This window comes from Pongo abelii, chromosome 16, assembly GCF_028885655.2.
Source record: "Pongo abelii isolate AG06213 chromosome 16, NHGRI_mPonAbe1-v2.0_pri, whole genome shotgun sequence".
Taxonomy (NCBI): Eukaryota; Metazoa; Chordata; class Mammalia; order Primates; family Hominidae; genus Pongo; species Pongo abelii.
Window position 1 is genome coordinate 26,935,855 of NC_072001.2, and position 72,089 is coordinate 27,007,943.

Below are 72,089 nucleotides of genomic sequence, written 5' to 3' on the forward strand. Positions count from 1 at the left end.
TGGAGGACATTATGTTAAGTGAAATAAGCCAGGAACAAGAAGTTAAATGCCCCATATATTCCCACTTATAGGTGGAAGCTATAAAAAAAAAATTGATCTCGTAGAGGCAAAAAGTAGAACACATGCACTGGTAGTCCCAGCTAGTTGGGAGGCTGAGGTGGGAGGATGGTTTGAGTCTTAGAGATGGAGGTTGTAGTGAGCCAAGATCATGCTGCTGCACTCCAGCCTGGATGACAGAACCAGATCTTATCTTAAAAAGGAAAAAAAAAAAAGTAAAACATAGAATACTAGAGGCTGGGAAGGGCAGTGGGAAGTGAGGAGAGAGATAAATTTATTAAAGGATACAAATTTACAGCTAGATGGGAGGAATAATTTCTAGTGTTCTGTAGCACTGTAGGATGAATACAGTTAACAATTATACAGAGTTTCCAGTAGCTAGAAAAAGGATTCTGAATGTTCCCAACACAAAGAAGTAACAAATATTTGAGATGCTAATTATGTGGCAGGCCAGGTCTCACTAAAGCAGGCCTCCATAACAACTGTTTCAGTACTGACTGAGTGGTTAAGTGAAATATTAAAAGCCAATGCCCTTATACAAAGGCTGGGATGTAACAAAAACCCACCAACAGTTTTGCCTAGGCCTTTCCTGGGCATTAAAGCATGACAAAATAATGAAGGAATTCTTAACAAGACCCATTTAGGATTAAACAAGTTTTACTGGGGGTCTGAAGAAACTCCCCAGGCCTCTACAAACAAGTTTGCTGGGGGTCTGAAGGAACTCCCCAAACCTCCATGATCTGGCAGGAGACAAGATAAGGGTAATCACCCCAGCACCTGGACCCACTTATATTAAGTAAATTTACTGAGGATCCGGAGGAAGATCTTCAGGACTCAGATCTTAGTTATAGATTACAATAAGTTAATCACTTGTCTTTAGATGAATGCACACTTAACACATAGACATATAGCTTAGAAGGTATATAAGCTCTGGAAAACATTGTAATTTTGATTTGGTCTGGTGATAATTTCCAGGCCTTCTCCCTGTAGCCAGTTACAGAAATAAAAACTTTCTTCCTCCCCAGTTCATCTGCATCTCATTATTGGGCCATGAGAAATAGCAGCCCAATCCTCAGTTTGGTCTGGGAGCAATTACACTGCTAATTACCCTGATCCGATCACTATACATTATATGTATCAAAACATCACTATGTATCCCATGAATATTTACAATTATTGTTTGTCAGTTAAAATTTTTTTAATAAATGAAGAGTTTGTTACTGAAGGATCAGGAAGATTCCGAAGCTTGTCCCCTACTTTCACCTTCAGAAAATTTCTAGAAGGAAGAGATTTTGCCCCCAACTTAATAGTCTTGTTCTTGAAAATTTGAACCCCTTGGGCTGTAGCTGTAGGGCCACAAATGATTTCCCTGTGCCACCACGTGGTGCCTCGACTGCCTATAGATCTCCCGGCATGGGAACTGCAGCTGTTGAAAACTAGGCATAAACTGAAAAGCCAGCACATATCACCAAGATGTGCTTTATCACAGAAACAAAGAATATTCTCATGAGAGAGACTAATTGCTTCTGTGAGGGCAACCTTGACTTTGCTCTGTAATGAAAGTGTATACCCCAGCCTTTTGTGGCAATTCACATTTTGCTGCCTCCTGAGTTGCAAGAGACACCGGATGTCAGTGGGTTTCCCTTTGCCATGCGGAAGAGAAATACATTCGGATCCAATTAAATAATTTTGTGTTTCAAAGTTTCCTCTTTGGTTGAAGGTTGGTGGGGGCCAGGCTGGGGGGAGTATTTCTGATGCCTCCTACTGTGGATATATGGATACGGAATTCAGAAGAGTGGTCTGAGCCACAGATGTGCATATTGGGACTTTTGGGCCTTTCTTGGCGGGAAAATGTTATTTTTCCTCTTGGCAGCCCCTCTCCACCTTCTCTTGTATAGAATCCACCTCTCCACTGCCAGAAAAAAGGGGTCTTTAATCCAACTGGGTCATCAGTGACACGTCCGATTGTTAGAAAGTTCACACTGAGCTTACTGTTCTTTTCCTCTTCTTTTATCCAGGTAGCCGATCAGCAAACTGGCCTAGGGCTTTTCACCCACCCAAGCACTTGTCCAGCCATCTGCCTGTCTTGCTCTCTGGTGCTTCCTGACGTTTTCTTTTTGTGCCTAAATTAGGATTACAATAAGGTGGGAGGAAGCACAGCCATTTAGCTTTCTTTTTCTTTAATGTTTCTCACAAGCATATGTGAGCATCTCATCTTCTCAAACTAGGGCAGCAGCTGCCAGCAGAATTTTGAGTTTGGGCTTTGGACTGAAAGGGTTCTAGCTGGACCTAGTGCCTCTCCCTTGTGCTTCAATCCAGTTTGCCAGTATTAAGCATTGGAATTTTGAGGATAAACTCAGTTAAAATGTAGTAGAGGTTTGATTTTCTATCTGCCCTGGCCTTTGTCCACATCTTTCCCTGAGGGAACTTTGAGGGAGTGGGATGTTTGAAGCAGGTTTGAGGTATTGCCTGCTCCCTTTGTCTTAATGGTGTCAGACCACCACGAAATCTTACATTGTCCCTTAACAAAGGAAATGTCAGCAGTGGTGTGTGTGTGTGTGTGTGTGTGCGCGTGCACATTGTGTGCATGTGTGTGTGTTGAGGGAAATAGAGTGGTGGGTTTGTGGAACCAGACTCAACCCAATAGCCTCAGTTTCTTCATTTGTAAGATGGAAATAATGAGAGTTTATAAACTTGTATGAGTTAAATGTGTTAAGAAATGTAAACTACTTAGGTAAATATAACCCTACCTGCAGGACCTTTAATACCCTTTCTAACCTTGAGCGTTTTTAATGCCTTGATACTTTTTTAGGGCTGAGATGCATTTCTCTACCCACCTTTTACAGCTGTCACATATGGGGGTGGGGCAAAGTGCTACTGTATGGGTCCAGATTTCTCAGGACCACAAGTGGCACGGAAATCAGGGCCAGTGAGCAGGGCTGAAGAACCTGCATCCTTAGATGGAAGAATACACCCGGAGCTCAGGGACTGAGAGGAAGACACCTCCCATGCAGAAGCAGAAGCAGAAGTGCTTAGGTAATAGCAAAAGCAGAGTCATGAGATGAGGGATATTGACCATGATTTTTTTTTAAATGCAGGGGGATGGGGGCTTATGCATTGCCTGAACAATGTGCTGGACAAAAAAGAAAAGAAAAGTAGCACTAGATCACCTGAATGTTATTCCAGTGACATAAGAGCAAGGCAGGACAGTGAACTGGGTATGTGTGTGAGAGAGGGGTGACCACTGAGTTTTGGATTTCTAATGGAGATTCCTGACTCTCAACACATCTCAGGCATAAATATAAGGGATAATCTCTGATATGGTTTGGCTGTGTCCCCACCCAAATCTCATCTTGAGTTGTAGCTCCCATAATTCTCACTTGTCATGGGAGGGACCCAGTGAGAGATAATTGAATCATGGGGGTGGGTCTTTCCTGTGCTGTTCTCATGATAGTGAATAAGTCTCACAAAATCTGATGGTTTTATAAATGGGAGTTCCCCTGCACACACTCTCTTGCCTGCCACCATGTAAGACGTGACTTTACTCCTCCTTTGCCTCCTGCCATGATTGTGAGGCCTCCCCAGCCATGTGGAACCATGAGTTCATTAAGCCTCTTTCCTTTATAAATTACCAGTCTCAAGTATGTCTTTATTAGCAATCAGAGAACAGACTAATACAATCTTCTTGAAGACCAAAGCTAGAGGTGAGTAGTCCTCCCCATGCCTGGCCTCGGTAGTGTCTTGCTTCTGAATGGAGCCCCATCTTTCAGCACACTCATCCCACAGAACTAGTCACTCATTCTGATTCTGACAGGACAAAGGTAGAAAGGAACAAAAAGGTAGGAGGAAGGATTGGGCATCTTGTCATAACAAATTTATTTTCTTTCTTCTGATTATGTTGGATCAAACTTGCTTTTCTGTTTCTAGCTTTATAATGTAGACACTAAAGTCATTGATTTGGGATGTTTCTTCTTTTTTTAAATACATATGTTGAGTGCTATAAATTTCCCTCAAGTCATTACATGAACTACATCTTGCAATGTATAATATTCTTCATTTTAAATTTTATTCAACTCAAAATACATTCTAATTTCACTTTTGATTTCTTCCTTGATCCATGGGTTATTTAGAAATGTGTTATTTAGTTTTTTAGTATTGGAGGATTTTTTTGGATATCTATTTTAATTCCATTGTAGTCAGAGAATATTCTTTGAGTGGCTTGAAAACTTTTAAATTCACTAAGAGTGCTTTTATAGTCTATCATGGTAAATACTATGAATGCACTTGAAAAGTATATATTATGCTCTTGCTTGTCTACTTGTTCTACAAATTGTTGAAAGGACAGTTGAAAATTCTAATTACAATTAAAGATTTGTCTGTTTCTTCTTACAAATCTATTGGATTTTGCTTCATGTACTTGGAAGTTTTGTTATTGAGCATATTGAAACTTTTAAGCTTGTTATCTTCTGATGAATAGACCACTTTGTCATCATAAAATGATCCACTTTATCCCTGGTGGTATTCTTTTCACTGAAATCTACTTTGCCTGATATTGAAGTATGCACTCATGGCAGTAATGATGTCTTTTCTCATTTTTAAAATTTTTAACCTCTTTGTATCTGTATATTTAAAGAAATTTAAAAAATTTGTCGTAGGTAACACATATCTGGGTCTTGCTTTTGATAGTGGCAGGAGGCAGTTAAATGCCTAGGCAGATAGGGGCAGGCACCCCACTGAAACCCCACCTTTAAGCCAAAGACAGTTTAAAGCTTGAAAGCCAAGCTACAAGTCAAATCTACGGTCCAGATTGAGAACCTCTCTTCCCATTTGGTGCACTTTCCTCTGATTGATCCCCATCCTTCACCTATTTTACATATACCTACCCTTCCCTAATTGATTTTTTACACCGTTGTGCCCACCTTTGAGTTGTGTCTTTGTTTCAGCTTATTTGCATATTCACAAACCAATCAGCACACACTCCCCCATTCTGAGCCCATAAAAGCCCCAGACCCAGCCACACTGAGAGAGAAACCACCCAACTTCAGATGGGGGACCACACTCATGTCCCCTCTGCACTGACAGCCATTCCATCATTTAATAAAATTATTCTCTGCCCTCCTCACCCTTCAATTGTCAGTGTAACCTCATTCTTCTTGAATGCTGGCAAGAACTCAGGACCTGCTGAACGTGAACGCAGGTACCAGCTGTAACACAGGTGGACTAGGACATGCTCGGGTCAGTCACAGGCTGAATGTGGACCCTACAGCAAGTGTGGGGTCCACACTGGCACACAAGTCAGGCTGCAGAGGTCCCTGGCTGGTAAAGTGACCGAGAAAAATCCTGCATCATTTTTATATACAACCTGAGAAATATTTTTTTTCAGTCAGGTTGTTTAGAATCACATTTAATGTGATTCTTGATGTGGTTGGGTTTAAGTGTACAATTTTGCTATTTTCTATTTGTTCTGTCTGTTCTTCATTTCTTTTTTCTTATTTTTCTACGTTCCTTTGGATTGAGTTAGATTGTTGGTTGTTTTTATCCATGATTCTGTTTCCTTTCTTTGTTAGCTTTTTAGGTGTAACTTTTTAAAAGTAGTTGCCTTAGGACTAATAGCATACGCCTAGCTTGCTGTGATCCATCTTCTTGTAATATTGCACTTCACACTTCCATTGCCCCTGCTAAGCCTTTGTGCTATTGTTGTCCTTATTTCCATAACACACTATTATTTTAGCTTCAAACAGCCAATTATCTTTTAAAAAGGTGAAAACCAGGAAAAATCCATCTTCCATATTTACTATTTCTGTTGCTCTTCCATCCTTTTATGGATGCAGATTTCTGTCTGGGATCCTTTTCCTTCTGCTTTAGCATCTTTTGTAGTGAAGGTCTGCTGGCGATCAATTATTGCAGCGTTTGTAAGTCAGAAGTGGTGATTGCTTCCTCTGCTCCACAGCATTGGTTCTGTCCTTGGTCTCAGAGCTTCCTCATAGACCTGTGCTGGCTAGCACTCGGCTGAAGCCTTGGGGGATGCACTTCAGACCTTCAGAGCTCCTTTCTGTGCTCTTTCTCTCTTCTTCGGTCTTTCTCTGTCCTGAGAACTCTGACTGCCTTGGCCTCCTTGGGCTCCCAATTCCATCATCTCAACTCAGGGAGACCACAGGATGTGGTCTGGGCTTCCCTGCCCTGCACTGCCACCTGCAAGCATTCTCCAGGCAGCACGCTGAGTGCCACGATGAGGATCACTTTTAGGGGCTACTGCATGGCACTTCCTGATGTCTGATATCTGGAAACCATACATTTTATATATTTTGTTTGGTTAATTGTTTCTAGTAGGAAGTTAAATCCACTCCAGTTACTCCACCTTGATCAGAAATGGAAGCTGATAATTCATTTAATGTAGAAAATAATGTGTGTATTTTAATAATACATTTAACATTGATAATTAACTGGGATTTAAAATAGACCAAATGTCCAGAAATAATAACCAGTTAGTGCCATCCTGTACTGAGATTTTATTCCTAGGCATCTAAGATAATTTCTAGGTGATTTTCCCCCCCAGATTATCCCATGAGTCTTCTTTTACTCTTGTGTTCTCACATTTCCCCCCTGAAGATCAAAACAAGGTGATTCACCACCATGGGTTTTTGTTCTTCATCAGTAAAATGAGATAATGATATCAATGTTTCAAAGCTGTTGTAAATATCAGTGAGCTAATATTGATACAATGTTTAGTGGCTAACACAACAATAAACCTTAGTAAATAAGAACCCTTAGAAGGGAATCTTTTCCTGTAATCCTAGCACTTTGAGAGGCTGAGGTGGGCGGATCATGAGGTCAGGAGCTCAAGACCATCCTGGCCAACATGGTGAAACCCTGTCTCTACTAAAAATACAAAAAAATTAGCCAGGCGTGGTGGCACATGCCTGTAGTCCCAGCTACTCAGGAGGCTGAGGCAGGAGAATTGCTTGAACCTGGGAGGTGGAGGCTGCGGCGTGCCACTGCACTCCAGCCTGGGCAACAGAGCAAGACTCCATCTCAAAAAAAAAAAAAAAAAAAGAAAAGAAAAAAGGGAATCTTTTGTCTCTTGATGGAAAGTATCTGTAAAGAAAAAAAAAACTAGTTATTGGTCTTAACTTTGTGGAGTGAAGACATTGAGAGAAACTCTCCTGGTTTATAGGTGTTAAAAGGTAGTGCTGCCGACTGGGAGGAAGCTCGAAGTGTGGAAACAGCATGGTCTTCCTGCTTTCCTCTGGGCTCCCATGTGCAATTGAGCTGGGCCTGTATCCCAGAAGATGAGCTCTAATTTTTGAGCCAACTTTCTTAAATTCCCTGTACTGTACCACTATTTTTTATTACCAATCTATAGCTTTTATAAACATCTTTCAAAATTTTCCAGCGTATTTTAGCATTCAGCATTGCTAAACTAAAATGCTTGTGGACTGGTCATGAGAAACCATCAGAATAAGTTCAGGTGGGCAGAGATGGAGACCACTCATCTTCAGCCACCCAGAGGACCCTGTGCATACGTTCTGGCCACTATGGTATTATGATTAACTGCTTGACATTGTGTCAGGAGCCTGACATGGTAAAAACCTGGATCAGCCACCTACTAGCTGCGTATCCTTGGACAAGTTATTTAACTGCTGTGTTCCTCTGTTTGGGGTAAATAATAGCACCTGTTGTGGACTGAATGTATGTGTCCCCTCCCCTGACAAAGTCATGTTGAAGCTTTCTGCCCACTGTGATGGCATTTGGAGGTGGGGCCTTTGGCAGGTGATGAGAAGTAGAACGCCCTTTAGAGTCATGAGAGAGCTTGCTTCCCTGCTCACTCTGCGCTCTGCTATGTGCAGAGACAATGAGAGGCCCACAGTTTGCAACCCAGAAGAGAGCCCTCACCAGGACATAACCATGTTGGCAGCAAATCTCAGACGTCCAGCCTTCAGAATTGCAGGAAATAAATTTCTGTTCTTTAAAAGTCACCCCGGTCTATGGTAATTCCTTACAGCCTCTAGAACCAACTAAGGCAGCACCTAACTCATAGAGCTGTGAAAGGTTAAATGAATGTAATACATGTAAAGTACTTGAAACTGTGCATCATACATAATGACCAAATTCATGTCTATTAGTATTACTTTCTTAAGGAAAATAGCATTTTCTTACAAGAGACATTACATATACCCGCCTCTGATTCTTCAGAATGAAGGAATAACATCAAGCACCTTCCTTGCATGAGGGACAGGGCTACCAGTAGCCCAGAAGTCAAATCTACCAGTAATGACTTCAGGTGGACCTAACCCAACTGAGGGCTGTGCTGGCAGCACCCGACTCTCCTCTGAAATGAGCCGTGCTCAGGTCTGCATGTGGTGGGCTGTGACTCGGGGGCTCTGGAGTTTGCCTCTCCATTTCTTCCTGTTGCTAACAGGGATAACCTGTTTCTGAAGGGTAAGAAGTCTTCCAGAGGGTGGAGAAAGGGCAAGCAGGCAGTGTGGCTAGTGGTGGTGGTCTGGTTGCAGTACACTGGGGATAAGGCCACTCAACCAAAAGAAGAGAAATCCCACAAATAAAATCCAAGTTCCAAGTTGTAGGGGAATACATTTTCCAAGTTCCAAGTAGCCATCTTATGAGAAATTATGAGAGCCCAGTTTAATTGGGGGTGGTCCGCATATGGCGATGACATCCATGACAGGAATGTGGTCCACGGGTGTCTGTCGGCTTCGTGCTGGGTGGCAGGGGGATGGAGGATTTCACAGTCTCTCCACTTCTGTTGCTGGCCTCCCATGACCTCTATATCCTAGTCAGGGCTGGAGTATTTATCTTGATTGTTAAAAATGCACGTTTTTTCCTGGCAGTTCCCAATCACAGGCTGGAAATATTCCCGCTTGGTCACTTGACCCCTGTCAATGCCAGCCCAAGCCCCTTCCCACACAGATCCCTCATCATAAACTTCCCTTTGCCTAGACACTCAGCCAGTGGGGCCAACTCTCTTACCAGCTCTTACCTTTAGAGATTTGTGTCAGTTGCATGTAAAAACCCAGGGGTCTACACCCTTCATCTTTTCCAAGGGCTTGTTTTCAGTGCCTGGATTTCTACCAAATGCTGAGTCTAACCCTAAGCACCAAGGTTTTGGGCTTCCAACATCTTGGTCAGGGTTCCCAGATGGGTCTTCCTCTGGCCCTCTGTTGTGTTCAGGCCAGTATCAGCAGAGGGTATTAGTATGACTACAACTCAATTGCACATTAATTTTATCCGAGGGTGGGATGGGCTCTCAAACTGCACTCTGTAATAGCAGGGATGAGAAACCACATTGTTGCTTCCAATCCAAAACCCTTAGTTCTACTGCCTCCTGCTGCTGTGCCTCTGAGTTTATACCTCTTTCCTCACTCTTTCTGAGGTTATTGCTGCTTACTCAACAGGGGAGAAGGGAAATATTGATATTTAAACTATAATACACTTCCAAGGCCGAAAACTGTAATTGTAGGCTTTACAGATGGTATTTTCTTAGTGAGCCTTTAAATAGAGAGGGTACCTGTGAGCTAGGAGGATTCTCTGTGAAATGGATGAAGGATATTGAAAGGGAAGGGATTCAATGGCTGCTGAAGAGATAAAATTTTTCATGGTTACTCTTCCCTCCTAAACACTTTCACATTCTATTGTATTTACTGTGTAGTTGAGTTTGCCAATTGTAGAAGAACAGTGATCTAAAAAACAATGCACATTGTATATTCAGATGTCAAATTTTACATGAAAAAAATACATCAAGACCATATGGTCTAGCCAAGACTAGACCAAGTCAACTTCACCTCCAGCGAATTGCCATCTCAAGGTACTTGGACAGAAATCCTCTCTCTGCTAAGAGTTTGGGTGCTTCTATGGATTTCCAGAGTTAGTTGAAAGGTTCTGTTTATGAGAAACATGTAAAGCAAATCCTGCAGGGAATTCTGCGTTTCCTGAAGAATTAAAAAATTGTTTTAAATAGAGACAGAAATTGAGAGTAGGCTGCCAACATCTCAGGAGCCCAGCAGCTCAGCAGCCCACGGCCAGGGATTTGCAAGAAGAGAATTTTCATCTATGGGCAGCTTGGGAGGTTCGCAGTTTGACTTTTCTGAAAGAATTACTGCCTGAAGCAAGCAGCTCTCTTCTCATCTGTCTTCTTGTTTATGCTCTTCTTTACCCTTGGCCTTTCTGAGCCAGATCCTTGTCAGGGGCCTAGAGATTTCTCTTTACAGCTATTGATTTGGGTCTTGAAAAACCCACGTACAGCAGAAAAATCTACCCATAATGATTTCAGGTGAACCCAATCCCCCCGAGGGCTGTGCGGGCAGCATGCGGCTCTCCTCTGAGGTGAGCCATGCTTGGGTCTGCATGTTGTGGGCTGTGACTAAGGGGCTCTGGAGTTTGCCTCTCCCTTTCTTCCTGTCACTAACAGGGATAACCTGTTTCTGAAGGGTAAGAAGTCCTTCCAGAGGGTGGCTCATGAGAGGACCTGAGGGAGTTTGAAGAGAAAGGAGTGGAGGGATTGTGCAGTGTTGCAAAGAAACCCGGGATGCAGACTTGTTGATGGAAGGCCGTGTGAAGTCCGGGGACCAAATGCTCTATATTTATCATCAATTAGCTGGAATCTCAGACTAGACCTCTGAAACCCAGCAAGCCAGTGGCATTCAAATCCCTTTAGACCCCTCTGTAGGTAAAAGGAAATTGCATTTTCTTACTACCTTTCCAACAAACAGGATCCAGAATGTGGGAAGATTAAGCAATGAAGGAGGCTACACTTTGTGGTGTTGAAATGCTTGCAACACGATGGGACACCCAGCTGTAGGACAGTGTTTATGGAGCTTTATGATGTCAGAACTTTCACTTTAAAGGAAACAGGGGTCTCTGTTACTCCAAATTCTTACCTCAGGATTGCTTGAACACCTTCACAGACACAGATGTGGCCATTACGTTTGCCCCAGTTAAGATGGGCAGAACTGCCCAGCAAATGATACATCTCCAGCAGCCACTGCCAAGGTCCAGTGCTGCCATTGCGTGCACTTGGAATTGCAGCCACTCCATAGCTACTGCTTATTACAGCACCCCAATACTTAGGAAATTCTCCTGAGTGTATAGACAAATGCCATGCTTCTAGGTATGAGTGTCATATTATGGAGACCTGTATTAATAAATATGACTGTCCTAGTAAACATTCTCTCTAAAACATTGTCTTTTGATGACAAAAGAAATGCCTCACTTGGTGGTTCTTCTTTGCATTCCTGCACTTCCTGGTGGGTGTCCTTCACTAGAGGAAAGCAATCTTGGGTCTTCCCGGGTAATTAATGTCTCTGGTTCACATGCTCTGCTCTTCTCTCTACATGTGACTTATGGTAAGGGCATAACAAATGTTTATTGAACCAAGTATGAACATTGGAGGAGAATGTTGTTTCCCTTGACAGTCTTTGTTTTTAAAGCTTTTAATAGTTATTTTATAATTTAAAAATATTTTTCTGGCCAGGCGTGGTGGTTCACGCCTGTAATCCCAGCACTTTGGGAGGCCGAGGCAGGCAGATCATGAGTTCAGGAGATCGAGACCCTCCTGGCTAATACGGTGAAACCCCGTCTCTACTAAAAATACAAAAAATTAGCCAGGCGTGGTGGCGGGCACCTGTAGTCCCAGCTACTCAGGAGGCTGAGGCAGGGGAATTGCTTGAACCTGGGAGGCAGAGGTTGCAGTGACCTGAGATCGTGAAGCATTTGTTGTGAATTGCCAGACAGACAAGTCTTCAGGACAGCCTTTGAGGCAATAGAAGGTCTGTTGTAATAGTCTGTGGATGGAGCCCACCCAGCCCACCAAATCAGAGAGCAATCAAGGAATCATTGAGAATGGTGGATCCATCCTATCAGTGAGAGATGTATGCCATTTTCCATAGTTTAAAAGTGTTGTAGTTTTAAATATTTTATAGTAGGGTTTTAATATTAATTTCTACTTTTCTTATTGAAAGTAGTAGAAACAACAACAAAAAGTCTATTAACTAAGTGTAGTGTGGGAATCCTCTCTCCTGGAACTGGGCTTACCTTCTTATCATTGGCTTCTGAGGATAGTCTCTGCCACCCCACACTGCTCATGTCTTCCAGAATACTCTTTAAACTGGGTGTGGCCAGTTGGTTGGTACTTTTCTATCTACAGGACTTGGTGTTGTAACATTTCTGGCTCTTTCCAGATGCTCTCTGCTGGAGGGGCTGAGCTTTAAGGTCCAGTTTGAGCTTATATGGCTTTGACATTTCAAGGATTTGGGGTTATCAATGGTTTGGCTATACTGGTGGCCTGGTCAAAAGGTCAGCACCCCTGAAAGAGATGAGTGCCCATGGGACACCTTGTCTTTAGGAACCACATTTTTTTTATAAGCACAGCAAGTCCAGTGAAGAATACAGTCACCCATCCCTCATCAGCAGTCCTTGACACCTGCTGCCACAAGACCCTTCTCTCTCAAGCTCTCCCATGCTGCAAAGGATTCCTGAGCACAGATAAAGAAAAAAAAAATTCTCCAGAAATGCAACAACACCTCTTAACCATGGAGAAAGGAGGTTCTTAGGCAAAGGCCTTGGCATCATGCTCAAATTGCCAGACACTTTCAGCCTATGTTTTCCATGTAAAGGTGTATGAAAGGGCATGGGTCACTTTGTGAAGGTGCTGAGCAGTTGAGGAAGAGGACATCGCCTGAGTATTGCATGCACTCACTGGGGTTTTCCCTCCCTCACTCTTTTTCTTTTGTTCTCCCACTCTCTCCTTCCTACATGTAGATTATTAGTAAATGACAGCATCTTTATGGGAGGCCAAGGTGGGCAGATCACGAGGTCAGGAGTTTGAGACCAGCCTGACCAACATAGTGAAACCCTGTCTCTACTAAAAATACAAAAATTAGCCAGACATGGTGGCATGCGCCTGTAATCCCAGCTACTCAGGAGGCTGAGGCAGGACAATTGTTTGAATCTGAGAGGCAGAGGTTGCAGTGAGCTGAGATTGTGCCACAGCACTCCAGAGAGAGACTCTGTCTCAAAAAAAAAAAAAAAAAGTTTGAGTCCATGTTCACATTTTGAGAGACTTTTAAGCTGTATTAGTCTGTTCTCACGCTTCTAATGAAGACAAATCTAAGACTGGGTAATTTATAAAGGAAGAAGGTTTTATTGACTCACAGTTCTGCAGAACCGGGAAGCCTCAGGAAACTTACAATCATGGTGGAAGGGGAAACAAACACATCCTTCTTCACATGGCAGCAGCAAGGAGAAGTGCAGAGTGACGGGGGTAAGAGCCCCTTATAAAACCATCAGATCTCATGAGAACTCACTATCATGAGAACAGGATGGAGGAAACCACCCCCATGATTCAATTACCGCCCACTGGGTCCCTCCCACAACATGTGGGGATTATGGGAACTACAGTTCAAGATGAGATTTGGGTGGGGACACACCCAGACCATATCAGGAGTAAAGTTCTGAAATGGTAAATTTAAGGAAAACACATAAAGTACTGGTTTTCACAATAAAGTGACACTGTTTTAAAGCCTAGGCTGGTGTGTCTGAGGGCCTTCTTGGGAGATGCAGTCAGGGATTCTAGCTCTAGAGTAGTCTAGTATACAAAGACACTGCAGAAACAAATGCACAAGAATGTGCCATCAGCTAAATCACCAATGTAGCTCAACCAGATTGTGGGAAACACGTAGTAATGCTATAGGCACCAACTCCAATCCTGAACCAACAGGGTCTATTACCCAGGGTTCCCATGGAATTCCATGGTGGAGAGACCTCTACAGACCCAGAAACTCTTCTCATTATGCAACAGTGAAGAGCTAGGCCAAGCAGACCACCTTTACCCTTCATCAGCCTGCCCACCCCTTCATCAGCCTGCCCACCAGAGCAGTCATTTTGTGATGAACACCTTGGCAGGTTTCTTGACTTGCTGTTCTCTAACACTTTCCTGCTTGCTTCTCTGCCTTTTCAGTGGTCTGTTTGAGCTCCTTGAAGGAAGGGGTCAACACTTAAAATTCCTTTATTGCTCTCATTATATTTAATATGGTGTCTTTTCTAATGCTCGATTATTATTTCTCAAATCTATAGAAAGAGAATTAAAACATGGGTGTGATCACACAGTCCATATCCATATGCAAGACTCACTGTATGAACTGGTTCAACACCATTGCATCGCAGAAAACACAGTCACTGATTTTGTACCGTCTCATTGCATATCCACCTATGACTTTACCTGATTCTAAGAAAGACATTTAAAAAGCATGTTTTAACATTAAGACCTGCTTTGGGAGAAAAAAATATACATATAACTTTTCTTTTTGGCATAATGCATTTGACAAATGGAGAATTTTATGGCCAAAGGAATATATTCAATGCAAATGTAACAAGTGAGAATGTCCTCTAATTGATTTATTTTTATTCAGTTTTTCCTTTTTATTCATATTCATAATCATTAACTCTGCTACCAAGGGCAATGCTACAGGTCATTTGTCAAGTCTCGAGGATGCTGGAAGTCTTGGAAACTTTTCCAAACTCATCAACATTGTGATTTTTGCAGTTCTTACTCAGCAAGGAATTTATAGTCATTGCCTAAACAAGACCAAGGTCATAAAAAATTGTGTCTTTAACTATATTCTTGGGGGCAAGCAGTCCTCTCACTGAGGCAGGGCTTCTTCAAACCTCAAGTTTATTACATGTTTGTCCTGCTCCCCTTCCTTGAAAAGCTCCCCAGCATCAATCATGTCCTTTGCTCCTGGCAGCATGAATCAATCTTCTGGACACATGGGTGACCCAGTGTCCCTGATCCCCCATTCCAGTGCACAGATGCCATATGCATTCCCAGCTTCTTTTGTTGGAAATGCCCTGGAGGAAACACTGGAAATGCCCTGGAGGAAACACAAGTGTCCCAGGGAAGGATGGCCTTGGTGCTGAGTGGGTGTCAAGTATAGAGGTCAAATCTCTATTTTTCCCACAAAGTATCATGAAAGAAAACCTCCTGCAGAAAGTTTTTGTGTTCTTCCTTTGCCACAGTTATGTTTCAGAGTTAAGGAAGACAAGAGTCAGAAATTGGGACAGAGGATCAGGCAGTGAGAACCACCGGTGACTGGGCTGAGGATTCCAGCCTGCCAGAGCCTCTGACAGCCACTGCTCCTGCCCCTCAAGGTTCACAAGACAACAAACACGAAAGCATCAGCCCGAGTCAGAGCCTGCCGTCAGCTCTGGGGTTATGCCAGTAAGATGATCCCTGGCTTCAAGATATTGGATGCAGCTGTCCTCAGTAACCCTTTTGCTATAAGTGTTCAATGAAATAGGAATATGCAGTTCTACATTTTCTGTGATCCTTAGTTCATAAAAAATTTCCCATGGAAAAACTTGTAATGGTTAAACAGAAAAGGTATGTATCATTGGCAAATGGACTAGAAATCATATGTATTGGATACAGTTGAAGTGGTTACAGCTATGTGAACTAAAGAACCTATGTCACAACTGCCTACAAGTATTTTAAATGCTGTGTGGAAAAATAATAAATTGATAGATATATAAACAGAACTTTTCAACACTTGGAAGTTTACAAGTCCTATTTTTCTATATTAATTAATTTTATCCTCTGAATGATACTGTGGGTTTCTAATTATTATCCCCTCACTTTACAGAATAGAAAACCAAAATGCAGTCACTTGTCCAATTGCCCAGCCAATAACTGCTGAAAATGAACTGTGTATAGTCCAACACACACACAATCACTTCTGTTTCATTTCATTTCATTTTACTTTAAGTTCAGGATACATGTGCAGAATGTGCAGGATTTTTACATAGGTGTACGTGGGCCATGGTTGTTTGCTGCATCCATCAACCCATCATCTAGGTATTAAGCCCCACATGTATTAGGTATTTGTCCTAATGCTCTCCCTCCCCTTGCCCCCCCACCCCCTGATATGCCCTGGTGTGTGTTGTTCCCCTCCCTGTGTCTATGTGTTCTCATTGTTCAACTACGATTTATGAGTGAGAACATATGGTGTTGGGTTTTCTGTTCCTGTGTTAGTTTGCTGAGGATGATGGCTTCCAGCTTCATCCATGTCCCTGTAAAGGACATGACCTCATTCTTTTTCATGGCTGCATAGTATTCCATGGTGTGTATGCACCACATTTTCTTTATCCATTCTATCATTGATGGGCATTTGGGTTGGTTCCACGTCTTTGCTATTGTAAATACTGCTGCAATAAACATACGTGTGCATGTGTCTTTATAGTAGAATGATTTATATTCCTTTGGGTATATATCCAGTAATGAGATTGCTGAGTCAAATGGTATTTCTGGTTCTAGATCCTTGAGGAATTGTCACATTGTCTTCCATAATGGTTTAGCTAATTTACATTCCCACCAGCTGTGTAAAAGCATTTCTATTTCTCCACAGCCTCTCCAGCATCTGTTGTTTCTTGACTTTTTAATAATCACCATTCTGACTGGCACTCATTGTGATTTTGATTTGCATTTCTCTAGTGATCAGTGATGATGAGCTTTTTTTCATATGTTTGTTGGCTGCATAAATGTGTTCTTTTGAGAAGTGTCTGTTCATATCCTTTGCCCACTGGGAAAACTGGCTAGCCATATGCAGAAAACTGAAACCAGACCCCTGCCTTACACCTTATATGAAAATTAACTCAAGATGGATTAAAGACTTAAATGTAAAACCCCAAACCATAAAAACCCTAGAAGAAAACTTAGGCAATACCATTTAGTACAAAGGCGTGGGCCAAGACTTTATGATGAAAACACGAAAAGCAACTGCAACAAAAGCCAAAATTGACAAATAAGATCTAATTAAACTAAAGTGCTTTGTACAACAAAAGAAACTATCATCAGAGTGAACAGGCAACCTACAGAATGGGAGAAAATTTTTGCAATCTACCTGTCTGACAAAGGTCTAATGTCCAGAATCTACAAGGAACTTAAACAAATTTACAAGAAATAAAACAACCCCATCAAGAAGTGGGCAAAGGATATGAACAATCACTTCTAATAAAAAGCCAACAACCATCTTTTCACTGAGAAAAGAGAAATTATATTATTTTGGGTGATGCCAGAAAATGTAACAGGTTTGGAAAGGTGGTGACAAGAGTTTCCTAAAGAAGGCTCCAACACTGGAAAGGACTGTCTGATAAAGAAACAAGCCCCTCCACCCAGCAGCCCACTCCAGTTCCCATGAATAATTGTACACCTGGGCAGAGTGATTGAGAGGTGGATGTATTAGTTTCCTATTGCTTCCATAACTAACTAATCACCACAAACAGTGGCTTAAAACAACACACATTTTTTATATTGCAGTTATGGAGGTCAATAGGCTGAAATGGGTTGGAATGGAATCAAATCGACGTATCAGCAGGGTTACATTCCTTTAGGAAGCTCCAGGAGAGAATCTGTTCTCTTGCCTCTTCAAGCCTCTCAAGGTGGCCCTCCATCTTCAAAGCCAGAGTACACCGTCTCTCTGACCCTTCTTCTGGTGTCTTCAGGCACTCTCTGACCAGCCAGGAAAGGTTTCCTGCTTTCAAGGACCGTTGTGATGACACTGGGCACACACAGATAATCCGGGATCATCTCCCCATCACCAGGTCCTTAACTCAAACACATTTACAAAGTCTGTTTGCCATGTAAAGTCACACAGTCACAGGCTTCAGGGATTGGGATGCAGATGCCTTGGGTCCGCAATCCCTTACCACAGAAGGGATTTCCAAGCCTCATTTTAAAAGCATTAATTGTGGTTAACCAGTAAATTCTTTTACTCTTTGGTGTTCTTGAAGAATTCTCTGACTTGTGTTTCTTATCTACCAGGTCATGTTTACTTCAGGGAGAAAGTTCCCCACACTCCTGCAGCTCTGCCATGGTGCCGAGAGTCCCAGGGTATGAGACACAAAGGACATTTCACTCAGGGGCACGTGCTTTCTGCGTGAGGGCAGCTGCTGCCCTCCTGAGTAAGCACACATGGAGGATCTGCCGAAGCCCAAGCAAAACCTGCTCTTTGCTTGTCCTCCTGGGCCATCTCTATCTCTGCAGAACCAAGGATGTCTCTCCCAAGAGAGACAGCCCCACTCTGAAAGCCCTCACAGACTCAGAGTTCCCTGTGCTCGTGCCAGCTCTTTGTCCTTCCTCCCCATCCAAACGGTTGCCCTCACTTGGTAGTTTGGAAGAGACAGCGGAGACAGGCATTCTCCTTCTGCTCCCTAGGTGGAAGATGTTTTCACATCTTTCCCAATTTTCCTGTCTCTAATAAGTTTATTTATTTCTTCATACTTTGTCCTATTTCTAGGTCTGTTTTGAGTCCTACCTTTCTTTTTGACCATTTGACAAAGAAAAGGCTGAAATTTGTGAAATATAATGTGGAGTTAACCTTATCCATAGATCACGCTTGGGGAAGGAGTTCTTTTTACATTTCCAGTATCAGAGGATTTTATGGCACCACCTTAACTCTCCCTCAAAGCAGTAAGCATTTATATAATTGGGGTTTCAGAGAGTGAATTAATTTTTCTCACATGGCAAAGCTTTTATACCCAATATGAATTTTAATAACCAATATGATATTTATAGTATTTACTTAAAATACAACTGTCTGAACATTAGATCATTTGAATGTTACTTTATTCTCCAGAGACATTGGAAATCATTCATTATCTGAGGAAGTACTTTAATTATTCTAATAATGGCATGAGTTGTCCACTTATAGAATAGCCAACTGACTCCAAGGAGCAGTGAGAATATGACAAAAGGCACACTGGTCTAGCCAGAGACCTGTCCAGCTTTGTTGCCACACTCAGCTACTGGCTGGTGATCTGTGATGGAGCAAAGCAGTCCCAGAGCTGGCCAGCCTCCCTGCTTGGCTCTGCCACCGCATGTTGACCTGTGCGCTCTTGAATCCTCTGGTCAGAATTTTCACTAATCATTGTCTCTACATTCTCAACAAGTAATATACAAAAATCAAGTCCAAAAAATCTGTTATTAGGGCAATGGCATATTTAAAACACATCCCAAAACATTGTTGTCTAAGCAGTGAAGTGGTTCTGTATGTTTTAGCTCAAAACAGAGTAGAATTATCTTCTAACCAATTATTGATTAATAATACTAGTTCACACTACTAGTACTTAACTGCAATTTTGAAATCCTTAAAGCTCTGAAAACTCAAAGCTGTTTATAAATTTGGCACCAAAACTCATCAGCCAGCAAAGCCTGATATGAACAAATGGAAATCTATTTATAGGTTTTATTTATTCCACTTCTGGATACTGATGTATTTCACTGCAGAACTATTGATGTGTTTGATTGCATGGTGTTCTCTTAGATGTTGCTAGGTGTGATATACATGGTTATAGGCACCATATTACTTTTTTAAGCCCAACGTTTTCTAATTTCCAAATATATCTGGCTATAGGAGATTTGGACAAGGCATTGTGGGCTTATAGTTGGTGTTAATACTTTATATTACAAGATTGAGTTACCTTCAAGCTTACATTTAACTGCTATGTACATGCTTCCAAAAGAAACACTCAATATAATGAACATATCCATAAAAATGTAAAAATAGCTGTGAGCAATTTTTAGACATGAATAGTGCCCAACTACATTTTTTCATTTTCAAACAGTTGGGTAGAAATCACTTTAATATGCAGTACAGAAAATTCTCCTTGTTCAGTTGGATAAAATTCATTGAATATGTATTGTGTACATCCTTCTTTGCAATGCCCTCTGATAGCTACTGTTGGAAAAACAAAACCATCGACTATACACACACTGGAAAAATATTATTACCTTCCATGAAAATTTTTACATAAGTCTTAAAACTGTAACTTCCACATATTTCTAAATCTATTCAGTCTTCCTTGTCTCAGTTCTCAGTCATCCTTAATAGTGATATCCTATTATTCCCTCATTAAACATGTTAATAAAGCTCATTAAGGTTTTGGAAACTTTTACCAAGGTTATTCCTGTTTCTGTTAAACTTATCTTTCATTCTGTTTCCTGAAGCTTTTGTTATAGTTATGTAAAAGCTTGAAAAAACTTCTTGAGAAGTTTAAATTAGGGATTTATTTTGAACTTGAAACTTATAGCCCCAATGTTTATCTGAATTTCTTTGATCTAACATCAGACTGAATTTGTAAAGAGAAGCAACAGACTTCTCTTTACAAATATTGCTTCTGGTAGGATCAAAAGTTCAATGAAAATAGAGTTTTCTCAAGGGATTTAGAAACGATTTTTTTCCAGGCTAGGTTGGAAAACTATATGAAATCAAAAGGAGGGAAAACATGTTGTTTGAACCTTTCAGAAACTCTAAGGAGAATGCATTTGGCTCAAAACCTAAGTCAAAGTTCTGGAAAACAAAATCAAATAATGAATTTTTTAAAAACTTGAATATGTATATTTATCAGGAATGCCTGTTTCGTTTAACTTTTAATTAAAAATAAGTTTTCATGATTTCAAAAGCTGTATTATGCCTATGTAAAGTTAGAAAACAAAGATTAACAAGATTGAGAGAGTGGTGTATTCCACCTCCCAGATGATGGCATGGCCCACCCCCAGCAGATGTGCCTCTAGACCCTCTTTTTTGCATATATACACACAACATTATGGTTTTACCAAAATAAATTCACACTGTAAATGATATTTTAGACCTAACAATGTGTATCATTTTATGTCAAAAATTTATCTTATGCAATAAATTTCCTTCATTGTCTGAAGAGTTTTCTCCACTCCCTTTTGTCCAAATCAGGATCCAAATCCATGACAAATCACTGGATTTGGTGGTGGTGGCCTTTATGTTTCTCTTCACTTGGCACAGTCCACCTCCTGCCCCCATTTCTTTATTCATATCACAAAATTATTAAAAAACAAAATTCACAAGCTGATTGTCCTGAGGAAAACATTCAACCTTCTGGATGTGTCTGGTTGTGTCCCTGTAATCTTTCTGTTTAATCCTCTGGTTCCTGTAGTTCCTACAAATTGGCAGCTAGATTTGCAAGCTGGAAGTCACACAAAATATTTTTGCCAGCATTCATTCTCTGTGATGTTGTGTAATTCATGTTGCATCTCATCAGGAGGCATGACATCTGGTTGACTGATGGTTAGTGATGGGAAATCAACAGCTGAATTAGGGTCATGATAGTTTACCCCTCCATGTACAATTACAATTTTCACCCCACTTATTAGAAATAGTCTATGTGGAATTACTTTAGCCCTATGCAAATACTCAGTTCCCCAAGAATGCAATGGAACAGTTTTAATACCACTTAATAACCTTTGTCCTAGGTGGTGACAAAATGATTTTTCTAATTCTATCATATGATTAATTTTGACCATTATTAGCTGCTTTCTCACATAATAAAGAGCTTTCTTCACCACTCAAAGTTATTTGGTCACCTTCCCTATAGTTTCTACTGGAAGAGCCAAATAAAGACACCAATTTTAAACAAGATAGCATGAATTTTAATTATTTTTTCCTGGCATTCCCTTTTCTGAGTTCAATGAACCTGTGTATTTCATTGATTAAATGCATTCCCACTGCTAAAACAGAATGCCCGGGTTCTTTTGGTGTGTTCTTGTTAGTCTTTGCACTCTTTCTTGTTGTATAGCACTTTGTACCTTCTGGTATTCCTTATACCATCATTTCTCCAGGGAGCCAGTGATTTACTCATAAGTAACTGAAGAGATTAAAATTAGACTCCCAAGAGCTTTGATTAGATGGTTAAATCAATAGAAAGTTAAAAGCCATTTCTGTCGATTTCTGTTGATTAAGGAGACCTCAGGTGTAAAAGGTTAAACCATGATTTAAAATGTACATCATTCAGAGTAATCTCTTCATATTTGTACATGGAAAACTCAGGGCAAAAATTAATCAAATAATTTTAGGGTTTTGCCCCCAGAATTATAAAAATTTGCTTAAGTCAATTTTAGACATGAAGCCAGATCTGATTTAAGCTTAGTTCCTGACTTCCTTTCATTGGAAAACTGAATCTAGACTTCCACAACTAAATGAAGCCCATCTGCTACTAACAACATTCCTATAATATTTGAATTGATTTAATCAGAGTCAACTGGGTGATGGTACAGCCAGCTGGACGTGGACACACAAGAGGAAGGGTACTCTCTGCAAGAAGGAATTGTCCATTAGGAAGGAATTAGCAGAACAGTTCCTCCTGTCCCACAAGCTTTCCAATCCTGGCAGCAGATCTCATGCAATATTTGGGACACATACTAAAAAAAATTGTTTTTTATCTGGAATTAAAATTTAACTGGGCATCTTATGTTTGATTTGGCAGCCTTGTTCTCAAAGCCAGTCCTTCCATGCATGGGGGGAGAAAGGTCTTCTATCACTTCCCTTGTTTTATCTGCCACAAGCTTCCTGCCTTTAGGAACCTTTGCCTGTCTGCTGCTGGAGGCTCCATTACTCACTGTGGTTCCTGCTGGGTTTCAGTTGGAATCAGGGTCTTACGTTGGCCTTCACGCCCTACCTTTTCTTCCTACCTTGAGCTGATCATCCAGTTTCAGATCTTACGTCCCTAAATATCTGACCCAAACACAACCAAACCTTACTTATTTTTGTGTTCATACATCCTACTCTTTCATGATCCTGAGTTCTGCCTAGACTGTTCATGCTAGCCTTCCATACTCTGATGCACACTTCTCATGCCCACACCCACAATTTGATAACTTAGATGACCTTTACACAGGACAAGAATACTGACTTGGCATTAAGAGGGCTTTACTTTATGTTATGGGTATTTCAGAAATGGTGATGGATTTTTTTTTTTTGACGGAGTCTTGCTCTGTCACCAGGCTGGAGTGCAATGGCTCTATCTTAGCTCACTGCAATCTCCACCTCCTGGGTTTAAGTGATTCTCCTGCCTCAGCCTACCAAGTAGCTGGGACTACAGGTGCATGCCACCATGCCCAGTTAATTTTTGTATTTTTAGTAGAGACAGGGTTTCACCATGTTGGCCAGGATAGTCTGGATCTCTTGACCTCATGATCTGCCGGCCTGGGCTTCCCAAAGTGCTGGGATTACAGGGTGATGGATTTTATTGTATGTATGTCTTGTGCCTTACGGCAAGGGATTCTCATTGTTGACAATAGTGCAAGGATTTTTTTTTAAAGAAATAATGGGTTAAATCGTCTTTATTCAAAGCTAAATGGACCATGTGGGTGTTAACATTTGGCCTATTGACATTATAGCTGAGCTATCTTGATCCTGGACACACATTAGAATTACTCAGGGAGGTTTTGATTCTTGCCATTTTTCTTAAAGATCATTGCTTTAGTCTAACCTTTAGAGGATCTGATTCAGTTGATCTGGGGTTTGACCCAGGTAATCATATATTTCAAGGTTTCCCTTGTCATTTAAATATGTGTCACAAAGAATCAAAAACATAAAACTAAACACAAATGGGATCAAAGTATCACAGTAAAAACTTACTAAATATCTACTTTGCCCCAGTGGAAGAAGCTAACTCTGAGGGGATGGAGAGTTCTTGGTAAGATTTTTGGATAATAGCACTCTAAGAGAAAAGAAGGGGATTCTAGGCAGATGAAAGGGCAAGCAAAGGGCCACTAGTGAAGGAATATACAACACGTTCTAGAAATAAAAGGTTAAATTGGTCTTGCAAGAGGGACGCCTAGCAAGGCAGACACATGTGTTTGGGCATGAGATTCTTACATCACCTTACCAGATTTCCCCAAACAGTTTATGGAATCAACACTGAAGCATTAAATTCCATGAAATGCACCTAGAATATACATTGTGCATTAGGCTCAAAGGTATAATAAAATGACCAGGCTCTCTGTCATTCAAAATAAAAAAATAATACCAGAGAAGACACGTATTAGGATATTGACAAGCATCCCGGAATCAGCAGCAATAGATATGGATGAATCATTGAAGGATGAGAAGAGAACACCAGCTTGCATATAAAAATGATTCCAATTGGATTTTGTGCTCAAATTGGATAGTGTATTTAGTTCCAGCCTCCTGGATAATACAACTTTATAATAGAATTATTCCCATACAGTTGTGCTTGTATGCACATGTGGACACAAAAACTTCTCAACCTCATCCACATGTCCTAAAACTATTATGTCCATTATGGTTCGAATGTGGCCCCCAAAATTCATGGGTGGAAACTTAATCTCCAATGCAACAATGTTGAGAGGTGGGATCTTTAACAGGTGAGGTTGTGAGGATTCTGCTTTTATGAATGGATTAATGTCTTTATCATGAGAGTGGGTTTGTTATAAGTGAGTTTGGCTGTCTCTTGCTTGATTGCGCTTGCCCTCTCTTGGCTTTCTATCTTTCACCATGGAATGATGCAGCACAAAGCTTCTAGCCAGATGCTAGTGCCATGCTCTTACATCTCTCAGCCTCCAGAATCATAGGTCAAATAAATGTGTCGATTATAAATTACCTAGTATGTTGTACTCTGTAACAGCAGCATGAAATGAACTAAGGCACTCTCTATAGTTCACTCCAACCCTCTCTTACCTCTAGTGGAAGAAGAATTGTGAGCATTTCTTTCTGAATATTTTAAAGAAACCTAAGAACATAATGATAGAAATTATTGTAATCATTGTTTTCATCTGTATTAAAGAGATGAAGACAAATCTCTCTGGGAATTTCTTCCCAGACAAAAATGACTTAAGATAAATGTGTATTTCTCCTCCTTTCTCTTTGTATCATTATATCATCATCATGATTACCATCATCTTTAAGATTTTCAATAAACAAAGAGGAAACTCATCATTATTGCTTTCTGGAAGGTCCTAAAGAAAAGCAATGTGCCTTCACCCTGTACACACTTAGAGGCCACATGGAGCTTCTCCTCACTTTTTTTTTGAGACAGAGTCTTGCTCTGTTGCCCAGGCTGGAGTATAGTGGTGCAATCTCGGCTCACTGCAACCTCTGCCTCCTGGGTTCAAGCAATTCTCCTGCCAAGTAACTGGGATTACAGGTGCGTGCCACCACGCCCGGCTAATTTTTGTATTTTTAATAAGACGGGGTTTCACCATGTTGGCCAGGCTGGTCTTGAACTCCTGACCTCAGGTGATCCACCCACCTCAGCCTCCCAAAGTGCTAGGATTACAGGCGTGAACCACTGTGCCCGGCCTCTCCTCACTCTTTTAATGAAAGATGATGATTCTTGGAAACAAAAAGGTTCACAGTGCTCTCCGGGGAGAGGGCTCTGTAGAGGGAGATGGGACAGTAGATGTGGCTAGGTTGAATTCATAGAGAATAAACTGTGAGGAAAATGGCAGGGATACAACTATTCACCTTGCCTCCTTCCCTATGGGCTCACTTCTAAAGGGACATAAAAGCTTAGGAAAAATCCTTTGTCCCAAGAATCTTAGAACTCATCCATCTCATAGATAGAAAGATTGATAAAACACATAGTATAAAAACAGGAAAATAAAGTGAACACCTTAGATGAATGTATTTCTCAGAAAAAAAAAGACATAATCCATCCTGTGAAGAGTAAGCACTCTTCCTGTAACCTGCTACTATTAATAAATTTAGCTAATTAATATTTTTTATTCCAATATTTTTTAATAAACGTCATTCACATATTACACTAAAATCAAAACCATTCATGGAAAGTTGAGGTGGAATCAGTATGAGTTGAAACTAGACTTCTGTTGCATTATACGTGAACAATTTGCCAAATTGCCAATGAACTGTCTGGAGGCCCGTTTTTTAATACATGGATGAGCTAATGTCGATGTGCAGATGTGGTAAAGGGAAGGGTTCACCTTGCATTAGCCTTGACTCACCACAATAAATTTTAAATGTTACCAGAAATAGTTGTCCTCTTTTTGTAAGTGACCTACATGCCGTAACTTCAACATTTGCATGTCCAAATGCTTTGATGGAGGGCATTCTGCTTGCCTAAAAAGGTCTGTCTCTTGAGGGAAGGATGCCCTGCAAGGACAGGGAGGCAAAATTGGAACCTGATGATGTCATAAAGAAAGAGCCATCCGCAAGTGGTGATCTTGTACTTTCCCTGCAACAAGAGACCTCATAATGACAAAGTCAAATTGTGAGTGATGGATATTAATGGGAATATCTTTTGAGTTTATGTTACTCAAAGAGCCTCCTTCTTAAATCTTGACTGTATAGGAATTGTCTGCTGCCTTTCTCATGCTTCCCTATATATTAGCATATATTTTGTATCTACGTAAATCATTCATTCAATAATGTTGAGTTAATTATAAATGAATAAAACAAATGATGTAAGCTTGAAAGTGAGACACACCTGAGTGGGAATCTTGGCTGTATCTCTTTATTGTGGTAGAAATCGGAGCAAGTGGCCCAACCTCCAGAGCTTAGGTTTGTGTATTTGTAATGTGAAGATAGCAATTCCTGTAATACACACAGAGTTGTGGTGTGGAGCACGTGAGCTAATACATGTGAGTTCCCATTGCAGTATTGAGAGTCTGTGGTGAACACAGAATTTGCTAGGACACACAGAAGAGAAAGCACTCTCCCACCCCTGGAAGAGCTCGAAGTCTTGTGAAGAAGTTATGTGGGAAGCAACGCCTGTAGCATAACCCATGTGTCCACTAACCTCCATGTGCACAAAATGAGCTACTGTGGAGGAATTTTCCACCTCAGTTCTGTCATTTACAAATATTTGTTTCGTTTCTGTCTCTATTTGATTGAAAGATCCTCTGTAGGAAAGTACTTATGATTTACTTGGAAATTTAATTCCCCTGACTCCTTTTTTTCTTACGAGGATGATGCTTGCATCTTTGTGGAGTGGAGTTTTTGCTAAGCACACTATATTAAATCCTCTTAAGACACTTATTCAGTAATTGACAGGATGGAGTATATAATGGAAAGTTCCACTAAAAAGTAAAATTTTATGGAATCCTTACCAAATAAATGTCACAGACCAATAAGCCCTACAGAAGTAAATATCTGCTGTTGACATTTCATATTTTAAGCTATTAATACATTCCTATGGATCTAGTATCTGTACTGACAAGTTACTAAAATACTGCATCGTATGAGTGATGTATTAGTCATAAGTGTGTGATCATGATGACACTGTAACCTTTGAATGGCATGTTAATACCAGAAGCCCAAAATAATGATAACTGAAAGTAGTGCTGACGCCCTGCCTTTTTGTCACGCTCTCACCCAGGTGAGAAGAAGGGCCAAAGGAAGAAATTGTTAAACAAAATTATGGAAGGCCATTGTTTTGCACTGAGCTCCTGCGCTGGGCCCCAGTAGAAAAGACTAAACTAAAATGGAGTCACTCATGCTAAATGGCACATCATTACATTGAAATGTTAAGGAGGCAGATAGATCCAAAACAAGACCAGTTTTTCCTGAAAAGAGGACAGTCCAGTCTAACTGAGTCAGTCCCCTCTGCTTTAACTCTTACAGAACAGTAACCTGGAGTAACCCAACATTAACCAACTAGCTTTTGTTCTATTGTTCTGTTTCTTTGTTCCCATCTTACAAACCCACTCTTCTGCCATTGCCCAGTGGGAGCTCTCCTTCTATTTTGTAGAACATAGACTACTCCAATTCATGAATCACGAATAAAAGCCAATTAGATCTATAACTAAATTTGTTGTAATTTTGTCTTTTGGCAGTTCTGGCAACTGACAAAGAGACCTAAGGGACACCGTTAGTAACTTCCAAGACCCACTGAAGAATTCAAAAGAGGCACCTTGGACCCCTTTTGAGGTTCTCTGCTTTTCTAATGGAGCTCTGAGGGGTGTAAGTTCCCCTCGGGTCAGACTCTGCTTTTCTTGCATTGAGGATTGCACCTCTAAGATCTTTTTGATGTTCAAATCCAGGGTTAGTTTGTGCTGTGGAAGACCACGTGGCCTTGAGGTGGGTACCAAGTGTTGGTGTGTGCTGTGAGAGAGCACATGACCTGCTAGGGTTGCAGGAGCTGAAGGTTCACTGGCAAAAGCTACAGTTTTTGTTTGTTTGTTTTTTGTTTGTTTGTTTTTGATGGAGTCTTGCTCTGTCCCCCACGCTGGAGTACAGTTGCACAATCTTGGCTCACTGCAACCTCCACCTTCTGGGTTCAAGCGATTATCCTGCTTCAGCCTCCTGAGTAGCCGGGATTACAGGCATGCACCACTATCCCCGGCTAATTTTTCTGTGTTTAGTGGAGACGGGATTTCACCATGTTGGCCAGGCTGGTCTTGAACTCCTGACCTCAAGTGATCCACCTGCCTCGGCCTCCCAAAGTGCTGGGATTGCAGGTGTAAGCCAGCGTGCCCAGTCCAAAAGCTACAGTTTTAGAGGTAACTGACAGCATTTGCAGTAAGTGATTATTACCGTAGGGAGTGTAAACTCAAGCTTTTGGAACATGCAGGAATTTGGGTTCTATTTGTTTTATTTCTTTTTCTTCTGTGCTTAAATAGGGGGAAATGATTGGCTAAGTTGGTCAAAGGATGTCAGAGCCAAAGCCTGGTGGCTGGCTGGGTGGGTATAAGTTGGCCACATAAGAGGTATTAGAGTGCTCACCACCAAAAAAGACTTTCGTGTTAGAATAAGCTGCATATGGAATCAGGTAGCCCCAGCCTCAAGAAAATATCCATGTAATGAGGTATACTCTGAAAGCACTACAGGACCCAACCTGTGATGTTCCCCTCTTAGGCTTTTATCTTGCTCTAAGAGATCCAAAATTTCATGTAAAAATGGGATCCTTAATTTCAAAAGAACTGTTCACTCTGCCTTCCAGGCATACCTGCCTTTTACATGCACAGGCTGAGTATCCCTTATCCAAAATGCTTGAAAACAGAAGTGTTTTGAATTTTGGATGTTTTTGGATATTGGAATATTTGCATTATATGGATTGCGCACACCAAATCTGAAAATCCTAAATTGGAATGCTCCAGTGAGCATTTCCTTGGGGTGTTACATCAACACTCAGAGTTTCAGATTCTGGAGCATTTTGGATTTTGGATTTGGGGATTTGAGAAATGTTCATCTGGGTATTAGGCCCCAGAAATTGCAACTTCTTATCAAAATAGCAAAACCTTACTAAAGGTAATCTTCAGAAAAGATTTTTTTTTAATTTTCTTACAAAGGCAAATGAAAAGCATAAGGGACTAATTGATGAGAAACAATGGAATCTGCCAACTTTTTCACTTTGCTACTATGGTAACTAACAGATTTTTTTTTCTATTGTTCTGTTTCCCTGTTTCCATCTTACAAACCCACTTTTCTGCCATTGCTCAGTGGCAGCGCTCATTCTATTCTGTGGTATGGAGGCTGCCCCAGTTCATGAATCAAAAATAAAAGCCACTTAGATCTATAACTACATTCATTGTAATTTGTTTTTTTAACAAGCATATAATAAAACGTTCAACTAAAACTTACAATTTTATGGGATCAATACTAAATGCATGTCACAGACCATGAAGCTCTACAAAGTAAATGCCTGCTTCTGACATTTCATATTTTAAGCCAGATTCCTATGGATTGTGTACCTGCCTTGACAAGTTATGATGATCTGCACTGTATGGATGGTGTAGTAGTCAAGACAGGGGAGTCCACGCTGCATAGTAAACAATGCAAAATCCAAACAGCTGACAGCCACAATCATCAGTCATCATGATCATATTCAGCAGTTTGGCCACTGCTTAATAAACAAAGCCCTCTCCAATGTCCTTATTGGACTCTCCAATATCCTTAGCATCACCATTGAATCTGCAAGGTTTTCTGAATCTTACTGTTTTGGAGTCAAGAACGTGATCGTCCCCTTACCACTTCGTTGGTATCACTTGGGCATTCAGGCTAACAGAGGTTCCATTGCTACTTCAACCCAACTTCAAGGGATGCCATGGTCGGGGAAGACAGCATGGAAAATTTGTCATCAGTTCTTAATTATGTCCACTTGGAAATGACACACTTCTTCAGCTTGCATTTCAGTAATCAAAGCAAGCCACAAGGCTACCCCTAACATCAAGGGGTGTGTTGCGGAAGAAGGGAGAATCTGTCATGAATGGCACCTATTAATGTCTATCGAGGTCTACCCTTTTATTGATTCTTCTTCCCATGTATTCATCCTCTCTCTACAGAAAAACACTTCAAGTCCCATTGTTCGGTACATCTTCAAGTTCTTTTAAAGGCGCATGAGCCTGTCTTCCTCAGGTATGAACATATTGTAGAACCTCAGATTCAGGCTCGTGTACCCCATGTGCAGCTGAGACACCAGTGCTTGGAGATAGAGAAAGGTTTATTCAGTTTGGCCAGAGTGAGAGGGTGTGAGAGCAAGTCTTTCAAGTCCGTCTTCAAAAAGAGATGAAGCAGAAAGTTTTTATGCAGCTAGGGAGTAAGAGAGGGAGAGCTTCAGGGAACTGAGGGGAAGAGCCTGTGTTTCTTCAGTCTCAGCCCTTTGAGCAATCAGACTTCTGGGTGTCAGCGGCTGCTCACAATGTCTTTAAAGGCATTCATTCCTTTTGCAAAATTTTTGTGTCACCCTGAAGTTATCTCCCGTTTGACAAAGAAACAGTACATCGGCAGTTTATAATTATACTGCAGGAACAAGGGATGTGGAGCAAAAGCAAACAATTAATGTGTGTAAGCAGGCAAGGGTCTAATTCAGATTTTTCATTATTTCTGTCACTAAAAATGCTGGGTGCTGAAATCTCAAGGGGACTGGTTACAGATACTTCTCCGATGAACTAAAAAGCATGTTTCTGTCCCCATGGAGCACTAGACAATGGTAGAACAGGGACAGTATCCCTGCAGCAAATATTCCCGTTGGTCCAATGCAACTCTAAGCACCCCAGAGCAGACAGTGTGGGGGTGCCCTGTGCTGCAAAGGGTGAACTCATCTTAATTCCTCTCCTGGGGAAGAAGTCTCAGTTCTACTCTGCAAATGTCCCTGTGTTCCCTTGGTCTCTGGCTTTGGTTTGGAGAGTCTTCCTTTTCCATGCTCTTCCTCAACTATATGTGAAGGAGATGCTGGGATGAGCTCCCTCCGGAGGGAAAGGGTGCAGCGGGTTAGGTGGTCACGGATCCTGTTATACCTGGAACACACTCAGCCTCCTGGTTCCTTCATCAAAAATGTATCTGGTTTCTGATCTACCTGATTCCAGGGAGCAGAGTGTATCACGGCCCACACCCACATCCTTTCAACATGATCTCCGGGCTTCTTCCTTTTCTTGCCTCCAAGGTGAGTGCCACTCAATTTAGTGGCCGGGAACTTGAGTCTATGTTGCTTTTGTTGGGAGGGCACAAAGGTTATGCCTTACCCTCCACCCTGATTTTAATCCAATTGAAAGAAACGTACTTTTAATCCAACTGAAAAACCACACTGAGTATCAAACTTTCTACCTCTACTTCTTTTTCTGAAGCATTTTTGATGATTAAAAGTTTGCAGTAGGCATTTGAATCTGCAAGGTTTTCTCAATCATTTACTGTTTCGGAGTCAAGAACATGATCGTCCCCTTGCCAAGCCCTGAGTTTTTGGATGCCCTGTGCTTCTTTTTTCTTAGGCTTGCACACTGGTCAATTCTTCCCTAAGCTCCCCTCTATCTTTAATACCTTACCAAACACAGCCGACAGCAATCAACACCACCACTACTGCTGTGTGTATTGACTGCTAGAGCTACAAATCCACTCAATTCCTCTTCAGTTATTGCAGGGGAGGATTTTAGCAAATGTTTAGCCACTGCTTAATAAAGAGAGCCCTCTCCAGTATCCTTAGCACCTGCCGCCTTATTATCATGGAAATGCCACACACTCAGTGTTTTTGTTACAGGTATGCTCTTATTCATGTGACAGTTCCTGCATTTTCAGGGCAGATTAGATAGTGCTGCCTTAGCAAACAACACCCAAATCTCAGTGAGTTTAAGCAACAGTTTATGTCTTGATTATGCCCCATGTCCAGCAGAGGTCAGGACAGACTGGGAAGAGGGGAAGGGAACGGCCCTACTCCCCAGGCATCTGGGCTGACAGTAGGCTGCCTGGGCTCATTGTTCCATGCGATGCTCAATAATGAGGCCGCATGACTTGCCATGGAGGTGAAGAGTGAGGACACTTGTGCCAGGCACAGAAGTGCTTCCACCCAGATGTTCCATACATTTCCTTGGCGAAGGCAAGGCATATGGACACCTCCACCATCAAGGGAGTCTTTGGCTGGCAAGAAGTCCCTGGAAAGTGCTGGTAATACAGCCCATGGAAGGGAGAACATTGGACAAGTGATCTGAGAGACAAAACAGAGAGCTTGATTTTTTTTTTTTTGAGAATCAATCTCACTCTATCACCCAGGATGGAGTACAGTGGTATCTTGGCTCACTGCAACCTCCGCATCCTAGGTTCAGGCAATTCTCCTGCCTCAGCCTCCCGAATAGCTGGGATTACAGGTGCCCGCCACCATGCCCAGCTAAGTTTTGCATTTTTAGTAGAGACAGGGTTTCACTGTGTTGGCCAGGCTGGACTTGAACTCCAGACCTCAAGTGATCCGCCAGCCTCGGCCTCCCAAAGTGCTGGGATTACAGGCGCGAGCCACCGTGCCCTACTGAGAACTTGATTGTTAATCATCTCACTTCGTTTTGCTTTGGAATTATTTGGTATATAGATTTATTTCTGAAGGATAAACCCAAATCATCACATGCTGAGCTAAGCCTGCCTAATAACACTGGCACCCAGCATGGGTCCTGCCAGTGCTGAGCACGGCAGAGGAGAAAACTCTGCTGGAGACTGCATTTCGGAGGCGTTGAGGTTGGGAGCGCCTTAGATATTCCATTAGTTGAATGTGCTTTGGCATGTGGCTGCCCCAGGCACATCAGACCCACGTAAACGTGATTGTGTGTATTCATTTTGTTTGTTTATTTTTTATGTATATGGAAATGGAGGAGGGGAGACGAAACTGGTCTGTATTATTTTCCCTTGCTTAGAAATCGTTACACCAGTTACTATGTTTTTGTCAGCTCCCAGAAAGAGACCCAAACATCATTTTTGGGAGGACACACTGCACCCTTTGAAATGAACCCCTCTCTACAATATTTAGCCTTCAAGTTCATAATGTCCCAGAAGAAACATATTTGACTGCTGGAACTCTGAAAGCACATGCTTTGTGGATTCTTGTGTAGCAGTTTGTTGCTCCTCTAAATGGTACAATCCAAGAGGATGTCTTGACTTAAAGTTATTGTTTTTAAATAGCTCAGGATACCTGTAAATTTTCACCAGAGTCCACTTCACATTGCTAAGTCTGTATTTGTCCCTTAAAGTTTGAATATTAAGAAGAAACAAAATTGTATGGGTATGGCCCTTATCAGTAAGTCATAAAATTCTGAGTCTTGGCCAGGTGCCATAGCTCAAGCCGGTAATCCCTGCACTTTGGGGGGCCGAGTTGGGCAGATCACAAGGTCAGAAGATCGAGACCATCCTGGCTAACGCGATGAAACCCCGTCTCCACTAAAAATACAAAAAAATTAGCTGGGCGTGGTGGCAGGTGCCTGTTTAGTTCCAGCTACTCAGGAGACTGAGGCAAGAGAATGGCATGAACCCGGGAGGCGGAGCTTGCAGTGAGCCGAGATCGCACCACTGCACTCCAGCCTAGGCGACAGAGTGAGATTCCGTCTCAAAAAATAAAATAAACAAATAAAAATAAAATAAAATTCTGAGTCTTGTACAGCCAGATAATATACGCACAAACTAGTCTTTCCTGTATTTGAAGCCCTTTCCTTGCTAATGCTCCTCTGAGGATAAAAGGACTGCATCCCTGGACCCATCCTTTGATGAAAGGGCAGCTGCCCCTCCCCATTCCCTACAGGTTCCAGTGTGTCACTGGAGCTGAACCAGGAGCCAGCTGGGAAGACGGGAGGCCTTGTAAGGCGGGAAAGCCATAGCCCACTCTGAAACAAAGACAGACTTGTGGGGCAGTCAGGCTGGACTAGGCACGTGAGACCATCCTTAGTGCTGGGGTCCAGAGCAGCCAAGTCAGGTCTCTATGTCAAGTCCCCATGGGCAGCAGAGGAAGGGGGAGGCAGGGTGGCAGGGGGAGGTTCCACGACCTATGGAACCTGTTCACTGAGTTGATCCCTCACCCCCAATCAACAAACATCTCCTGAGGACATCGAGCTTGTGGCACCATCCCAAGGGCTGGGGCTGCAACATTGAGAAAGACTCTCACCAAATGCACATTCTACTGGATGGAAGATTAACAAAGAAATGAGTAAAAATGAAGAGTAAAAGCCGAGATGAGCATTTAAAAGGCATGATGGGTGATAACCGAGAAGGCTCCTTTCGGTGGCAGTGTGGCAACCCGTGGCCCTCGTACAACCCACTGTGCCTTTTGCTGGGTGCACACCTGGCTGCACACACATCTCAGTCTCCGTGGGGCAGGTGTGACCATGTGGCTGAGTGCCAGTGGGCGCATGTGAAGGAAGTGGTGGGCCTCCTTTCCAGGCCGACCTAAAACCTTCCCACGCGCCATCTGCCCTGTTCTTTCCTTTTCTAGGGGCTAAAATACAAAAGGGGAAGAAAACAGACTGGGATTTGGTACTGATCACTCGTATGGACTGAATTATGTCCCCACAAAATGTGAATGCTGAAGTTCTAATCCCCATGTGACTACAGTTGGAGGTGAGGCTTACAAGGAAGGAGGTAATTAGGGGTTAGGTGATGTCATAAGGGTAGGGCCTTGATGTGACATGATTAGTGCCCTTATAAAAAGAAACATCAGGCCAGGTGTGGTGGCTCATGCCTGTAATCCTGGCACTTTGGGAGGCCGAGGCGGGCGGATCACCTGAGGTCAGGAGTTTGAGACCAGCCTGGCCAACATGGCAAACTCTGTCTCTACTAAAAATACAAAAATTAGCCTGGCGTGGTGACATGCATCTGTAACCCCAGCTACTTGGGAGGCTGAAGCAGGAGAATCGCTTGAACCCAGGAGGCAGGGGTTGCAGTGAGCCGAGATCGTGCCACTGCACTCTAGCCCGGGCTACAGAGCGAGACTTCGTCTCAAAAAAAAAAAAAGGAAAAAAAAAGAAACATCGGGGGCTCTAGGGAAGAGTCTGCTTCTAAGCTTGATATGGTTTGGATTTGTGTCCCCTTCAATCTCATGTTGACATGTGATTCCTCAGTGTTGGAGGTGGGGGCTGGGGGAGGTACTGGATAACAGGAGTATATCCCTCATGAATCCCCTGGGTGACAAGTGAGTTCTCCCTCTGAGTCCACACGAGATCCAGTTGTTTAAAAGAGCCTGGCCTCTTACTCTCTTGCTCCGGCTCTTACTATATGATGGGCCTGCCCCCCCTTCACTTTCTGCCATGGTTGTGAGTTTCTTGAGGCCTCCCCAGAAGCAGATGCTGGTGCCATGCTGGGACAGCTGCAGAACTGTGAGCCAGTTAAGCCTCTTTTCTTTATACATTATCTAGTCTCCGGCATTCCTTTATAACAATGCCTGTACACATGGCCTAACACATGGGCCAAGGAATCACCAGCAGCGGCTGCTGCTCCAACTTGTCCTTTCAAAACAGCATTTAGACACATCACTCCTCTGCTTAGATCCCTTCCTCAGAGACGATGCCATACTTCTGCCAGGGACTGTGAGGGTCTGCAGGGCCTGTCTCTGTCTGCCTCTCCTCTCACATCAAGCACAGGGCAGCTCCAGGCCCTTTGCACTTAGTGTCATTTCTTCCCCGACAGCTCTCCCTCCCAGATCCGCATGGGGTAAGTCCCTCATCAGTGCCTGGACGTCTCCTCATCCAATACCCCAATCTGACTTCCAGTTCAAATATCCAGTCTACACCAGCGCCCACGCCTAACAGAGCCCTCGATTCTTGTTCCCTCTCATCCTTCAGAGCACCAGTCATGATCTGACACACCTGGGATTGCTTGCTATTCATTGACCGTTGGCTCCTGTCACCGGGACATAAATCCCACAGCAGCAGGGACTTCACCTGCTCTCTGTGGATCTCCATGCCAGGTTCCTGGACAGGAACCAGCCCTGTGACAGCCACTCAGTGAGGAGCTATGATGACTAAATCAGCATCTGAGTCAGAGAAGCTGTGATGTTTCTCCAACTCCCGGGCAGCTCTCTCCCCACTGACCTGTCACCAGCCCTGAAGCCCATTATCCAGCACCGTCCTCCAAACTCAAAACCTCTGGTTTGCAAAGGAGACCCCCTTCTACTCTTCACTGAAGAGTAGGACTAGGTGGAGAGCAAGGGGTCCATGAAGTGTATCCTTAACTTCCAAGCGGAGATGGCTTGTGAAGTTTTATCCTTTCTTTAAAGTGCTCAAGATGTGTAAGTGTTATTTCTTGTGGCTGTTCTAACAAATTTCCACAAACCGAGTGGTAGAAGACAACAGAAATGTATTCACTTACAGCTCTGGAGGCCAAAAATGCAAAATCAATACCAACGGATGGAAATCAGTGTCCACTGGGCCATTCTCCCTCCAGAGGCTCCAGGGAGGAACGAGTCTTTCCTCTTCTGGTTTCTGGTCGCTGCTGGCATTACGTGGCTTTTGTTTGTGTGACTCCAATCTTCAAGGTCAGGACATTCAAATCTCTCTTCTCCATCTTCACTTGTGAGTGTGTGTTGGAGGAGTTGTGTGTGTGAAATCTCCCTCTGCCCCTCTTTTATAAGAACATTTGTGATTGCATTTAGGACCAACCCAGATCATCCAGGATGCTCTCCCCATCACAAAATCTTTAATTTATCACATCTGCAAAGATGGCTTTTATTTATTTATTGCCACGTACGGTAGCACTCACAGGTTCTAGGAATTAGGACATGAATATCTTTTTAGGGAGGTGTTATTCAGCTTACACAACATAGATTTTATAATTTCTATTAAAAGATAATTCATAGAACATTTAATGAATATTTCAAAGAGAGAAAGAAATTAGAAATCAAAGGATTAATTTTTTTTTTTTTTGAGAAGGAGTCTTGCTCTGTTGTCCCAGGCTGGAGTGCGGTGGCATGATCTTGGCTCACTGTAACCTCCGCCTCCTGGGTTCAAGTGATTCTCCTGTCTCAGCCTCCCAAGTAGCTGGGATTACAGGCACGTGCCACCATGCCTGGCAAATTTTTGTATTTTAGTAGAGACAGGGTTTCACTATGTAAGTCAAGCTGATTCTTGAATTCCTGACCTCAAATGATCCCCCGGCCTTGGCCTCCCAAAGTGCTGGGATTACAGGCATGAGCCACCGTGCCCAGCCTAATTTTTGGTATTTATATATAAAGTTGTATAATTTTTCTTCTCTAAATATACTTTTTTCCCCCAAACAGTATTTGCTTCTTGGAACTACTTTGAATTCGGTAGCATTCAATATGGAAAGATTAATTATAGTTACCTCTAATGAAAGAGAATATTGGCTTAAAAACTGCAATTAAATTGCATTGCTGTAAAAATAAAATTCCATTGTTTTGTAGGGAGAAAAAGTGTTCGGTGTTCTGGTTTTATAATATATATGTTTTCACATAATTAAAAATATATACCTGTGCAATTTTTGATAATGGGAAAACCTCCTTTTATCTTTTATATGTAATTGGTACCCAGGATGTTGCATTATGCAAGTAAAATATTTGAATAGTAGTATAAGTATATCTCTAGTTATGAATTTTATCTGTTTCACTTTAAAAAGAATACCATTTTGCATTTACTCATGGATTATGGATGTATGAGAGATGCCGTTATTCTTCACTTAGTACTTTTATGTTGGTGGAGAACAGAATCCTCTCATTATTAACAGATTTAGTTCTCTGGCAAAATCATGGAAGAGGAAGTTGAGGATGCCATGAATAATACTGAAGACTCACACATAGATCCAGAAAAATCTTCAACTGCCCCAGATTTTAAATGATTTTAGAATCTTTTCAAAACCTCTTTAAAAAAAAAATGCAGTTATTTGAAATGCCATCATGTGTTATTTTGGCTAAAAAGGTATTTATATTGAGAGTTGTGAAGACAGAAAAAAATGGTGTGAAAATATATGTGGTTGAGATTATTCTAATTCCCTTTAACCCTTGAAGTTTTAAGGTCCTATTGTTTTCTTCAATCCTGGGCTTTAACAAGTCTCAGATTCCACATTTCCTCCAATTCTAGGATGTGTGTTTTTATTTTTATGTCTTAGCACTTCTGAAGTTGAGAAACTTTGCTATAAAGGAAGGAATAAATTGTGATGCCCTGGGGGAAGTCCTTCTCTGTCCAGGTAAAAACAGACCCTTGGAGAAAGGGTTTTTTTATTTGATTATCACCTTTGAGATATCTTCTTTGCCTCTTCCGTAGGGAGTTGACTTGTGCAGTTGTTTTTTGACTCTTAACTGTTGATTAAAATGCCTTGTATGAGACAACATTATAATTCCCCATTGAAACAGAACAGAAAATCAGTGTGCCGCTCATCACAGCCAGCAGCATTACTCTAGGTGGTAGGCATCGTGGAGGTTCCTGGGAGAGGCCCTACACATTATATGTTAGGGGAGGTTGACATCTTCAAGCCTGGTCATCCTAGCATTGAAAACCTCTGCCAAAACATTGCGATTCTGTATAATATTGGGAAGCAATTCTCCATGACTTTAGCTGTGATGCCTCCTGACCCCTGAAAGTCTTTCAGCTCAGCATCAACTCTGGCCAGCAGAGATATGGCCAGGGGTGTTATGGATGATAGAACTGCCCCTTCCTCCTTGTAGGCCAGTGTGGAGTCTCAAATTGCTAGCACATCCTGCTCTACCTGAATTAATGCTTCCACAGTGGAAAGGTCAATACAGAAACATAAGGAGAACCCCTCATTGCCTTCTTAGGCATCCCTGGGAATTGGGCCAATTTGATCCCAGCCTCTGTTGGTCAGACTAATTACAGAGGCTGGCAGAGTGACATGCTCATGGGAAAATTTGCCAAAAGTCATGATGTATAGAAATGATGTGTGGATTGTGTTTGGTGACAATTCACCCTAGGTCTCATGTTTCTTCAGGTCTTGTGAGCAAGGCACTGCCTGCCCTATGTTTAGCCTTATCTTTCCAAGAATGTTTATTTTATTTATGTATTTATTTAGAGATGCAGTCTCACTCTGTCCCCCAGGCTGGAGTACAGTGGTGTGATTGTAGTTCACTGCAGCTTCAAACTCCTAGGCTCAAGGCATCCTCCTGCCTTGGCCTCCTGAGTAGCTGGGACTAGGGGTGCATACCCCCACACCCAGCAGAAGGATGTAAGTGTCTACAAATAGAGTGGGCAGCCTTGAACAGTAGAGCTAGCATCTCTCCCTAAGGAGCAAACAGCAGGCAAGCTTACTGCCCGTGGGAAATCATTTGCAATTTTAAAATCAGGGTTCCTCTTTTGTAAAGCCACTAACGAAATGTGCAGGTATCATCTGTCATCTGTCTCTCTCTCTGTTATTCTATGGGATTGGGGCTCAGAAAACTCTCACAAAAGTGCTAATAGTCTGGCTACTGCTATTGCTGTGAGTAATATCCGATCCTTCATCTCTGACACAGGATTCTTGTGTCTTCTGCCAGCTTCTGTGAAACACTGAAAGGCTAACATATTAGCTTGCAAGCATGGTGAAATCTCAGGCCCTTCGTTCTTCTTGACGCTTATATATCAAGAGTTATGAAGGGAAACAAGAGAGACAGAGAAAGAGAAAACCACATCGAAAAAATAACAAAAGAAGATTGGTTTCAATGAGAATAAAGTTTGGAGAGTGAGAAAATTCTTCTAGTTGTTTGCCTATTTATATTTTTCTACCTTGCAACACGAAGTATTTCTCTATGGTTTATTTTTATAACATTTAGAACCAGAATCATCCTTTATTTCCACTTCTCTTCTTATGTATTTGAAATGATAAAGGAGCAGCCATCATCCTAAATTATTTAGGCTATTTTTTTTTTCTAAATCTAAGTAGCCACTATGCCAGAGAGCAATTAGGCTTTTTCTTGATCTTCCCAGAGTAAACAGTACTTTTATGAGTGGGAAGTGAATTCAATAATTTTCTGTCTCCCTGGTAGCCCTTCCCAGGAACCTTGCCCAGGTCATTTGTGGCAGTAACTACTTCTCTATAAATAGGCTTTAAATCAAGATTTCTGCGCCCCCTCTGCCCAAGTCAAACTGGAAGTAATTGAACCGAATCTCAATAATGTTGATATTGATGAAAGAATCTGGCTGCCCTTTGAATGGCAATCACAATCTCATTACTTGTGTTTCTTTACTGCTGTGTGAAACTATATTTCTGTCAACACCTATCACATTATATTCTTACTATTTTTTTGTTGGCTGTGTCTCAAAGGCAAGTCTCCATTTTATTCATCTGTATATTTCTTACTTCCTTACATAGTGCCCATAAATGAATCTATCTTTCTTCCCTTCCCTCCCCTCCCCTCCCATCCCCTCCCCTCCCCTTCCCTTCCCTTTCTTTTCTTTTCTTTCTTTTTGGAGGCGGGGTCTTGCTCTGTTGCCCAGGCTGGAGTGCAGAGGCACGATCCCAGCTCACTGCAACCTCTGCCTCCCGAGTTCAAGCAATTCTCTTGCCTCAGCCTCCTGAGTAGCTGGGATTACAAGCATGTGCCACCACGCCCAGCTAATTTTTGTATTTTTTAGTAGAAATTTTTCATTAATCAATGACTAAAAACTAAGCAAAGAAAAATACATAATACAGTTGATTCTCTTTATTCACAGGATTCTATCAAAGGACACAAACACTGATTCACATTAGTGAATATGGAACTGTGGCTTTTAGGGGAAATACAGGGTTAGGTTGCTCTGAGCCTCTGGTTTTGTCAATTGATCAATGCCTAACCTTGTTTTAAGTCAGAATCTGTTCCAAGAAGTTGTATTTAATATGCATTGTTGCTTCATTAACATTGATCTTGAAGCCAATGGTCCTGTAACTCTTGCTTGAACGAAGCGCGAATAAAACATAGATTTTCTCCATAAGGCACATCTCAGCCTTCTTGTGCCTAAGAATGCTAAGCAACACTACTATTGGGGATTATTTTAAACAGTGCAATCACCCACACAAATGCAAAAGGCCATGAAAAGGACACTCGTTCTCAGTATGAGAGCTGAAAGCAAAGGCAGAATACCCCCTGCTTCACTCCAGCTGGGGACGTGTGCCTTGGGTAGACTCAAAGTTTTTACTGCTCTGGGCATGTCTGCAAATTACTGGGAAAGTGTCACAAACATAGATTTGGGGGTGACAAATAAATTTTAGTAAGTAGAAAAATTTTCAAATGCAGAACCTGCAAATAATGATGGTCAACTGTATACATACCAATTTCCCTTCTGTTTATACTTCATTCACCAGTGCAAGGTTTGAATTAAAATTGCTTCAGAGACACAGGTATTAGCACTGAACACGATGCCTGAGTTTAGGACCTTGTTATCAAGCACACCCTGATTAAAATCCCAACATATGTTTTATGACTGTTTCCTCTATTGTGTGTATCCAGCTGTAGAGATTTGGCTGTGCATTTCTCTATACACAGTCTTGTTCTTTTCTGCCTATGGGGAAAATGTTTAAAGCATATTAATGTCTCCTCTTCTATAATAAACAGGAAAGGACTGACACAGAATGGACCACGAGTCATCTAAATAGATACCAAAAAATTAGGAATTACAGCAAACAGGAAGAGCTCATGAGACCAATGATCACTTCTCATAACTTGGTGGAAAGAGGAATTTGGCATGAGGGATGATGGATTGACCACCTGTCTCATGAAGGGAGGTATTGCTGCAGACAGACTACATCATCGCCTGGCATGGACAGCCTCTGAATTACTAATAGTTCAATACTATGAAATAAGCTTTTGTGGGTCAAAAATAGACATTTTTGTGTGGCTCATGTTAATAATTAGAGTGCACTATAATAAGGCATACTAAAGCAAATAGTCATCAGTGTGAGGACCCCAGTGGCTGGCCTTCGATTGGCAGAGGTTCAGAGAGGTGGCTTCAAGGGCAGAGTTGCAAATGGAAAACGAGTGGCCAAAGGGAGGGTGAGTGTCTTTGCATAATTTATAATAGTGAGTCACACTCACTATTGAGTCTTTCCTAGACCATAGCTGGCATTTCTGCTATGATGGCTCTGAGTGGCTACTGGGGAAGAGAGCGAACTACATGTGGGACATCTGAAAGCAATTATCTTGGTAAATGTGATATGACAACAATAAATATTCACCTTTTAAAGCAGACCTCTCAGCCTCTGGAGACAATTTGCAAATTGGGAGATAAATGACACATACAGAAATATCATTTCATTTATTAATAAGTCTTCATAGACCTATACCTGTACCCCAGGTTGGAAATCATCACCAAACATTGAACAAATGCCTGCTATGGTTAAGGCATCATTTTAAGATCTGGGGGGGACACAAAGAGGCATGAGACACAATTATTGTCCTTCAGGATTTTAGACTGTGGTTGGAAACAGGGTATATGGTACAAAAACAGAGAGACCAGGCCAGGCGTGGTGGCTCACTCCTGTAATCCCAGCACTTTGGGAGGCCAAGGTGAGTGGATCATCTGAGGTCAGAAGTTTGAGACCAGCCTGGCCAACATGGCAAAACCTCATCTCTCCAAAAACAAACAAACAAACAAACAAAAACCACAAAAAGAAATTAGCCAGGTGTGTTGGTGCATGCCTCTAATCCCAGCTACTTGGGAGGCTGAGGCATGAGAATTGCCTGAATCCAGGAGGTGGAGGTTGCAGTGAGCAGAGATCGTGCCACTGCACTCCAGCCCGGACAACAGAATGAGACTCTGTCTCAAAAAAAATAAAATAAAAAGAAGAGAGAGAAACCAACACTCTTTTGAAAATTTCTAGATTAAGACATAGAATAATAATGTATTATGAAATATTATGTGCTATTACCATACAAGTCCATCTTTGCTGTGGAGTGTAGGTTCATGGCACAGGTGTCCTGGCTCCCACACCATAGGGCTGGTCTGTGGTTCTGCTCCCACAAAGACAGTCTCTAATGCTGAGTGACAGTGGGAAAACCGGGGTCTGGGCAGCCAAGATGTCCCTCTTATTCACTCAATTTCTGAACCAAAGTTCCATTTTTAACAGAAAAATTGCTAAGTATCAAGGAACGTGGCTTAAATCTGAGGGTTCAAGGACTTTTCAACCCACATCCTAGAATGAGGCACACAAGTCTCCGGTCATTCCCAAGGGCAAGAGAGGAGGACAATAGCTGCCCCCCACCAGGAGCTCTCTCCTAGGAGGAAATGACAGGACAAGACCCATGCTGAGAATTCCTGGTCCATTCTTCTGCAGAGAAGAGCCAGATAACTTCCCAGCACCCCACCTCCAGCACAGAGTGAATAAGTGAGTCATGGGAGGGCTGAGGTACCATCTGTCCTGCCCTGAGATGCAGCCCACCCTGCACTCATATCACTGAGAGCAGAAGATGATGCAAGGGTTCCCAAAACCTTTAACAACAACTTCAATATCAATCTACTGCAGACCGTCATGCAAGGAGGCAAAAAAATACAGATTTGGGGTCAGAATTTGGGACCAATGAATGAAATGCTGGTTTGGACACTGTTGACCAAGTAGGACTCATGAGTTACCACTACAATCATCATGGAGCCAAGCCTTCAGGGTTAAAAGTTCCACTCCCTCCCTCCCCATCCCTTTAATGAAATACAATGTCCAACTACCTCACTGATACTGGGTTCTCCATAAAGTAGCAGAACTTCCTGTGAAAACGCTGATTTCCACATGTAAGTCACAGAGGTGGTGGCAGAAGAACCATGGGTTCTGTAATTGCTGCTTACAGGATAATTAAGAGCTTAATATTATAAAAGTTAATTATAAAATTATATTAATTAATTTTAATAGCCCAACGATCCTTCTGGAATTGATGTCTGAGAAGAACAAAGTCCCCAGAGAGGCCCACAGGGAAAAGGTCGAGTCAGACAGAAGTTTTCAGGCCCAGAGCTGTGCCTGCTTTGCTCTGAGCTCTAGTTTGGGAAACACAGGAAGAAATGAAGAGGGACACATAGTGACAGGGACCCTTGGGCTCCTGGGGGTGGTGGCAGGAGCACATGAGTGACAGCTGTTTCCAAATATGGACCGATGACAAGATGCTTCCAAGAACCAAAAGGTAGGCCTTATTAGTAATTTGTAAACTTTCTCAGGCTTACATTATACAAGGGGTAATTTTTAAAAATAATCATCATGATCTTTTCTAAATGAAAAATTTGATGATGCATTTACTATCCAAATTACTGTAATAATGAACTGCCTTCTAGTTGATTTCTAATGTAATTGGGGGATCTATGGCATAAAGCTTAAGACTTAGACACAATTCTCCTCCTCTCTGTCACAAGCTTCAAGCCTGAGATTTTCCTGGAAACTCAAAGCCTTCTTGTAATGTTGTCAGCAGTATGTCTTCCTCCCCAAAATTTATAAAAAGTGGTTGTGTTTGGATTTGTTTTTCTTACAGACTAGGAAAGATCTTCTTTTCATCTTTCAAGTGAAAAAGATATCTGCTAGCAAGAATAATGAGGATTTGAGAAATCACTGTGGAAAAAGAAGATTTGTTTATATGAAGCCAGTGACTTTGGCCTGACTGTCATATGTAAGTACATGTGACAGAAGCAAAGGCAAACTTAATAATCCAATGATTACACCCTGAGCCCATGTAATTTGAGAAGTGAGCATCTTGGGGGTAGTTTAAAGCAGGGGCTTTGGTGAAAGGCAGATCTTTTTTTTTTTTTTCTTAATTTTACATTTAGAAAACCCTGCATAACAGGCAGGTTTGTTACACAGGTAAATGTGTGCCGTGGTTGTTTGCTGCACCTATCAACCTGTCACTGAGGTACTAAGCCCCACATTCATTAGCTATTTTTCCTAATGCTCTCCCTATGCTAGCCCCCTCAACTGAGAGGCTCCGATATGTGTTGTTCCCTTCCCTGTGTCCATGTGTTCTCATTGTTCAGCTCCCACTTATGAGTGAGAATATGCGGTGTTTGTTTTTTTGTTCCTGTGTTATTTTGCTGAGGATGGTTTCCAGCTTTATCCTTGTCCCTTCAGAAGACATGATCTCATTCCTTTTTGACTGCGTACTATTGCATGGTGTATATGTGCCACATTTTCTTTATGTAGTCTATCACTGATGGGCATTTGGGTTGGTTCCATGTCTTCGCTATTATGAATAGTGCTGCAATAAACATACATGTGCATGTATCTTTATACTGGAATGATTTATATTCCTTTGGGTGTATACCCAGTAATGGGATTGCTGGGTCAAATGGTATTTCTGGTTCCAGATCTTTGAGGAATCACCACACTGACATTATAAAAGTGTTCCTATTTCTCCACAGCCTCGCCAGCATCTGTTGTTTCTTGAGTTTTTAATAATTGCCATTCTGACTGGCATGAGATGGTATCTCATGGTGGTTTTGGTTTGCATTTCTCTAACGACCAGTGATGTTGACCTTTCTTTCATATGTTTGTTGGCCACATAAATGTCTTCTTTTGAGAAGTTCCTGTTTATGTAGAAAGGCAGATCTTCTTTCCCCACTATGGGACCTTGGGTTGATGTGTCTGCGGTTCCCATGACAACTCTCAGATTTGATGATTTACTGGAAGGACTCACAGGACTCAGGAGAGTTATAGTTTGTGACTGTGAAAAGACACAGATTAAAATCAGCAAAGAGAAAAGGCACACAGGGAAAGGTCTGAGAGAAAAAAAAGACACAAGCTTCAAGTTGTCTACCCCTAGTGGAGTTGCATGACAAGTGCTTAATGCCCTAGGAACAGCGTGTGACACACCTGCGAGGTGTTGCCATCCAGGGAAGCTCACCTGGGCCTTTGGTGTCCAGGGTTTTTATTGGGGGTTCGTGATGTAGGCAGGCAGTGTCTTGATAGCTGACCTTAGCTACTGAGTCTCCAGCCCCACCAAGGTCCAGCTGATAGAGCATGGCCTAAAGCCCCAAGTGTACAACAAGAGAGCATCATAAGTCACACTGATAGCACAAACTATCTGAGCAAGCTGGTATAGCATGGCCCAAACCTCCGTCACACAAACATTTCTATCAGGCCTCAGACGCCAACATGCAGGAACCCTTCAACAGCCAGTCCTTTGTCTGAAATAGTGTAAGGTTTGAGCACCAAAGCCTGCTGAGTTAACCTTTTACTGCACGATTAATTACTCTGCCTCACTGGAACTTGATTTTCTTCTCAGAAAAACTACAGTAATAAAAAGATCTTTGTGATAACTCAAAAGATTACCCTGAAGATAAAATATATGTAACATGTTCAGAATAATGCCTGACTTATATCAAAAACTCCATGTTATTTCTAAAATTTTAAACTTTTAAAAACTTTATTCCAGGGTGTGGTGAGTCTTCTGGGCTTTGCCTCATATGTCCCAGACTTGGAGCCAAAAACGTTGGTAAGCAAGAAATGCCAATGGGAGCAGACAAAAAAAATAGCCCCAGGAAAAAAAAAAGCCCCAAGAAAAGACTACTTTTTCTAGCGAAAGGAACAGAAAAGGGGCATCCTAGCCAGTTAGAATACTTTTAGGCAATAACTGCTCTGGTGCAGCTGAACATCACAGAAAAACTGTGGCCTCATATCTACCCCTGCCAGCAAAGGCTGACTGGGGAGCCTATACCACCACCACGGCTAGGCTGTAACAAGCTACCTAAACCTCTCTGGGGTGATGTCAGAGCAGGCGAGGTAGGGATCTGGGACTTCCATCTCTGATGGGTACTAATGGGCACCCCCCCACACACATCAATATCAGTGGAGACCATGTAAACAACCAGGACTTCCAGGATATCATGATGAGAAGTGAAGCCAGCTGGACTTCCTGGGTGGAGTAGGGACTTGGAGAACTTTTCTGTCTTACAAGAGGTTTGTAAAATGCACCAATTAGTGCCTGTAAAAATGCACCAATCAGTGCTCTGTAGCTAGCTAGAGGTTTGTAAATTGGACCAATCAGTGCTCTGTAAAATGGGCCAATCAGTGCTCTGTAAAATGGACCAATCAGTGCTCTGTAAAATGGACCAATCAGTGCTCTGTACAATGGACCAATCAGCAGGACATGGGCGGGGACAAATAAGGGAATAAAAGCTGGCCATCCCAGCCAGCGCCCATAGGCTTGGGTTCTCTTCTTTTCCGTGGATGCTTGGTGCTTTATCTCTTCAGAATAAATCGTGCTACTGCTCACTTTTTGGGTCTGTGCCACCTTTAAGAGCTGTAACACTCACTGTGGAAGTCTGGGGGTTCATTGTCTTGAAGTCAGCAAGACTGTGAACTCACCAGAAGGAATCAACTCTGGGCATGATGCTACGAAGCACCTCTAGCCTGACGAGATGGAATGTTGTCCACGGAAGCCTGGTGAAAAATCAGGACTTTCATCACTTTCCAAGGGTAATGACCACACAACATCTCCTGTTCCCTGGTCCCAGAGGCGGCCACCCGGGTAGAAATAAGCAGGCACGCTTATGTTTAGCCGGGGTGGTATCAGCAGCCTACCTCCTACAAACATTAGTAATAAAGATGCTGTCCTTCCATCAAAAGCCGATGAAGGTTGAGTAGGGAGGAAGGTGCTGAAAAAATGCCGCAAGAAACAATGACTGAAGATATCTTCAATTTCGCAAGAACGATAATCGTAGAGATATAGGATGCTGTGCAGACCACAAATAGGATGAACCGAAAATGATGCGCTCCAAGGCCTGTCAATGTCAAACTTTTGAAAACCAAAGATAAATCTAAAAATCTTGGAAAGAGTGAGAAACAGTGCCTTACTTAAAGGAGAAAAGCAATTTGAATGACAGCTTATTCCTCACGATAGACTATGAAAGCAGCACACTTTTTTATGTGCTAAATGAAAAATATTTTCAACGTATAATTCCGTATCCGGCAAAAAACAATGCGTCCCAAAATAAGCTTCATCTCAAGGATAATAGGGAATTTTATTTCTCCCTCATCTTAATCAAAGTCCCCATTTTATACCCTGGAATTAATCCCTTACTATAATTAATGGCAATGGGAACAACTAGATTCTGTAGATAAAACCAACTGTTAGCCAAATGGATATGTTTACTCAAGTCTTGTGGTCCAAACATGGCAATAATAAAACACCTTGACATTGGTACCTTTCCCAAGGGTGGAAATTACTTTAAATCTTGTTATTGTATAGAATTATGCTATATTTAATTTATATGATTTTAAATTTGCTTTTGTGAAAACTCATTTAGAAAACTTTTTATATCCTTTTTACTTCTGGAACTGTCACATACACACTTTCAAAATATAGCAGGTGAGTAAACTGGGAACATCTTCAACAGCTGGATTATCTACTTGGACTACATTGTAGAGCTTACTGCTCAAAGTCTAGTCCCTAGCCATATATGGTTATTTAAATTAAGTAAAACTAAAATTTACTTGCATAATCACACTGGTCACATTTCAAGTGCTCAGTGTGGCCAATGGCTGACATATTGGGTGCACAGATACAAAATATTTCCATCATCCTCAAAAGTTCTATTGGCAGTGCTATTTCACTGGGCTATCTGGTTGCTTTTATTTCTTGGGACATATTTCTCTTCTTAGAGCATAGGTTTTTTTTTTTTTTTACATGAATTGTGAATTTTGGAAATATATATCTAATAATAACATATTTTAGGTGTCCGTAAGTAATATATGATGTATTCATGTTACCATCATACAACAAATCCGCTTTTGCTTCAGCATTTCCCATCTTTTCTCGGTCTCTCTGCCAGAAAAGTCCACCTGCCCATTGGAAATTTTGATATGAAGTGTTCAGTAAGTGCTTTTCATTGTACTTTCAGGAGGAAACCAAAATAAAACCTTAAGAAATTTATGGTATAAAATACATAGGTTTGGTTAAACTAGCCTTCCCTCAACACACACATATACATACACAAAAGGTAAATAACATCATGCAAAATTCAAAGGTCCCCAAAGTTTTCTGTGGGCTTTTATTTACATGTTAATAGCATTTTATTGAAAGGTTGGAGTGTTTCTCTTTTTGCTGTCTAAAATCCCTTCATAGTGCTCTCACGCAATTGTTTAGAACCAGTCGCTATAGTTAGCACAAACTTAGTTGAAAAATTATACATGACTCCCCAAATAAGTAACTGGAAATAAAATTATTAAGATTAACTTCAATAATTAGTTGTGACTATTTCTGCTATGTCAAGGAATGTTTTACTCAAGCAACAACATGAAATATTCATGAATTCTTAAAGATGGTGCTGCTGGGTTTCTGGCATCAAATATAGCTCTATGGTTAGGAAATAGCTTCAAATGCAGGACACCCTCAGGCACAATATCAGTGTGTGGATCATTACAAAGGGAACACTCTAGTGAATCTACAGAATCGAATCCAAGAAAGCTCTGCATTGGCTTCAGTAAATGGAGCCAATGCAGTAAATGGATGGCTTCCATCCACCAGTAAATGGAGAGGCCACGTTGATTTGCCCTCCCCGTTTTTCCCCAGTGTACCACCACTTAACTCCAGCAAAATGGATTCTCAATGACTTCTTTAATTGCTGCTTGAATTTCATTAGGTCTGTCGTTCCCAAGCTTTAGAGTGCTTATGTATCAGCTGCAGAGTTCATCAAACTGCAGATTCCTGAGCTGTATCTTAGAGAGTCTAATTCATTCAGTCTGGGTAGGACCCAAGAATCTGCATTTTGGAAAGCATCGCCATGTCATTGGATGCAGATGTTCCATAAACCACCCTTTGAAAAGCATGAACCAAACTCTCCCTTTCTTCATACTTCTCTAACCTAAATTTTTAATCATTTTGCAATGGACAAGAGCATGAGTTAGGAAACTAGGCAGGTTTGGGTTAGAATCGTACATCTCTACTTAGTCTTATTAACCTTGGAAAAATTACTTATTATTTTTAATATTGAGGTTTTCCCGTCATATTGTTGTAGTTGTTTTTGTCTTTACCACTATCTTCAGGGGCCATCATCAGTTTAATAACATGTGCACAGTTTCTATTAAGAATCTTATTGAGGCAGAATTTCTTCTAGGCAGCTGTGTAGCATCCTTTGAAATTAGCCTAGTAACCATTAGAGACACAGGTATTTTTTTTTCTATAGCTTTAAAAAGTATTAGTCTTTTTTTTCTCTCTCTCTCACTTCTTCTCTTCTCTCTCTTGTTTTTTTCCTTTCTTCCTTCCTTCCATTCTGATGTTTGTTGTTAAGACTATAATTTCTCCTATATTCCCCAAAATATCATAATCTAGCAACCTGCTAGATTCAAGTCAGAAATTTCATTTCTGGAGTTTTTCAAAGGTCCATAGTCTACCTTTGGGTTCATTGAACTAGGGTTATTTTATTGGCACAGATTTTTAAAGATTGTTAATGTGTCTTGACTTCTGCTCCTAGCATCTTCTTGGAGGTCCCAAAAAAAGAAAACTGTCGTAAGTGACTCAACCACAGCTCAGAAACATCACATCTGCATCATTACATAAGAATACTTTCTGATGTATTTTTAAGCACTATATTCATAATGTCGGTCTTTAATTCAACTTGCATGCTATGAAATTGGTCTGTTTTATGTTGTTGAAAACTCTTTTCATTTTATTTTTGCTTGAGTCCAACAGTTAAATCATTTTTCCCATTTTTTATGGATTGACGTGTCAGGAAATTGAGTAATTCAGCTAATTAAAAGGTCTAAACCTCATCCCAGGTAATTGATTCACTAGAGAAAATGGAAGAAAGATGTGATATAAGTAGCAATGCATTTTTGATACTCTTTTGGTCTCTTTTTATTGATTCAGCACATAGTTGTGGAATCTAATCTGTCTGAGTCGCCTGGCTCAGTGGGTTCTTCTTGAGTGCATGCACATATGTGTAGATTACATACATACAACTGTCACATCAGATTCCAACTATGAGAGTAGTACAAGGTTAATCAACTTGTATTCTTTCCTCTATTTTTATAAAAAGCCAGAGAAAACACTGGGAAAATGGCTAGGCAGGCCTGAGGTACAATGGGTTTATGACTCATTCTTGTATGTGTGTAACAGGGTCTCACTGTCACCCAGGCTGGTGTGGTCATAGCTCACTACAGCTTCGACCTCCTGCGCTGAAGCCTCCTGAGTAGCTGGAACTATAGGTGTGCACCTCCACACCTGGCTTTTTTTTAATTTTATTTTATTTTACAGAGATTGGGGTCTCACTTTGTTGCCCAGGCTGGTGTCAAACTCCTGGGCTTAAGTGATCCTCCAACTTCAGCCTCTCAAAGTGCTAGGATTACACATGTAAGCCACTGCACCTGGCCCCATTTTTTATATATACTGAGCAACTGGCTTCATAAGAAGAAAATCCAGGACCTTGTGTCCTGATCAAAATAAATTAATAACAAATTTTAAATCAGCAACACATCTTTCTATTTTTCAATGAATTACATTGACATTGATATATTCATTATTTCATTTTTATCCTTGTTTTTAACCTTTACTTATTTCTTTTTTTAAGCTTTATTGGGGGTATAACTAATATATAAAATTGTACATATCTAATGTATACAATTTGATGAGTTTGGATATATGCTGTCTGTGATCTCATCACCACAATCAAAGTATTAAACATATCCATCACCTCCCAAAGTTTCCTTGTGTTCGTGTGTATATGTGTGTGTGCATGTGTGCATGTATGTATATATGTGTGTGTGCATGTGTGCATGTATGTATATATGTGTGTGTGAGCATGTATGTGTGTATATACGTGTGTATGTGTGTGTTCACGTATGTATATATGTGTGTATGTGTGAGCGTGTGTGTATGTGTGTGTGCGTGTGTGTATATACGTGTGTATGTGTGTGTTCACGTATGTATATATGTGTGTATGTTTGTAGTAAGAATACTTAGCATCAGATCTATCCTCTGAACATATTTTCAAGTGTTAACTGTCTGCGCTATGCTGTACAGAAGTTCTCTAGAATTTACACATCTTGCGTAACCGAAACTTTATACCCATTTTCTTTTTCTTTTTTTTGTTAGGAATTTCAAAATGCTGTATTTGTATTCATTTCTAAGTACCTGGATGATGCCATACTCCAACTAAGACACTTTATGCAGTAATAAAAAAGAACCCATCCAGATATCTGTTTCATCAGTGAAGGCCATTTGATTAAAAAAAGTTCATATCAGTCATATCTGTAAGAGAAATACTGGTATATAAGGAGATAACTGAAAGAAAGTATTTATAAAACAAGAAAATCGTCATGAACTTGAGCAGACTTCAGCACACACTGTGTCATGCTAATTTGTCATGAAACATAATAGAAATTTTAAGGTAAAGGACATGGTAATTTCATCCAGGTCTTGTGTTCAAATGTTTCCTCATCGAGGCAACATAAAAAAAATTAAACATTAATCAAGCAATCAAGCAAATTTGTTTAGGTGTGTGATAATATTTAATTATGTTTTCATTTACTTTTATTTTTATTGAAGTATATTTGACAACTGTATATATTTAAAGTATACAATTTGATCATTTGATGTACAGATACATTGTGAGGTAATCACCACAAACATGGTAATTAACATATCCATCATCTCACATAGTTACCTTTTTTCTTTTTGGGTGAGAAGCTTAAGATCGGTCCTCTTAGCAGATTTGAAGTATACAGTAAGGTGTCATTAACCATAGTCACTTCGCTGTGCATTAGGCATCCAGGTTGTATTCATCTTGCTAACTGAAATTTGTGCCCCTTGACCAATATTTTCCCATTTCCCCCAATAAAAAAATATTTCATTTTTTTAATCAACAAATTTGAATATGTTTTATGTTCCAATTAGAAACAATTGAAACAAAAGCCCTCCTCTCTGGGGCTCTGTTCTAAGAGACAGAATATAAAAGTTACAATGTCACATAAGGAGAACAGCATGAAATCTGAAGTGTAGCCTGGATTTCAGTCATCCTGGTATTCAATTTCTCATGCCAGGCATTTGGCACTGCTGGGTGTTTGCTCCACCTGAACTCAATTCTTGTCACCGTCTTCTGGACTCTGAAACTTGTTCCTCCTTGGTGAGTTCAAAGACAACCCTTTCTTTGAGGCCTTCCCTCATCCTTCTTCCTTTATCAACTCCATGTTACCCTCAACTTTTCTCAAGACAAAATCAGTCATTCCCTTCCCTGAGCTCCCAAAATACTTAGAACGCACCTCTGAATAGCTGTGCCTTGTTTTAAGACAGGTGTGGCTTATGTTTGTTCCTCTGATTTGACTACGCCCTCTGGGAAGGCAGGGTCCAGCCACTCCATGCGCTTGCAGATCCTCTGGTCCTCCATGGGTACTCAAATACATGTCCTGGGTTGTGCTGACTCAAACAGGAGGAGAGACATCGCCCCCAGGCTGCTGAGCACCCTGTGTCTGCCCCAGCTCGCCTGCTCCCTGTCTGGCTCAGGCACCACTGGGTGGCTTTGAAGCAAGGAATAATAACAGGCAGCCCTCTTGTGGATGAGCCTGAGATTAGCCATTTCTTTTTTTTTTGTGAAAGTTAGGTAAGGTGTTGTGATCATACAACGCCTTGGCCTGCTCCACTTCCCCAGGACTGTCCCACCTTTGTGTTTCAGGTATTTCAGCACTGACACCTCACAGGAACATGAGATGTCACCCTCAAAGCCTGTATCTGTGAGCTTGGCAGGTTTCTGAGCTTTAACACAAATAAAATGTTTTGGCCACAAGCACATATTTATGTGGTCTGGCCCGGCTGTGATATTGAGTAAACAGCAACTTTGGTGATGGGGCAGTCCATGGACCTGTCCCATGCATGATGTGAACCTGTGCCATGCACGGAGTGAACCTGCACAACGCACTACATGAATCTGTGTGATGCATGATGTGAAACTGTGCAGGGCTGATGTGAATCTGTGCAATGCAGGGAGTGAACCCGTGCAATGCATTATGTGAATCTGTGTAATGCATGCATGGAGTGGACCTGTGCCATGCGTGAAGTTCCATGTGTTTTTAAACCCAGCTCCAGCCAAAGTTATGTGTTATAAATTATTCCAGATTAAATTGAAATAAATATCAAATGTCAACAGAGAACCCCATCCACTGGACCAAACCATCCCTAAAACACAACATAGATGAGTTCCAATGTGTTCCGTCAGCCTCATAAGTACTCCTGTCAGGTAATTTATAATGCAATTCAAGAAGCTGTGTGCCGTTTCCTTACCTTTTAGGCCTCTTTTTCCACTTTGGAATATCTCACCTTTTTAAACCACAGGAATAAAACTATGATTAGAAATGATTAAATTTTAACTTATACATTCTGAGCATGGCTCAGTGTGTAAAGGAAAATCGCTTCACATTTTGGGCAGTAAAGCGAATCTGAAGTATGTCACATGAGTAATTGTCTCCTAGGAGACCCAAGCGCACATCATTGCCATGGAGACCACCTCGGTAGGCCCTCTCTGCTTGAAATGATTAGCATGGATCATCAGCTGGGGTTTGTTTTGGGGGAGGAAAGGCTATAAATACATGGCCAAGCCTCACAAACTATGACAAGTCGTGTGCTCGAGCATGGGCTTGGGATGCAGAGATTTCCAAGTCCAGCTCTGGCATCGCAGGTGAGGACCTCATGGACTGTATCCCTAACACACCCCTTGCACCTGGGAACAGACAGGAGCAGTCAGCACCAGGGGAGAGGGCAGGCAGCCAGCGATCCAGGAGGAGGGCTCCTCGGAAAGCCAGGCTGGGGAAGACTCTCCCCAGAAGCAGCCAGCAGCCATTCCCTCGTTTGCCTTGCCTGATCCACGCCTCTCCCTGAGTGTTTCCAAAGGGCAGCAGCCGCAGGAGAGGGCCAGTGTTCCCGAGCTGGCTAGAGGAAGAAGAAAACGTGCCATGGGAAAAACCTATTCTGTTAGCAATTTTGAAATATACGATACATTACTATTAACTGTGGTCACCATGCAAAGCAATAGATTACTAATGCTTACTCCTCCAGTCTAACTGGAGCTTTGTACACTCAGGTCAGCATCTCTTCTCATCCCCCTCCGTCCCCCCAGCCTATGGTAATCACCTTTCTACTCTCCGCTTCCATGAGTTGAGTCTTTTCAGATTGCGCATTTAAGTGAGATTATATAGTATTTGTTTTTCTTTGCCTGGCTCTTTTCACTTAAAATAATGCCTCCAGTTCTATCCCTGTTGCCACGAATGACAGAATTTCCTTCCCTTTTAACGCTGTAGGTATTCCATTGTAAGGTGGTGAGGTGATATCTTAATTAGTTTGATTGAATATTTTTAAAATGTATACATAGATCAAAATAGATACAATTAGTATTTGTCAATTAAATTAATTTTAAAATGAAGACAAAAATGCACAATGTTCTGTTTTTCACCTAGATTCCCTGAAACTCATTTTTGACATAATAACAGCAAAATTGCCATGAGAACAGCTTTAGACATCATATTCATTGCTGTACCCAGCTACTGAACCCCTCCTGTTTCAGAACCAGGTGCAGTGCTAGGTGCTGGCGCTGTGAGCTTAGGAGCCGGGGGAGACTCCACTTCTACTCTCAGCCAATGGCTTTTGTTTCAGGGATTGCCAGTACATGTGGCACACCCAGCTGCATAGAGAGAATGGGAGAAGTCAAGGAAATATTTTGAAGATGTGGTTCGCTAACAGCCAGAGGATGAAAAGGAAAAGGAAAAAATGGCTGAAAAGATAAGTGTCGGAGTGTTGCTCACTCTGTGGCAGGTGGGCCTATTAAATCCTCTTGACTGGGACTTAAGTTTTATACACAGCACTGGGAAATGTGTTTTCTGAGAACACTGTTTTAACTGATGGGAATCTGGAGGTGATGATATCTGAACATCATGTTTTTTAACCCTGTTATATTTTATTTATTAAGTGAAGTCTTAATATTTCTTCTACTTTTCTTGGGCTCCTAAGAGCACTTTTCCATGCGTGCAGGGCACTGCTCTTTGAGAGCTCTGATGTTGGCCACTCCCCCGTGGCCCTCTGCAGGCTGTTACAGCCATGCTGCTTCCACGGCATTTAGTGAGTGCTGGTTTCCATTAGTGGTCTGACTTCTCGGGGGTCAGTGGTGCAGATAACTGCTTCCCAGCTGGCTTGGGGGCTCCTGGTGGGAAAGGCCTGGGTGTGACTTACCTTCGCGCACTTCTTTGATTCATTCATGCATGCAAAAAAGGGTCCACCAAGCGCTGAAGTGTCAAGCATTGGATGAGACTGGCAGCTCCCTGGGAGAGAGGGAGCGAAGTCAAGGAGCAAATGATCTGAGGCACAGGGCAGAGAGCCGGCTGCACCATGGCCGTCACGATGAGAGAGACGCTGCTAGAGCAGGGGGCCTGTCACAGCTGGACATTCAGGGAGAGCTGCACTGAAGGACGGCAGGCATTTAGCCCTGCAAAGAGACGAGGGAAAACCGCAAAGCATCCAGTCTAGGGGAAGAGACAGTGGAAAGCCCAGGGGCCACATGGGTGGGGACTGTCTTAGAACTCCAGGCAGGCCAGCATGGCAGAGGTTAGTAAGGGAAAGTGTGGGCGGGTCCCACGTCATGAGACCTGCTTGGGGGCTTTGACTACAATCTGTGTGGAACGCAGAGCGCATGAAGGACCTTCAGCATGGGATCATGGTGGCACTGGAGTTTCCAAAAAGGGCACTTTTTTGAAGAGGTTGGGAGGGAGGTGGGAATAGAACCTGTTCAGAAGAGATGGCTGTGGCTTGACTGTGGTTGCACTAGGCTATGGGATATCCTTTCCTTGGTGCAGCCGTAATCAGGCCCCAGAAATCAGGAGAAGATGGTTAGAATGCAGGCAAAAGTGGCATCATCATCACACCAACCACTTTGGGTTACTGGCTTTGAGGAAGCCAGTATCTCTGAAACTGGGAAAGAATATTACCAAGCAGGACTCCTGTGCCCCTATAAACTCAGGTGCTGCAAATTGGTCACCAGTGTGCCCTAAGCATGTATCCCCTCATTGTTCAGGAAGATGCGGGTGAGGGGTGTCTGCGGCTGCTTCAGCCCCCGCCTCTACCATTAGACACAAGCAGCCTCCTCCATCCAGCCCAGCGTGCTGCACAAATGCATCAACTGCTCTAAGTGCATGATGGGAGAAAGGCCAGGAACACAACAGAATCTGCCCAAAACGGTTTTTGAAGTCTGTCCTCAGGAGATAATCTCAGGGACGTAAGAGGGTTCCATGTGCAAATAAGTTACGGAACCTTTGGCAGAATGCTGCACGCTACATCTTCTGTTCACCTTTGGGGATTTATAATGCAGCAGCCTACCAGTGACTCAGAAGAGGCCCTCAGTGAGAAGCCCATTTCCAATGTCCTTTAACTTAAGATTTCTCACACGTATTTGACCATGGGGCAAGCTTCTTTTTAAACATAATACCTATTAATATTTCATAGTGGAAACATTAAGAAATGCCATCATAAACTGGGCACAGTGGCACACACCTGTAATTCCAGCTACTCTGAAGGCTGAGGTAGGAGGATTGCTTGAGGCTCGGAGTTCAAGGCTAGCCTGAGCAACATAGCAAGACTCTGTCTCTAAAAATAAAAAATAATTTAGAAAAAGAAATGTCATTATGGGTTTTCCTAGATTGAGATGGGTGGAGGGCTTTTGAAGGAGTAGAACAGAGAAAACTGGAATCATTGAAAAAAAATGAAGCAGCCAAGATGAATGCTTATATAAAATCTGCATGTATAAACAGATTCATTCATTTAAATATATGCATTTTCAAAGCACGTTCACTCCTGATGCCTCTTATTCTCACAAGTGTGAGGTAGGTGGTGTTGGGGCTCAGAAACTAGTAACCCAAAATACATGCTGATATGCTGAACTGAGGAAGCCTCGAGGACTCTCACCTTAACCCCCTCCACAACGGTCTCCACCAAGGAAGCTGAATTCCTTTATCTGCGTAAGATCCAGACCCACCAAGGAGAACAAGTGTCTTTCCTTCCCCTCCCTGTTATCTCATTTTCTATTACAGAAAAGAAGACTAAGATGTGACCACACCTGAACGGACCTTTTTAGGAATATAATGACTGTCTCCAAGGGTCATTTAAATACCAGACAGAACTATTTACAAGTTAATCTTCTTTCCTTGATTCAGTCAGTCTCCCTAGCAATTATTTATTACAGCCCAATAGAATTCCTCCTCTCTCCACTGCCATAAGCTGTTTTATCGGGATCCAAGCCCCCTTTTTGAAACTATCCCCACAGGGTTGACAATAATTGCATTACAGGTTCTAGACCGGGCGTGGTGGCTCACACCTGTAATCCCAGCACTTTGGGAGGCCGAGGCAGGTGGATGATGAGGTCAGGAGATCCAGACCATCCTGGCTAACATGGTGAAACCATATCTCTACTAAAAATACAAAAAGATTAGCAGGCATGGTGGCAGGCACCTGTAGTCCCAGCTGCTGGGGAGGCTGAGGCAGGAGAATGGCGTGAACCCGGGAGGCGGAGTTTGCAGTGAGTGGAGATCGTGCCACTGCACCCCAGCCTGGGCAACAGAGCGAGACTCTGTCTCAAAAAACAAAAACAAAACAAAAAAAGAATCGCATTGCAGATTCTAGACAGAAATATGGTTTTTGTCCTGCAAAAGGAAAATAAAATCTCAGGACTCCAAACTCACTATGCCTAAAGGAAATGTTAAACTTGGAAACCGAGTCATGAAAAAAAAAAATCTGCCTTTGCTTTTGTTCCTAAGCCAAGGTCTCCTCAGGTGGCCTCCCTTGCTTTGACAATGTAAATTAACAGTTTATCTTCATGGGTACGGGATAAGATGAGACTAGAAATTGTCCCTCCTCCTATTCCCTGACCAATGCATATTTGACTTATTCCTCAACTCTAGGTTGACTTTATCTTATGTAAAGTGTAGATTTACTGAGCATAAGCCGAATGCATAATTGACTCTTCCTCTACCCCATGCTTTTCACAGGCAATGTGTGGCTTCAGTGAGCACTAATCAAAGCCTCATGAGAATGTGACCATACCCTCCCTCTTTTATTGTCTTTCCTCCTTCCCTTCCTGCCTTGTTTCTTCCCCCTTCAAATGTTGTAAACCTCAAAACTCTCTTTGGAAAATGTATGGGCCATAGATCCTATTGTGGCTTGTGTCTCTTTTTCCTGGATGTGTCCTCAACCTTGGCAAAATAAACCTCTAAATTGATTGAGACCTGTCTCTGATACTTTTTTTTTGGTTTACTGCCCCTACACTGGAAAATAGTTTCATCAACAAAATAGCATCATCCTCAGCACAGATAGTAAGTGCTGTCTGCTTGAAGAATGCCTCGCTTATTCATTTGAGGTGGTGGTGACCAAGTGCAGTCAAAGCATTGATCTGATTTTATTTAAGCAGATAGAAATAATCATGGCTGTCCTTCACGGCAACTAGAGGGGAGATTGTAATTAGCAGGATCTTTGTGTTTAGGAAGACCCACCTCAACTTTGAGGCTATTCTGTCTCCACTATTAAAATAACAAAATTAGAATGAACTGCTGACTCTCACACACACAAGCATGGCAAATTTAATATAGATCAAAAAGAATGAATTGTCCCCAGCCACATCTGGCTATGGAAGATATGGCTATGAAAACCAGACATGATTCAGCATCTGTTGTTATGACAGAAGCTCTCCTAAGGAAATTTTGATGAGTAGTTGAGCTGTGGTGAACTGGCCCCAAATCTACTCCCTTTGAATTCATACAGAGCTCAAGGTTGGAAAAGAATCTAAATTAGCTCCTAAATTAGTAAAACTGAGCATTTTTATCAGTGTATACACAGATTCTAAATGGAAACACATAAACTGAACAAGACAACTTGATAAAGGCAAGAAAGTAAATGTTACCTTTAACTCAGAGGATGAATATCATGTTTTTGGAGCCCAGGTATAAGAGCTGCATCTCAGGGAGGACACTATGACAATAAAGAGCATTTATTTCAGACAAAAATTACATGACCTGTTTCACAGCCACATTTCACCAATTGTGTTGGTTGTCGAACTTTTCTCCTTTGAACACATCTGTGCCTCATTGTTCTCCTGTATTTTTCTCTTAATTGTCAGCTTAACATTTTCCATTTCTTCTAAGTTTTCATCCAATTTTAGAGGCCTTTTGATATGGTTAGGCTTTGTGTCCCTACCCAAATCTCATCTTGAATTGTAATCCCCAGGCGTTTAAGGGAAAGACCTGGTGGGAAGTGATTGGATTAAGGTGGCAGTTTCCCCCATGTTGTTCTCGTGATAGTGAGTGAGTTCTCATAAGATCTGATGGATTTAAAAGGCAGTTTTCCCAGCTCTCACTAGCACTCTGTCTCCTGCTGCCATGTGAAAAGGTCCAAGTTTGCTTCCCCTTTGCCTTCTGCCATGATTGTAAGTTTCCTGAGGCCTCTCAGGCCATGTGGAACAGAGTCAATTAAACCTCTTTCCTTTATAAATTACCCAGTCTCAGGTAGTATGTTTATAGCAGTGCAAAAACAGACTAATACACCTCTCAATGCAGATGGCTTTATATAAGCTAGTGTTAACCTGCATTTTTATTACTTGGTTTGGAAAAACATAATCCCATCCAATTATTGTACCTGAATGCTTTCTGGCCACTTACTCCCTCCTGAAATCATCCTTGTTCTTCAAAGCATCCTTCCATCTCACTTCTTCCTCTGGAATTCATAGAGAACCAAAATGATTCTATTAATATATTTGTATATGCTTTTTGTGGAAAGTATTCTTAACCCCTGATAAAGGGACATGTACAACAATAGATGTTGCAATTTCACAAACACATTCAGATGGAAAAAAACCATCCGTAGGCAGGTAAGGCTATTGTAACAATGAAAAGGAGGCCTAGTGTGAGTAACTTTTTCTCCTAACCCCCCTGCGTGCAGTGATGTCTTTTAGGTTCATTGTTTTTACTTATCTCTACATGTATATTAAGATAACTATGGGAGGAATTTAGTTTATAGTTTAACTTTTTAAAGCAAAGATAGTAATAGTCTTTTTTCCAACATTAACCCCCTGAGGACATAAGAAAATATGTACACAATTAATGATGCTAAAGATTTATAGGAACACCGTGACCTGACTGACATTATCTGAAGTCAACTGACCAAGAATAAAGAAGCTTTACAACCTCCTCAGACCCTTGCTGCCACCCAGATGTCTGTGGTTATTGGTCCCCGCTTGGCCTCAATCCCCTCCCTCTTCTGCCTTCTCCTAACATAAAAGGAGCCTTAAATTCTATTAACTTGAGATGGTTCTTTAGGACACTAGTCCTCCATCTCCTTGCTTTGCTGCTGTATGAATAAAGTTACCTTTCTTGCCCCAGCACCTTGTTTCTGGACTTATTGGCTGCTGCACAGTGTACTGTAGGAGCTTGGATTGGGCTACACTAAGAGGGAGATAAGCAGATGAAAGGTAAAGTCCAGAATGGGGAAATTGAACATAACTGAAAAAAATGCACCATCTTTAGCTTCCCCAGGCTCACAATGGTATGCAGGGCTCAGTTTGAGTGTGTTGATGGGAAGCAGTTGCTTGGCTGTGAAAAACAGAAACAATCTTTGGTCATGCTCATTCCCATCCTCAGTCCTGGATTTGGCTGCTATGTGCATGATCTGTCATGGCAGTGATGGTGGAAGAGACAGGGAGGGATACTTATCTGTAAGAGCACGGTTTGCCCTTTCTCTGAATTGGTCCTTCCCAGCGACTCACAGTGGCAAACAAGAGGCTGGATAATGGGGTTTTCTTTACACAGAAGCAAAGTCTGATCTCAACACCTGTAATGCTTCACCGTTACCTAAAGTAGATTATTTCTGCTGAATTCACCACTGAACTGTGAACCTTAAAGGTAACCAAAAATATTTCACTCCAAAACATCCTTCTTTGACATCTTTCAAAATGGTTATTCAAAAAAATGTGTGTGGTGAAATAATCAGCCAGGCTTTCTCTGCATCCCACCCCTTGTCCAAATCTAGGAAAGATTAACTCCAACCCAGGTAACCCTCCATTCTCTCCCAGGGCAGCTCCGACATTACCTGAGACACTTCATCTGCCTAACAAGATAGCTTTGGTTTGCTGGGCTTTCCTCCCTTCATCCTCCAATAACCTGTGATGCTACCTCCCCCACAGCCCAGAGAAACTTGGTCCCACGACATTGTTCTTTAGCTCTTTCATTTTCCCTGAAAATATTCACTCCTATGAACCCCCATATTCATATTCCCTCTCCCCAATGAAGAGGATGTTTAAGTGACAACCATCTTGTCTTTCTTTGTGTTTCTGTACTTTTTATGCCCTCCATGCACACATGTGCATGTTAATAAATTTGTATGCCTTTCTTCCTGTTAACCTGTCTATTATTAGTTTGTTTTATAGACTCAAATGATCGAATTTTCAGGGGAAAAATTTAAACTTCCTTACAACCACAGCTGCAACAATGACTATGAAGCTAACATTTTCTACACCATAAAATCCGTATGAAAATCTTTGACTTACAAGTATTTAGCATTTGCTTGAATGAACCACATAAATCTCAGCCATAAGGATAATCTCTCAGAACATCATCAAAAAGATAACGGTGGGTTACAATGAAGATGCAGCATCCGACTAAGGTTTCACAATAAAATGTAAAACATTCAGAGATAGCCCTTCATGCAATGAGAGTGCTGAATAATAACAATGATCTCATTTAAATGTATGTATCAGATAATGAAATGAAATGGCGCCATCATTTCCAGAGGAATTTGTAGAAATCACTGGTTTCATTATTTCATGTTCTGTGCTCTAGAGCTCACCTGGCGTGTAAACGGTCTCATTTATATCCTGTGTTCCTTCCACATCCCTTACACCCTCATCGCCATAGTCACTAATGTACTTTAATGAGAGCAAAGCATGGGGAGACTCAAATGAACCAATAAAAATAGAAGGGATAAAGTATTATTAGGTAGAATGAATACAAAACTAAAATTATGCTATGTGAAGTGCTGTTGATTTTATTGATGCAGGCTTAGAAAGGCATGCCAAATTCATGTTTTAGCTGCCCATGAATAATGCCAATAGCAAATCATTTTCTCTAATAAGACATCACTACCATCTTTTCTTCAGGGTCCAAGTTTCCAAATTAATAACCATTTTTATTAATTTTCTTGGATGAAGCAACTATAGTTAGAAATAGTTTCTCCCTCCAGTCCCCATTTATTTCCTACACACAGACTTATGAAGTCAGACATAATTCTAACATTGTTATATAAGCAGATTTATCTGTCTGGCAGTGGTAGAGTTTGGGGGCATTTTTTTAATTTTTTAATTTTTTTACCAATTTACATGCAAGCTTTAAAAGGGGAAAATTTAAATTTTTAAATGAGGCATAAAAGTGGAAGCAAAAGTTAATTTCAGCATAGTAAACAGCAGAGAGCTGAAAAAAAAGTGAAAAATTGGTTTCCTGAAGGGGAATACGGTAAACGACAGTAAACAAGAGGAGAGGAAGACGTGAGAGGAGAGAGCAATGGAGAGGCCTCCTGTTAGCCAGCTCAGATGGCACCTCCTTAAGACCCGCTGCACAGGAAGCACTTTCCTACATGTTTCCAGGAAACACAGGTGGCAAGAGCAGCTTACAGGTGCCTCTGCACTCCACAGGTGGGACACACGATGGAAGGACCAGGCAGATAGACTCATTTTTCTTAATATTAAATGCTGTGTCCAAAGGCTTGCTGGAGAGGAGACTGTCCGTGGGCTCCTGTTTTCACTTTTCAATTCCAGAGTTGATGGCAAAAATCTCAGTTTTGAAATGATGAAGAAAGGACCAACCATTTGCTGTATTCTCCACATCTCCTGCCATCATCACCAGAGTCTCTGTCTATATAAGAACAGTAATTCTTATTCATTGAACATTTAAAATATGCCAAGAACAATACAAGGCTTCATAGACATTGTCTTATTGTATCCTCACAATGACCATGTGAAGGAGGCATTGTACATCCTGGTTTTCAAATGAGGAAGCCAAAAGGCTCAGGTCTGTCCAGGTTCTAACCACTGTGCCCAGTGCCTCCCCAACACACATCCTAGCTTTACAGGTTCCCATGGGCTCAAAACTGGACTAATATGGTATGGTGGAAGGTGTTAATGAGTGGAAAACCCATTTGCCATAATCCTGAGAATGTTATTGAATGCCTCTGATTCTAAATACTTTTATCTATGAATAGGAAGAATTATAGCCACCTAGTTTAGCAAATTGCACTAATGATTAAATGAAATATTGTTAGTAAAAGCACTCAGTCCACATGAGCTCAACACATGTTCCTCTACTGGTGCGGGGACAGTCTCCACTCTGCCTCAGCAACTGCCTGTGGCCACTGAGCCCTGCCCCAGTTCAAACAGCATCCTCTGAAAAGCCCTTCCCTAGCCATAGTCCAGGCGCACATGACACTTCCCCAAATCCACTCTTCAGCCTTGTGTGGCAAAAGCCTCCCGGCCAACACCTGGTGCTCCTCTCTCTGGCTTCCCAAAATCAGCATGGACTCTTGCAAATTCGTTACCAGTGCAGATGCCTTTGTTGTTTTGTCTCTGTGTCCTAAGTTCCCTCTGAACCTAAATTGTGTAGACCCTCTCAAAATGCAAAACCGGAAAAATGCGGGCCTTGCAGCCCGAGCCCAGACCTGCTGAAGCAGATCATTCTATGTTGGACTTGAGAATCCAAATTTTAACAGGCTTCCCCCAGTGGCCCATGGATTCATGAAGCCACAGGATAAAACACACTGACCTTAAAAAGAAGAGGCTGACATGTCCTTTCCAGTGTTAGGTGTTAAAGAAGTTTCTGGGGATTGTACTGTTATGCAGATGTTTTGCTGTGATGTTAAGTATCATAATCATAACAATGTAACTATATGAACAAATAACAATAGTGATGCTTTTTATTGTAGTAGGAAGTTAGAAAATAAACAGAAAGTAGGCTGAATGTGGCAATTACCAGATAATAGGGTCAGCCAGAAAAGAAATTCAATCAAGTGTTTCCAAATACTCTCCTCCAGAGAGAGAGTGAGAGAGAGATTGCTGTAAAATTTCAATTTCTAAAGACTAGCAGAGTAGCATGTGACAATGGATAGATAACATATCATCATACAGAATAAAGAGAACTTGCATTAAAACAACCAGACTTCAGATCCACCAACTAAATAGAATTTCCCTCCTCACAAGATGGGATTGCTGAACACCCCTGAATTTAGTTGTTATTTCTTCCAAGTTTTTATTACAAAACTATTCAAATACACAAAAGAGTTGGAAGGCAAGTATAATGAATGCCAAAGTACTCTTCATCTAGAGTTAATCCTTGTTAAAATCCTACTATGGTTGCCGTATCTCTAAATATATGTGTGTTTGTTGTGTGTGCATTTGTGTACACTGAGTCATCTGAAATTATGTTCCAACACTTGAGCTCCAAATACTTCTTAGCATGCAAGAATAATTCTTAGCATGGAAGGTAATTCTCTAAAATCATTTAATATACATTCTATTTTCAAATGTTCCCAATTATATCCTTTATTTTTTAGTTGTTTTTTTCTTTGAGTCCCCCAAAGGATACAATCAAAGGTCATGCATCGGTTGCATCACAAGCCTCTTTAGTCTCATCATCTAGAACCTACAATAGTCCCCTCATTTATGTCACAACATGGACTCTGTGAAGAGTCCAGGACCATTGTCTTGTAGCATATTCCACATTCTGGATTTGTCATGTTCATTCCTCATTCCTGTATCCTTTATTTTTCCCATAAACTGTAAATTATGTCTGGAGACTTAATACTTCCAAATTAAACATTTTGGAAAAAAATACCACACAGGTGATGGAGGTGCTTCCTATGGCATTACATCAAGAAATGCATAATTTCAGATTTTCCCTTCCTAGGTCGAGCTACATGTGATCATTTTGTTAGAATGGTGACTGCTTACTCTGTGAACTTAAACATTACATTTTCCTCTTTGAAGTTGTAAAAGAATTGAAGAGGTGATACTTTGTCACTATGCAAATATTCTATTCGGCCAAAATCTTTTTTATTTTTTGAGACGGGGTCTCACTCTGTTGTCCAGATTGTAGTGTAGTGACAAGATCTCAGCTCACTGCAACCTCTGCCTCCTGGGCACAAGCGATCCTCCCACCTCAGCCTCTCGAGTAGCTGGGACTACAGGCACACATCATCATGCTTGGCTAATTAAAAAAAAATTTTTTTTTTGTAGAGATGAGGTCCCACTATATTGGCCAGGCTGGTCTCCAACTCCTGAGCTCAAGCGATCCTCTCACCTTAGCCTCCGAAAGTGCTGGGATTACATACAGGTTTTAGCCACTGTGCCCAGCCCCTCCAAATCTTTCATAGAACAATTTCAGCCTTCACTGATAATTCTTGCAGTATCAGTCATTACATTTGGGTTTGCAAAATGTTTATTTTCACATTCTATTGTCCTTTCTGCTTTTATTATGTGACATTCTTTTATAAAGAAGGGCTTCCCTTTTTCTCTTTTTGTTGAAATATCACTCTGAATTCATAAATTTTCATTCAGTCAGTATGTGTTTTAGTTATTAATATTATGGATGTGTAAAAATTATCTCAATGAATAAACAAAACACCGTGGATACATACAAGGGAATATTATTCAGCTTTTTTTAAAAAAAAAAAGGACATTCTGACACATGGTACAACAGAGATAAACCTTAAAGACATGGTGCTCAGTCAAATAAGCCAGTCACAAAAAGGCAAATACTGTGAGACTCCATGTATGCCAGGTACGTAGAGTGGGAATGACCTGCAGTTGATTCTGGGGGTACGGAGGGACTCAGTTACTTGCCCCATCGTAACCTCTGCATGTGGTCTCTCTAGATGTGCTTGTTTTGGTTTCTTCACACCATGGGTGTCAAGGCCAAGCTTTCTCAGAGAGAGAGAGAGAGAGAGACAGAAGTTTTAATTTTTATGACCTCATCTCAGAAGTCACATAGCATCACTGCTATGCTCTCTAGGCTGCAGTAGCCACAGGCACAAGTCTGGATTCAAGGCAGACACATAGCACCTTCATCTCTGTAGGAGGAATTTTAGTCACATTGTACCAAGAGCACAGAACATAGGGGATCTCAGGCACACCACCCCCTCTCCGCATCCCCCCTCCCAACACACACACATAGAAAGCCATCAAAGAAAATACTTGCTGCCCATAAGGTGCAACTATCAATTACATTCATTACCCTGTGTTGCTCAGATAGTCCCAATCCTGCAAGTGTGAGCCATTTCAAGTACGGTGTTCATATCCTCTTTACATCACTCTATGAGTCTTTGTGGCTTTCTGGCCTTCTGGCTCCACAGGGCATCTCAGGCTCATTTTGTTCTTTTCCTGTCCAAGCTGGTCTCAGCATTTCTCAAGGAAGCCTGGTTCTCTTGATGTGGAAAATCTAGTGACTGCGTGTGTTCCCTGCTATTGAGACGTCATTGCTTCTAACCCCTTTCAGTAGACAGAGCCAGGAATATATTTTTCAAACCATGAATTCATACTTGTGGTGTTTGCAATTAAAGTTTAATACCATAGGCCCGGTGCAGTGACTCACACCTGTAATCCCAACACTTTGGGAGGCTGAGGTGGGAGGATCACTTGGGCCCAAGGGTTTGAGACCAGCCCAGGCAACATGCTGAGACCTCATATCTAGAAAAGACAAAATTTTAAAAAATTAATATTATAAAGCTTTTTCTTACCTTCTTTGTTTTTTAATCTTACAGTAAAATCCTGGTTCCTAATAATGTTAATATATTTATTTATTTGCTTTATCCTACAGTCCACATTAAATAATTCAGAATTACAATGCCGATATAATTAACAATAAACTATCAAATGAGTTTTAAAATTTATTTTTAATATTCATTGTCTTTAGAATATGTCCTGCTAAATATATTTAGCCAGAGAACTATATTTAAGGATTCTTTAAAATAAGTTTTTCCCAATATAGTCAGGTTATCAATTTGATATGGGTTTAGGTTTATTTGTTTCAGTTTGTGTTCAATATTAGGGTTTATCTTATTCTCTCTGATTTAACTTTTTGGAGATTTCACATATGTATGAACATCCATAGACACATGCACACACACACACACACACAGAGACACACACACAGGCACTACACACACACACACACCCCTAGTTCAAAAGTTAAGTTCATCTTTAAAAGTATTCTCAGAGATGTGTCTCTGCCAATCCTGTCCCCTTTGCTTTTTTGCCTTCCATACTCCATAGCTAACCATTTTCTTATGTCTCTTGTTATTGTCTTAGAGTGTCTATTATTTTCTTCATATGCGATAGTGGGCTCACACAATTGACTGCCCTACATTTCGCCATGACCTGGAAGAATGCACTAGGATGGCAGCCTCACATGATGGAGGAATGCTGGCCCCCAGTCCACTCTATGGAGCAATTCCCTGGACAGTCTTGGGCATTTTGTGAGCCTTGCTTTCAACCTGTGTGGTGCTCTGCCATGAGATTTCAGAGCTTGGTACTGCAGTGTAACCCATCTTACTCTGACCCGCTTTCCAATTCCCACTGCCACTGAGGTTACCTTAGAAAAGCATGCCTAGCACAGCAGCTGGCACATAGTCCATCCCTGCTCCAGTCCTCTCACAGACGCTGTGAAATCCCTCATTGTTTCTTTTCTGGGCTACTGAACTAGCTTCCTAGCAAGTTTTGATTCCTGTTCTCCTACATATTAATACAACCTTTATTTTCCCAAACATAAGTATAGTGAGGGGCTTAGTCTCTCTCCCAATGCCATTTTCATAATACGTATCACTCCCTGACTCTCATCCCAAAGCCCCCCTACTCTCATCCACCCATCCAAAGCCTGGTCACCCCGTGTCCTCTCTCCCACTTACTCATTGATCACATCAGCTCTGGGTCCACCACCGTCCTTGCCACCCACAATTACGCCATCAGCCTGGGTCCCTCACCATTCTCATGGATGACCCATCTGATGTGGTCTAGGTGTTTTGTCCCCTCCAAATCCCATGTTAAATATGACTCCCAAGGTTGGAGGTGAGGACTGGTGGGAGGTGTTTGTGTCATGAGGGTGGATACCTCTTGAAGTGAGTTCTTGCTCTGTGAGTTCATGTGGGAGCTGGTTGTTTAAAGGAGCCTGGCTTTTCCTCCCTTCTCTCTTGTTCCCGCTCTTCCCATGTGATGGCTGGCTCCCCCTTTGACTTCCACCATGATTGTAAATTTCCTGATGCCTCACCAGAGGCAGATACCGGCACCATAATTCTTGTACAACCTGCCAAACTGTGAGCCAATTAAACATCTTTTCTTTATAAATTACCCAGTCTCAGATATTTCTTTACGGTAATGCAAGGACTGCCTAACACACCATCTAAAACTCAGCCTCTTTGTTTCTTGACCTCCACATCCTAATAATTTTTATTTTCTCTCCACTACCCATTTACTTATAAGAAAGCACTAAACATCACAATTAAAAGTTTAAATGCTATACCAATGAACTCAAGTATCTACTAGAGTCTTCTGAGGTGATCAATAGGATGCATATTATTCATATTGTTATTCAGTGTATGTAAGAAATTCCTTACATGAGTTTGAAGGTATGACAAGTAAACTTTTTCATTCTTTATAAAGGCTCATGCACCTGGAGAGAGCTGATCCTGGAAGCTTGATTGGCTGATTTACACAGAGCTAATGGAGCACACTTATGAGTAATGAATAATGGTGGGTGCAAGCTTGTAGACCGATGCTTCCACCATGCTCAATTGCTGCATGAGACAGGGAGCAGGTCTAAGAAGGGAGTGGGATGTCTGGAGGGAGTCCGGGGCTCTGTGGGTTGGCCAAAGCACACAAGAAGGGCAGAATAGACACAGTAGCCATGGAAAAGAAATAAAGAATCCCCAGGAGGAAGCATGTCCAATCAAGGTGTCTTCGTGTGAAACGCTTTATGCTATGTTAGTCCTCTTCACTCTCTCCCCAACACGGTCTTCAGTGACTTCTTCATTTTCAACAGCACTCTTGTACAGAGGGAATGCTGTGGGCTAAATATCTGTGTCTCCCCAAAATGTATATGTTGAAATCCTAACCGCCAAGGTGGTAGTATTGGGAGGTGGGGCCCTTATTAAAGCTTTTATAGTGCGCTTAAGCTCTCTTGCCCCTTCAGCCATGTGAGAACACAGCAAGAAGGCACCATCTATGAAGCAAGAAGCCCTCACCAGACACTGAATCTGCTGGCCCCTTGATCTAGGACTCCCAAGCTCCAGAACTGTGAGTAATAAATTTCTGTTGTTTATTAGCCATTCAATTCAAGGTAAGTTGTTATAGTAGCTCAAACAGACTAAGACAGACAGTTTTGGAAGAGCTCAATGAACAGGTCTAGGGGACAGCTGATGTATGAGTTATGAGCCTAATGGAGTTTACAATGTCTATTAATAGTTGTTAAATAGTTGATTAAGGACCACCGATGGAGTACCAAACCCCAGCCTGTCATGAGGTACTCACCTGTCTAGGTAGCCCTGTGCCTGCCCCATCACACCCCTGGAACCTCTTTTTTTTGAGACAGAGTTTTGTTCTTGTTGTCCAGGCTGGAGTGCAGTGGCACAATCCCGGCTCACTGCAGAGGCCACCTCTCAGGTTCAAGTGATTCTCCTCCCTAAGCCTCCTGAGTAGCTGGGATTACAGGCACATGCCACCATACCCAGCTAACTTTTGTATTTTTAGTAGAGACAGGGTTTCACCATGTCAGCCAGACTGGTCTCGAACTCCTGACCTCAGGTGATTCACCCACCTCAGCCTCCCAAAGTGCTGGGATTACAGGCTTGCGCCACTGCGCCCGGCTGCTGGAACCTCTTTGTGGAGAACAACCTCCAAGTCCAGTAGACATCGTTCGCATTTCGCCTTAGCAGCATGTGATACTGTATCTCATGCCCCCCTTGTTGAAATATTATCTTCCTTGCTTCCTTAAATCTCTTCATCAGTCCCAGTTCCATGTAAGAAAACAGAAAGTCTAGGTATTTCAAGAAGAAAACAAATTTTAATCCAAGAAATTAGTCGCATAACAGAAATCACTGGATGAACTACAGAAGCAGAGGTCAGTGGACTTCTGCTGAGATCAGAGCTTAGAGCCATGTCAATAAAGCAGGATCCAGAGGCAGGGAGGCTGCTGCTATGGCCACACTGTGCCCTCCACACCCACTTCTCTGTTTGTACAGTAGCTGCTGACAACCCGCCTGAGTGCTGAGTCCAGCCGTCACAACCGACCCGGCACCCAGGGCTTCACAGCTCATGCCAGCAGTACCAGCAGGAGGAAGGTGGCCTCTGCCTTCCTGCAGCTGTCCATATCCACCTAACTGCAGAAGCTAATAATGATTTCAGGTCTTAGTTGCAAGGGCATCTGGAAAATGTTTCTGCTGCTTGTTTACGTATGTTCCAATGGCTCACACTGGAGAAAGGGTGACGTGCCAGTGGAGTGCCGGTCCACTGTGTCTGCCCAACTCACTGCGTGTTCTTCCTGCTTCCAGGATCAAAGCCCTTCCTCCAGTCTTGGTTCCTCACAGGCATCTTGAACCCAATTCATGGTCTACATATTTGTTGGGCTATCTTATTCTCTCTCTTGTTTCCAACTCCCATCTACTTGCTAACATATCTCAAGCCAAGGTTGCTACCACAGATCCATCCTGAATGTCTCACTGAAATCTCCCCTAGGACGTCTCAAAAACTTCAAGCTCTGTGTGCCAAGAACTAAACAGATCACATGCCCCCAGATAAACATACCTTTGCCTTGGCCCCTAAGTCCGGCCACAGCACTGCCATTTATCCCATTGCAAAGGCAGGACCCTTTGCACCTGGTTTTAACTGTTTTTTCCCTCTCATGCCCAGACCAATTGCTATGAACTGCACCTGTATTGAAGCCATTCCACTCCACTGCATCAGTCTCCCTCAGACACATGCTCCATATCAAGGCCAATGTCTGAAATGCAGGAGCTGAAACTGTGTTGTTTTCCTCCTTAAAATCAATGCTGGGCTGGATGCGGTGGCTCACGCCTGTAATCCCAACACTTTGGGAGGCCGAGGCAGGTGGATCACCTAAAGTCAGGAGTTCAAA

The 72,089-nt window shown here is 41.8% G+C and overlaps 1 long non-coding RNA gene across 1 annotated transcript; it reads left to right on the forward strand.

The window, feature by feature from the left end:
- The first annotated feature begins 26,055 nt into the window (after nucleotides 1-26,055).
- Nucleotides 26,056-34,649, forward strand: LOC129050572 (uncharacterized). Its single transcript, XR_008514242.1, has 3 exons — nucleotides 26,056-26,121; nucleotides 27,686-27,929; nucleotides 34,525-34,649. It is a non-coding gene; the product is annotated as an uncharacterized LOC129050572 (long non-coding RNA).
- Nucleotides 34,650-72,089: the final 37,440 nt, after the last annotated feature.